The 66,824-nt window shown below is 38.2% G+C and overlaps 1 protein-coding gene across 1 annotated transcript; it reads right to left on the reverse strand.

Moving 5' to 3' along the window:
* Positions 1-7,474: 7,474 nt before the first annotated feature.
* On the reverse strand, positions 7,475-48,166 carry LOC134746647 (adenosine 3'-phospho 5'-phosphosulfate transporter 1). The gene is made up of 9 exons (XM_063681146.1): positions 47,962-48,166; positions 47,446-47,550; positions 45,409-45,512; positions 22,437-22,627; positions 21,617-21,841; positions 20,893-21,043; positions 20,279-20,499; positions 18,386-18,511; positions 7,475-9,092 (listed from the first exon to the last, which is right to left on the reverse strand). The coding sequence occupies exons 1-9, from the start codon at positions 47,982-47,984 to the stop codon at positions 8,949-8,951; spliced, it is 1,290 nt and encodes a 429-aa protein (XP_063537216.1). The 5' UTR covers positions 47,985-48,166; the 3' UTR covers positions 7,475-8,948.
* Between the last annotated feature and the right edge of the window lie 18,658 nt (positions 48,167-66,824).

Here is a 66,824-nt window from a genome sequence, read left to right on the forward strand (position 1 = left end):
TAACACGTTTATTTTTTAATGTTGAAAAACCGTTCTTAATAAGTTGTCTGAATGGAACGGAAAGCCTGTCAAAGAAAAGGCGTATTTTCTTACTGCAAGAATGTTTTAAGTTTCCAAAGGCAACATTAGATAGATATTGTTTTTATAAATATACGATACACTAATAATCGTAAATAACGATATTTAGGTAATAATAGTACAAATATGTTTTAATATTTACAATTGTTTCTGTCTTATAGAACATGCATTTGAAAAAAAACTTTCTTTGAAATGGGTTCAATAAAAATAACAAAATCAATTCTAGTCGAATAAAAGCTAGAAAAACACTTCTCCGTAATGTCAATGTCAATGATGTCACAGAATTAATAATATAAAAGTTTCGAATTCCGTTCCTTGTTGCTTTTCTTATTTTTTCGCAACTGTATTAAAAAACGTCGTTGGATACACGTGCGGAAATGTCATTCTTCACTCGTCCCGAGTCTTGTCACTCGCCTACGGCTCGTGGCAAGATATCTCGGTACTCGTGAAGTAATGACATACTTTCCGCACTAGCATCGAAATGTACTATTTCATTTCGAATATGAGGAAAGTAAAATGCATGTTTTTTACTAAAAACATGACAGTTTACATTTTTATAGTATTTCTTGATGGTACTTTCAATTAACAATTTAGGCAAAATTATTGTTATTTGTGGAATGGGGAGTTAAATATCAGAATGGAAATTTTTACTTACCTTATGAATATGTTATAATTATGATGCCCAAGGTTTGTTTAATTCCCATGTTGGTACTAGCAGATGAAATCGGTTACAGATTGAATATACTTGTTACTATATATCTGAAAAAACTGTAGTATATATATATATATATATATATATATATATATATATATATATATATATACATAGAACAATAACGTCAATAACGTAAGTAAAATATTATCTGCTCAGATTAACAAGCTTCGTGTTTACCGAACAATGACATTAAAATTGGTTAAAATTATGCAAAAGCATAATACCTACCTGCAGTATTGACCCATGAAGACGGTGTATTGAAACAGGTTCACTATCGCCAAATTAATAATAATTGTCAGTGAATCGCAATTATACAATATTATGTAAATGTACCATCATTATTTATTGGGGTTGTAGCGATGCATGCACACGGAGGCGCTGGGCCGCGTAGACCGCGAAGTACAGGCACGTTGGATGACATATGGCGACAGGACAACAGCCGCTAATACCGTAAGAACCATTTTCATCAAGGTAATACATATCATCGTTCCGCCTGGAATCAACATTGAACCATAAGCTCGTACAGGGGCCTAACCAAGATGACAATCGTTTGCTCCGTAGTAAACGAAACGCTAATGTCTCTCTATCACTCTTCCATATTAGTGCGATAGAGAGAGGCGTTTCGGTCGCTACGGCGCAAACGTCATCTTGGCTTGGCCCCCTGTTCCTCCTCCTCCTCATTGATTCGTATAGTCATTGCTAAGGATCGTAACCTCCACGAATTGCTTTCCATTTGCTTGCAAATTGACACTGTAGTGCAGTAATATTATAAATGAGGAAACTATTGCAATACGACACGATAGAGTAGGTAATTTGCTATTTATTTTGCACTCGTAAGAACGGATTCAGCAATTTCAGCATCAACTTTAGGACTCGACTGGGCCCATATCTACTGATAGCATAGCTTTGACTATTTCTGTTAGGTAAGTACGGTCTATAATATTATAGTGACATATGACATATTATAGTTTAATTTTGTCTTAACCGGAAATTTGTATCATTGGCGGGAGTATTCCACCAGATGATCGCTAAAACATAAAATAAATCAATAAAATGCATTTATTTCAGACTTAAATAACTAATTAGTACCTAAACCTAAGTAAAGCGAGGACCAGTGCCTGATTAGGCCACTGTCCCACCTCCCCGCTACTACGCTCAGCTCAGTAGGCTGTGGCGGCTGCCGCGGGGTCTGCGCAGCGTCGCGGCGCAGCGCTTGCGCAGCGTCCCATGGAAACCGTCAACGTGGGCGTCCGCGAACATGCCATATATACGCGATGCAATGCCGCGGCAACCGCAACAGCACCCTGAACGTGTCATTATATTGAACCCGCAATGTATTGAGCGAGCGCTGCGTGTATCTCGACCATAAGCTGCAGGTATACAGTGATACGCACGGAATAGCGTAATTTTAACTTGCGCTGTACACCGACTGAACCTGCGAGCTATCATGTTGGCTCTGATCGCCAGAGCCCTTCGCTCCCTTTCGATATCCGCATTGTCGCGCAAGTCATAGGTTACCAAGTGCCCAAGGTATTTAATGGACTGCGAGCCAGGCGCAAATTTCGTCAGTCATCGCCTCCCGGGCGAAAACTCGTATAGCGGTTAACGGCTATGTACGATGAACCCTCGTGAACGTCAGCTGCCGCTCCGTTGGTGGGTTGAGGAATGGCAGCCACCGAAATGCGTAACACGGTCTTTGCACCGTGATACAACCGGCTGACGATTTGTTTTATTAACAATAGCATCTTAAACTACCATCTGACAAAGTACCAAACGGGAAGCGATGACGCCGATGACTGAATAGTTATTTGTTATACAAGGGTGCAAACCGTGCAAAGTTGTATTTTACCCGCGAGTGTAGAATTGAAACAAGAGCAAGCGAAAGGATTCTATAGGTGAACCACGAGCGAAGCGAGTGGTTCTAAAATAGAATCCTGAGCGTAGCGAGTGTTTCAACACACGAGAAGTAAAATACATTTGCGCCCGTGTATAACACAAAACTTTTCACCTCACTATAGCGAGGAAAATGCAACATCCACAGGCGTTAGATCATCTTCATCACTGGAATCACTCATTTCTTTACGATATTATAACAGAAAACTCTGGAAGTTGTGTATTTTTACGCGAGTCGACGAGAAAAGTTCTTCTTCTTCTTCTTCTTTTAAAATTATGGCTTCAGCCCAGTGGAACTATTTCGCCAGTATCAAGGTATTAAGAGCTTTAGAACGACAAAAATTGTACGGTTGTACAAGACAGTGTACGGTGATTTGTTAGCTCTTGTACATCGATAGCTAGACTTTACAAGAAGCACGTGGACTACCGGCCGTTGACTCCAAGATGGGGGTTAAACGCGCTTCAAAATTAATTCTCCATTCACTGCACACTACCACATTAGTTTACTGTATAATAAGCTATCGATATTACACTTTAAACAATATTAATGAGCAAAAAACAAAGTAATTAATCACGATGCTAACTATCAAGATGGCGCTCGAACCGGAAGTCCCGACGAGAAAAGTTTTTTAGTAAAAAATTTGTTGACAATGTTGAGTGTTGACATTTCTGACGTATGAAATGTCAACGATGCGTTTTGAAATTGCATCGACTCAACTTGTGCGTTCAGAATTATATTTAACATCATTATAAAAAAACAAACGTTTCTTATGGAATTTTAAGCTTTATGACTTAAAATCATGAAATAAAGCTAAATTTGGTATTTTTCATTAGATTCTCAAACCATTTATTTAATGATAATTAATATCGAACGAATCATTATCATAAACGATTTACGTTTTGTTATCTGTCAAGCAGGCTACTTAAACACGCTCCATCCAAGGTCAAATTACTTTCCCCACTAGTGGATAAAACGCGTTTTTCCCCGCTTGTATTGAAGGATAAAAGACAACTTTCCGAGCTAGTGAGGGGCAAAAGAGTTTTCTTTTTTACATGTTCATGTGACCAGCTGACGGTCTTTCCACAGCGATACGATCGGCTGACGATTTTGTTTACTCACAGTAGCATCTAAACTATCATCTGACAAAGTATTAAGCGGGAGGCGATGACTAAATTTTTTATAGACTTTATTTGCTGCCATTCCTCAACCCACCAACGGAGCGGCAGCTGACGTTCACGAGGGTTCATCATACATAGCTGTTAACCACTATACGAGTTTTCGCCCGGGAGGCGATTGGTCATGGAAATCTGTTCCTGGCCCGCGGTCTATAAACGAGTTCACCCTCTTAAGCTTCTCGCCATTCAAGCGAATGGGTGGGACATGAGATGGGCACTTGGTTCTCGCCTTGAAAACCATGTATTCGCTTTTCGACACATTATATTTTAAATTATGTTTTAAAGCATATGACTATGCTAAGCCAACGGTATTCTTTTATTACCGGTACCGGTACTTTTAGGGTGAAAATGATGTATAAAACCAATTTTTGGCCCCGGTAGGTAAGTTCATGGTGCTAAAAAAGTGCGAGCAGCTAACTTGTTCCAAAGTACCCACTCTGTATTAGGTTATTTGAGTTTCTATCTAAAAGCACAGCAGTAGGTTCGTATAATAAATTTTCATGTAGCTCGAAACGCTCCTAGGCTAACCCAGTGTACAGAAGAGTGATATTAATCTAGCATACCTTTCTTCTTTGTGGAGTGTTACAGTAAGATTTTACTTCTTGCAGGCCGCCTGGAATTCCCTGAACTCATAATAGCTGTTAATGTTGGGCGGAGTGTTCAGCCAATACAGCATAGTTCAGGATACAAGTGCCCCGCGAAACCAATAAATCATGCCAAGATTTTAAAAATGTGACAGTAATCGACTGTCATTAAAGCTTTTTTGACAGTATTTTTCTTTTGTAATGTTAAGGTTCCTGCCAGAAAAACAATACAAAGTTTTGGTTTTGAAATTTTTGATGTCCTATCCGGCTGTCGAGTAGCGCGGCAATATGGCGGCACACAGAGTGAAAAGAGTGTAGACCAATATAAAGTCTGTAACGATTTTAATAGCACACGCAGCAGTGCAAGAGTGTTACTCTAAACGTGAATAACACTTGCACTGCGTATGCTATCAAAATCGTTGCAGACTTTTCTTGTTCTAACTACCTATTGTAGATTCATGAGTGCACATAGGTAAATAACATGAGTTAAAATTGGTCTAAAACCTCATATTCGTTCCTAATCATGTACCTAAACATCTATTCAGTTCCTTCATTTTTAACCGAATTCAAAATTCCTAAAGGAGGAGGTTCCCAATTCGGTTGTAAAATAGGTATGTATTTGGGGTTCCGTAGCCAAAAGGGCAAAAACCGAACCCTTATAGTTTCTTCATGTCCGTCTGTCCGTCCGTTTGTATAATGCTCTCAACTACGCTTTTACCACAGAATATAATTATAATAGTACTAAGTACAGAAGATTCACTCCCTAATAAAACGCGACTACTACGCGCAAGGCGGCGCAAGCGTGTGTAGGCGTCTGCTCCATAGCGGTGTGCGGCAATTACTATGGCAAAACCTCAAAATTGAGGCGGCCGCAGGTACTTGTAGCGAAGCGACGAAATCGCGGAGTGAGACGCCTGCTTTTACCTAATTTCATTCAAGTTCAGCCGGGCTAGCACAAGATTGGCGCGACAGTATCTCGCCGCGAGATAGACTACCCGTCCTCCTTTAATTTATACAGATAGTAAAAGACGGGTAGTCTATCTCGCGGCGAGATACTGTCGCACCAATCATGTGCTAGGCCTACTGAACAAATTGACTAAAGTTATCGCGGAACAAACTATGAAAATCAAATGAAAATCTTCGCTTCGCTGCACTCGATCGTTCGATTAGTCCACGAACATAAAAAACGCATGGGTTTAATAGCAACAGCAATAAGTATTCTTTTTATTTCATGGATGTTAATTATAAGATGTAATGTTTTGAAAAGATGTGTCCCGCCGAGTTTCTTGCCGGTCCCATTATGCGATACCCTCCTCCGATTGAGGAGGGATTTAAATCTTCTCGAGCAGTGGTGTAGGGGGGAGCCGGCGTAGGTTTATTTGACATTCATAAGCGCATTGTAATATGCCTACTTGGAAAATAAACTTTTGTGAACTAGAACTTGACACTCATATAGATACCTATCAATTCTTTTTCCCCTCACTAGCTCGGAAAGTTGGCTTTTATCCTTCAAAACAAGCGGGAAAAAACGCGTTTTATCCACTAGTGGGTAAAGTAATTTGACCTTGGATGGAGCGTTCGTTTCAACTATAGAATCCTTTCGCTTGCTCGTGTTTCAATTTTACACTCGCGGGTAAAATACAACTTTGCACCCTTGTATAACAAATAACTATTCCCGGCGGAGTCAACATTGACTCTCATTTCACATTTATGTTTTTGATGGGATATCATTACTTTTTGTACAGAAGTTATTAGTATGCATCATAGTTGATTTCGTAACTAAAATCCATTTTTGCTATTACAAATTCGATAGGCGCTATTAAATAAAAACTGCTTTTTGGAACATTTTACAAATCGTAAAAAAACTGTTTTTTGATCGTAGGTGCGTAACCACACAATTACCCAGCTGGATGCCAAATTTCAACTTGCTAGGTTATCTGGAAGTCAGTGAGAAAATCCCTACTTTTAGATGTGTGTATCTTAATAACCGGTTGAGCTACATTCATGAAATTGGGGGTTCTAGTTAGCCTTAAGGAGTCTTAAATAAATGAACCAAATTTCATGTTTATGTTCAATAGATTTTGAGTTACGCAGGGGTTAAAAGTGGCTCCAAATGGTTCGTGTAATATTACACATGGCCGCTGCGTCGCCAGTTGTCTTGTTTTGAACTTGGCTTAACACGCTGCCGCGCGTCTACATCAAGATTGTTTCACTCAAGTACGCTTTAAGCAAAACCGGGTGTTACCTAATGATTTTCTGGTTTAATGGTTCTATTGTAAAATAATAGTCAAGCCATTTCGAATGATAACATTCATCGATGTAAACAATATTTCTTCAATTAGTTATACTTCTACTGTCACGTGTAATTAAGACTACTGAGATACGTCCAGATCTGGCGAATGCGTCGCTAGCGCGCCATTCGCGAACTGCTCGCTCGCAGTTCACAGCACATTGTGATACGAAATGCAAGCGATCAGTTAGCGAATTTAGCGATCCTTTGCAAAAGGTTCGAGAATGACGCGCTAGCAGTGCGGTCAGTGGCGTAACTAGGGGGGGGGGGGGCAGGGGGGCAAGGAAGCATCGTATCTTAGGAGTAGCTAGATTTTTTGTAACCGTCTTATATAAATAAATACAACTCATTATAATGTAAGTAAATTTATGTAATTATAGACTGCGAATCTTAGCAAACGTAGAGGATCCGCTTCGTTTCGAATAAGTAATAGTCTAACTTGTAACCATAGATTAGTATAGGTATATATATGTTAATATTACTGTAACTTGTAACTGCACATTGTAGTACCTACAAGATCTTGCAGTAAGGTAACCAAGTTTTGCCTATTGCCTAAGATAAATATTTACCTATATATGTTATATACAGGGTATTTTTATTCGATTCCAATTCTATTCGTATATTATTTTCATAAAAAATTAGCTAGCCTTGCAGTGCCTATTTTTAATATTTAATTATAACGGAAGCAATAAATTGCTAAAACTTTACTTTTCCCGAGTTTCAATAAAACATACGAACCACAATTTAGTGAAAATTTATTTCTTTGATTACCTTAACATTTTTTGTGCAAAAACACATTATAGAGCCAGTTAAAGTTAAGACTGCAGCGACTTGGCCACGACAAAGTGTGGCAGTGCTACCATTTATTAAAGGTTACGTTTCCATAGGAATCTTGCCAATTTGTCGCTGCAGACCTGACTTAGCCGAACATTAAATTTACATCATTGTAAACATTTCATTTAATACTATCGTCAATCCAACATGATACTTATTCAGTTTTCATGTAAATGGTGTACAATTATGACAGCTAATAAATATTTACACAAATATAATTAAGTATTGTCATTTCATAAAAACTAATGTCAAATATAGTGTGACAAAAAAAGAGTAGAAACTAAAAAGTGGCAATACTGTAGTGTCGTTCCGTTTTCTTATATAGATTGATTTGAAAGGGACGACACTACAGTATTGCCACTTTTTAATATCTATTATTTTTTGTCAGACTATAGTTTGCTACTCTAAGTAACAATAAACTGATATGAAAACTCTACCACGCACGGACAATAGCACAAATCATAAATTTCTTTGAGACAGTTTATGGAATTTGTAGAAACAGTAATAAGAATTATTAGTTTATGAAATTCTCTTAAAAACATAATAGTTCTGATCTAATATACAATATTGTATAAACCCATCACAAATAAATATATTTGGTTATAATAATAATGTACAACAATTTCACAGGGGCATTGCACTAAAACAAAATATGTACCTACAAATGAAATATTATGTAATTTATGTATTTGTTATTTTACTGGACTAAAGCGCGGGGTTGTTTTATGCTATAAAGGCAGCGTTAAAAGCAATGCATTTGCCGCATACCCATTTTGCTTTGGATAATCTAATGACACTACATTGTTTTAAGCAGTAAACGCATTGGCATTTTTCCTGTATTCCGTTGATGCATACGCATGCGTTCATGCGTTGAACAAATCGTGTATAATGAACATCCAAACTTTAATGTTCTGTAGGAGAATGGCATTTCTCTACCACCATATGTCCCGCCAATTTTCTTGCCGGTCCCATATTGGACCTTCCTACAATTTAGGAGGGATTTAAATTTTCTCGGATCAGAGACTCTTTACTTGAAAATAGTAGTAAATAATATTAAACCAGCCTTAAAATTTATAGCCTTTGGTTCATTAACCGTTGCTAAGGGTTAACCGTGTACTAGATACGAGTACGGGGGCATATTTACCCTATGGCCAAAAGAGCTTGGGGCGACGCAAGCTGAACTTCGCGGTCTGTTTCGGGCAGCTACGGGGCGACCAACAGAACGCCAAATGATAAAATATGCTAGCTAGGAAGGAACAGATTGCCCCCTGCAAGTCAGGCAACAAGCCTATCCTACAACCTAGACTTGACTCTCCCGCCGCACGCGCACGCGCACGGTCCCGGTCCCGCGCATTGTCCCGTCGGCGTCGGCGCGGCGCTAGGTGCCGGCGCGGCGACGGCGCAGGCGCTGGCGGCAGTACACGCGCAGGAATATCGCCGTGAACACCGCGCACACGCCGAGCACGCCCGCGAACGACAGCCGGTGCCCGTACACGAGGCACGACAGGAGGATGGATACCGCCTGCAAATTTATAGCACATTGTGCAAAGTGGGGGGGAGGGGGTAAGTGAAATATTGTACGAGAGATTATATATTCACGACAGCCGCAGGCTGGAGTGAATTAAGGACTCGAGTAACAATATTCTTACCCCCGGAGTTACACACAATGTTATTGATCACACTTGCGAAGAAAAAACTAAATTTTAAGCGAAATCATTCTTAAATACGGTGACATTTCAAACATTCGTCCGCCATTTTGAAATTTTTTGACAGTTTAGGCATCGAAGGCACAGACCCATCGGCATTCAGTTTCAGCCACAATTGTAAATTGAGTAAAAATATTTGAAACTGCTATTAAATTAATCAAATTAAATATTGTAAAGCATAAAACAAAAAATAATAAGTGTCTACGACAACAAGTTACCGCGCGGGGCGCGGGCGCGCGGGGGACGGACCCCACCACAAGCCATTAGCTCCAGCGGCCGCCACAGCGCCGCACGCGTCTTACATACATAAACGCGAATATCAACCCTTGTATCAGTTTCGGATATTAAATCCCTATTTCACATACATCAAGATCTTTTACTTGCACCATAATCGCCTGCAAGTTTTTGGCGACCGTGACAGGACTAGTTACCTCAAGACATCTGCGCGTACGCGGCTTAGCAACAGGGAAGCCAGAACGTTCGAGAAGCGAGAACAAAGAAACTACCGAGCGCGACCTTTGGACTGGATGCCACGCCGGCGACGCGGGTCTCCACGGCGAACTACTTCCAGGGGAGTGCCCAATTCTTATCCTTTACCCTTTTAACTATCCTAGTTTTGATTTTTGTGCTTAGTGTACTTTATTCCAAAAAATATATAAATACGACTTTTATTAAAATTTTAGGATTCCGTAATCATATTTCTTATCTTGAGTGCATTCTTCGCCTATGTTGCTACGCGCCTATACATAATACAGCAATAAATACAGCATTAAAATCTCTATAAAAGTAAAACATTTAAAATTAAAAGCATTTTATTCGTTGGCCTGCTAGAGCTAATCAACCTTAATATAAGTCATAAAGTGCTAATTGCATTGCATCTTGAATTTGCACTGCTTAAAATTATAATTTATCTTAAGCTGTTGTTTACGTAAAGTACTTAATAATAAGTGCTTGTGCACCGAACACGCCCTTGTTCACGCTTTCTTTATACAAAGCATTCCTTAAATATTATTTCGCTGAGCTACTTCATAATTAAGTGGTTACAAGTAAATAATTGTTTTCTCACATTATTAAAGATAGTGTTTATTCCTCAAAGGTCCAAACCATTATATACCTTATATACTTGCATCATTGCTCATTTCGTTTCGGGCCGACATTTCCAGGATAAATACATCGGACTGACTGCGCTCGCGTCGGCTGTGCCTACTGCCTACTCTCCGCAGTGCCGACCTACTTCGCGTCAGCTGTTCGAGCGAGACTTGACCTAGTTTCGCGCGGCGTCTCCGCGCACCTGGAACTCCTGCCTGGTTTGATGCACAGTTTTCTTATCTTGTTTATTGATTGCCCTTCGCTAGATCTTGTTTATTACCGTTTTTTGTGTTGGGTCATTATTTATCCATTTCAACTTTAGTGCCTCACATATAAAAAATATTAATATAAATTTACACAATGTCTACACCCACTTCTCCTCACGGCGGCGTAGACATAAATCCGCTAGAAAATGAATTAAAGCTTAAAGATTTAATTAAACAGCGCGGTTCAATTAGAGGTAGATTGACACATTTTGAACAATTTATTGAAGAGTTGAAACGGATACAACCTGACCAGATTTCCGAAGCGCGATTTAATGAATTGAATTTGCGAAGTGTAAAAATGGAAGCTTTATTCTGTGATTTTGAAAAATGTCAAAGTCAAATAGAACTATATTCTCCTGACCCGGATGAACAAATTCGAGAAAGAGAGAAAACTGAAAGACGGTTTTACAGTGGTATTGCCAGTGCTCAAACATTATTAAAATTGCGACCCATAAATAATGAGGATAAACAAAGTTCGCACAGTAGTTGCTCACGTCAGGATAACGTAAACGTAAAATTACCCGTTATCAAATTACCGATATTTGACGGCAATTATTTTTTGTGGTTGGAATTCCACGACACGTTCGAGTCATTAATACATAATAATGACACTATCCCAGACATAAACAAATTCCACTATTTAAGATCGTCCCTACAAGGGAGCGCGGCACTTGTAATCAAGTCTATTGAATTTTCGTCACAAAATTACAAGGTCGCATGGGATTTGTTATGTCAGAGGTACAATAATAAGAAAATTCTTATTAATAATCACTTGAAGGCTCTCTTTAAAATAGAACCTTTAACCAGAGAATCACATAAATCTTTAAGATACTTAATTGACCTTGTGACCAAAAACTTGAGGGCACTGACCACGCTTGGACAGCCGGTTGACCAATGGGATACGCTCATTATATTTATGGTGTCCAGTAAACTGGACTCGACCACCAGTGGTAAGTGGGAGGAGCATAGAAATAATCTCTCCGACTTGCCACTCTTGGACGAATTTATCGAGTTTCTTCGCAATCGAGCGGACATTTTAGAAACAACATTAGCTAATAGACATGAAAAAAGCGTCTCTCATATTCCTAAAGATAGTCAACCAAAAAATGAACATAAGGGCTCATTCACACAAAATGAACATAAAGGCTCATTCACACATAGCAAATTTTCAAAAAGTTTCCTCACGTCTAGTCCTTCTAAACCGGTAGGTTTATCGTGTCCAATGTGTAGTCAAGGTCATAGAATCATAGACTGCGAATCATTCAAATCTTTACCGCTCGAAAACAAGTGGAGCGAAGCCTTAAAGTTAAATCTTTGCACCAACTGTTTACGACGCGGACATGAAACACGCAATTGTAGATTAGGAGGATGTAGGTTATGTCATAAGAAGCATAATACATTATTGCATAAAGAAAATAACGTAACTAAACCCTTGCCTGCGACGACACCCACAGTTGGAACATCAAATGACCTTGAAGTAGTCAACCAACCGCCTAGGGCTTTAACAGTCCGATCAGGTAAGCAGATTATGCTTGGTACCGCTTTAGTTAAGGTATCCAACCCCAATACAAATGTAGCTTATGTAGCACGCGCTGTCCTTGATGCAGGCAGCCAAACTTGCTTTATTACTGAAGACCTAAAAAATAAACTTGGATTAGGGAATTCTGAACCCGATTCTTTAGATATATCGGGCATTAAAAACATTAAACTCTCAGTATCCGATCAATGCGACGTGACTGTCAGCTCCCTGTCCAATCAGTTCCAAGTGACCCTACACTGCGGAGTCCTTGATGAAATTACAGATCAGTTGCCTAACTTGCCCGTAGACCTTAGTCAACTAAACATACCTAAACATATTCAGCTCGCTGATCCTGAATTCCATAAAGTTTCTGATATTGATATATTGATAGGTGCCGAAATATTTTACGAACTATTATGTTTAGAGAAAATAAGTCTGGGAAAAAATATGCCCCTCCTTGTAAGTACAGAATTCGGCTGGATCGTAGCAGGTCCTTTAAGTCCAGCAAATTTTCCTAATTCTATAACGTCACAAAAACTTCATTGTTTTTTCACAAAAGAAATCAGTGAAAAGTTAACCAGGTTCTGGAACCTTGAAGAACTTCCAGAAGCCAAGGCTCCTTTGTCAGCTGACGAGGAGTATTGTGAAGAGCACTTTAAAGCTCATACTTACCGTTTACCAGATGGCAGGTTCTCAGTTCAGATGCCACTGAAAGAGACCCCTGAAAAGTCATTAGGCGACTCTTACCGAGGTGCTGCCAAGCGATTTTATACCTTAGAGAAAAAATTAAATAAAAATCCTAATTTAAAAAAACAATATAGTGATTTTATACATGAATACGAGTCTTTAGGTCATCTCACACGAATCGATAGGCCGAAGTTCGGCTATTACCTAGCACATTTCTGCGTTATAAGAGAAAATAGTGAAAGTACCAAATTGAGAGTAGTTTTCGATGGAAGTATGAAAAGCGCCTCTTTAAAGAGCCTAAACGACATACAATATGTAGGCCCTGTGGTGCAAGACGATCTTTTTAATATTTTGATCAGGTTCCGTCAACATAAGTATGTTTTTACGGGAGATATAGAAAAATGTTATCGCCAAATCCTAATTCATGATTCGCAACGAAACTTACAGTTAATATTATGGCGCGAAGATGACACAAAGCCTTTAGAAGTGCTTCAATTAAATACTGTCTCATACGGCACGGCCTCGGCACCGTTCTTAAGCACACGGTGCCTTTTACAGCTCGCATTAGAATGCCCGGATCCTTTAGTATCTGAAGTCATAAAAAGTGATTGCTATATGGATGATGTCTTAACAGGTGCAGACAGTAAAGAAACTTTGTGCCACGTACTCAACGGAGTAGTAGGCACACTTAATTCGGCATGCTTTCCAGTGCATAAATTCCGTAGCAACTGCCCTGAAATATTTAAGGATTCGCCAGTATCTGACAATCTAAACCTAAGTAAACAGTCCAGTGTTCTAGGTGTACAGTGGACACCAAACACTGACAATCTTACATTTGCAATAGAACCAATTCCTAAAGATGAAAAAGCTACAAAGAGAACAATCTTATCTAACACTTGTAAGATATTTGACCCTCTTGGGCTCTTAAGTGCTTGCACTATAACTCTTAAAATCTTACTTCAAAAACTGTGGTCTCTCAAGTTGACTTGGGATGAGGAGGTACCCGCGGACATTAAGAAAACGTGGCTAAAACTACATAACGACTTGCATGCTTTACTTTCAGTTTCTGTACCTAGGCATGTACAAGGCTCATCTCCTGTCGCTTGTGCGATCCATTGTTTTGTAGACGCGTCTAAAGACGCTTACGCGGCTTGCGTATACGTACGCACCACGGATAGTTCAGACTCCATAACTGTCAGATTGCTTTGCGCAAAAACACGAGTTTGTCCCCTTAAACTTCAGACCATACCTAAACTTGAATTAGCAGCAGCTTTGTTGGGCGCTCGACTCGTTTCCAAGGTCAGCGGAGCTCTCCGTTGCTCCATACAAGAAAAGGTTTTTTGGTCCGACTCCACTATTGCACTTGGCTGGATAAAAACAAGCCCTAAAATACTTAAAACATTCGTGTGTAACAGAGTGAATGAGATTCGTGAGCTTACCTCTAGAGACTCGTGGCGACATGTACCTACTGATAAAAATCCCGCTGACTTGGCCTCGAGAGGAGTAGCTCCAAGTCTTCTTGTTGAGTCATCTTTGTGGTGGGAAGGTCCAGTTTTCCTGAAACATGACGAATCTCAATGGCCGCAAAACCCCACCACCGAGACCGCTTTACCTGAAATAAAAGTCTTACAATCAAACATAAATCAAAACAATGAAACTAATAACTTAATTGACATAAAAAGTTATTCAAGTTCATTACACTTAAAAAGAATAATTGCATATGTACACAGATTTATAAGTAATTGTAAAATCAAAGAAAAACATAATCGATCAGTAGGACCCCTTAAAGAAAATGAACTTAGTTCAGCCTTAACTTACCTTATAAAACTAGCCCAGTCAGAGTCATTTAAAGATGAACTTAAACTAATAAAAAATAATAAAAAACTTACCTCATCCCATATGTTACAGCTGTCTCCTTTTCTTGATGACGTCGGCGTGCTGAGAGTAGGTGGTCGGCTTAATAATAGCGAATATAGTTATGATAAAAAGCATCCAGTGTTACTACACGCTAAACATTATTTAACAAAATTGTTGATGCGAGCCGAGCATCTACGCTTACTGCACGCTGGCCCTCAACTACTCCTGGCAAGCTTCAAAGACCAGTTTTGGCCCCTGGGAGGTAGAACGTTGGCACGAAGCATATATCACTGCTGCGTAATATGCACTCGTCTTAGAGCCAAAGCCATGGAGCCGCTGATGGGCCACCTACCAGCTAGTCGAATTACTCCTAGCTACCCCTTTGCTATAACGGGAACAGATTTTTGTGGTCCATTTCCAATTTCAAGCAAAATAGGACGCGGAAATCGAATTAGCAAATGCTACATTTGTATATTTATTTGTTTTTGGACTAAGGCAGTCCACTTAGAAACCGTTAGTGACCTTAGTGCTAAAGCATTCATTGCCTGCCTTCGCAGATTCATTTCGCGTAGAGGAAGACCAAGTAATAGTACATTACTACAGAGGCCGGGAAGTAAGGGGTTGCCGGCCGAATGCATATATACGGCCGAACGTAGTGAGGCCGGATAGTTATGAGGCCGACAACCCCTTTTCACGCCGATGTATGTATAGTGCTTTTCTCAAACATGCAATGAAATAAATAAAGAAATCTCCACGAAATCAAAGTTTTAATTCTAAACAAACTAAAAGTAAACTAGGCACAAAATATAACTACTACCTGTACCTATCTTTATCACACGTGTCGTATATTTTACACATGTAGTTAATCAATTTATTACACAAATGTTCAAAGGTATAATTATGTATCTTTGATTTTTCGCCTTGCATCCTTCTGACTGTAGTTTTAGCCACATAACTAAGATTACATCGTTTTTTATATTGATATTATGCTTCACATACATCGTTGCCTTAAACATGGAGTATAATTAACAGGTATTCATTTAATATTTTCGTCGGAACTCATATTAAATAACACAATAAACAACGCACAATAAATCCAATAAAATAGAATTACAGATACACAATGAAAAATGTTCAACTTTACCTCCAAAACGATTTAAAAAACACCAACGCGTGTTTGAGTAGACATTTTTACCGCTAATATTTAAATGAAATATAGTTTGTCAAAGGACTCTGTCTCATTTCAAACATAGACAGAGATAATCATACTATCTTTGTCTTACACTGGTACTAGCACCCAAAAGAAAAGGATGAGTATAGTTTTTTTGTTCTTATTTACTGACAAACTGGTTTGACCAACTATATTTTAAATCTGTATTTGTAGGTAAATTTGCAATTCAATATTATTGGAATTTGTTAATAATGTTTTATTTATATATTTTTTGTAAATTCGATACAAATAAAACTGCAAAATATATTAATTATCGTTAATTGTTTTTTTAAGGGGTATTGGCAGAATGTCATTCCGAACCATAAGCAAATATTGGTTATATTTTTTTTTGGCTGAATGCCATGATGCTGTGTCACAAATATATGTGAAATGGAAATTAAAAAAGAGCCACTTCCCGGCCTAGGCCTGCAACTTTGTATGAAATTTCATTACAGGCCCCCCGTCTAGCCGCGCCGGAGTCGTGATACTTCCCAGCCTAATATAAAGAACGTAATATCAATATTACATAGCATGTTTGAGAAAAATTTATTGCGATAACGGTACTAATTTTGTTGGTGCAAACAATGAACTGAGACGAGCATTACAAGCAGGCATGAGGTCCATATATAATTACACAGCCGAAGAGCGCATTCAGTTCATATTTAATCCCCCTTATTCCCCCACATTCGGCGGGCTATGGGAGGCTAATGTTAAATGCTTAAAATATCATTTAAAAAGATCAATAGGTAACTCTAGCTTAACGTTTCTGGAGTTAAGTACCCTTTGCACGGAAGTTGAAGCAGTTCTTAACTCCCGACCCCTTACCCCTCTTACATGTAACCCCAGCGACCTTTCTCCCCTCTCACCAGGGCACTTCCTCATCGGGCGTCCCCTGACTTCGCTGGCGTCCCCTCCTGCTGCATCCGGAAAGGGCATAAAGACGCGCTATCAGCTGCTCGAGTCGCTGCGTGACAGTTTTGCCAAGAGGTGGAAAAACGAGTACCTCTCCGAGCTACAAAAACGAACAAAATGGAGACATCCCTACAGAGCTCTTAAGGAAGGCGCTATGGTAGTGTTTAAAGAAGATAACCTACCTCCCATGAGATGGAAACTTGCACGTGTCCATCGACTATACTATGGCAAGGACGGAATCGCCAGGGTAGGCGATTTTAGAACGATCAGAGGGATCGAACGACGGGCACTGAATAAGGTGTGCCCCCTCCCTGATGACAATGATGAGATGTTGGAAGAAGCTTCAGCGCCAGCCAATGCTACCGACACCTCAGCTTCCTCCAACGGCCCCCCAGCATGTCTACGACAACAAGTTACCGCGCGGGGCGCGGGCGCGCGGGGGACGGACCCCACCACAAGCCATTAGCTCCAGCGGCCGCCACAGCGCCGCACGCGTCTTACATACATAAACGCGAATATCAACCCTTGTATCAGTTTCGGATATTAAATCCCTATTTCACATACATCAAGATCTTTTACTTGCACCATAATCGCCTGCAATAAGTTATAAACGTCAGTATTTTCAAAGTAAAACTTATTTATACCTACTTGGTTCGTATGAATTAGTGACACAATAAAAGAAAAAGCGAAACTCACGAGTGAGTTATAGCTTTTTTTTTCAGAATCCATAACTCCCGCTGGAACAATATAGACCTTTTCCTTCAGTACACCTGCATGAAATAAAATCTTTTGAAATGCATGTGCTCGAAAAGTGCGTTTCCTACGAAGCCATATCATGCGGAAAGTACTACTTTTCCGCACTAGTGCTTTTTGTTTTCAATAAAAAAAAATACAGTACATATGGTGCTACTTTCTCGCACTAGTGCGGAAAAGAGCACTTTTCGTGCATATGTCGAAAGTTTAAAGGGCCATATGTACTGTAAAACGTTGTACGATACACGTGCGAATAGGTAATTCGCAACTCGTGTCGATTTAAAACACTCCTTTTAATAATTAAACTTATTTGCCATGATATGTTTTTTTATTTACTCGCACAATGCATAGTAAAACATTGTATGATACACGTGCGTAAAGATGATTTCCGACTCGTATTCCTTTATACACTCGTCGGAAATCATACACTTTCCGCACTTGTTGCATAAATAGCTATTTCGAGCAAGTGTGATGAAAAAATATATACCTACTTGCCTTAAACTAATTCTAGGTAGGTAATGTAGGTATGGAATAAACGTTACTAAAAACTTAGAAAACTTAATTGGTTCATGACAATGCTGCTCCTCATCCCACGCGAAATGTATCTAACCATAACTGACACACACGACATATGGATTTTTTATTCGAAATAAAAGTATTGAATTGAATTGAATAACTATAAAATCGAAATACTAGTCTAGTAAGTATTGTACAGTGTACACCTAGCCGCAAAATCCCTTGCAACAGTTTGTTGACTACGTAGTGCAGTCCTGCCTATTTGTACATAAATCGAAATGCAAAGGGTATATCTCTGACCTGCCGCAGTGTCATGATGATGGTGAAGACGACGGCGCCGAAGCGCGCGATGGTGCGGTAGATGAGCAGCTGCCCCAGCGCCGAGCTCACCGACAGCAGGACCACGTCGGTCGCGAACTGCGGGTGCTGCGGGCAAAACAAGAATATTTTAGGCGCACACCGCACACCGAAGCGGCATGAGAATTTGCATCAACGTATGTACGATCCACATCAATTAGCGTCAAAATAAGGACGCGTCATAGGAGTCAACGGAATTTGAACCTTCAATAATTACCTTTTAACAGAGCTTCAAAAACCTTCACAAAGCTATTCATTCTGTCATGTAACTCGCAGTGAGCACACATTGGCACCATATTTTTAGCGCTATAGTTCGGATAACAGGTTGATGCCGCCCACTATGTGCAGCGACCTGTGTGGTGTGTCACTGTACCTGTAGTAACGACCAGCGCGGGTTCGCGGCGGTGGCGGGCGGCTGCTGCAGCAGCGCGGCGGCGGTAAGCAGCGTGGAGAACAGGTTGACGCCGCCCACCATGTGCAGCGACGTGAGTGGTATGTCACTATACCTGTAGTAACGACCAGCGCGGGTTCGCGGCGGTGGCGGGCGGCTGCTGCAGCAGCGCGGCGGCGGTAAGCAGCGCGGAGAACAGGTTGACGCCGCCCACCATGTGCAGCGACCTGAGTGGTGTGTCACTATACCTGTAGTAACGACCAGCGCGGGTTCGCGGCGGTGGCGGGCGGCTGCTGCAGCAGCGCGGCGGCGGTAAGCAGCGCGGAGAACAGGTTGACGCCGCCCACCATGTGCAGCGACCTGAGTGGTGTGTCACTATACCTGTAGTAACGACCAGCGCGGGTTCGCGGCGGTGGCGGGCGGCTGCTGCAGCAGCGCGGCGGCGGTAAGCAGCGCGGAGAACAGGTTGACGCCGCCCACCATGTGCAGCGACCTGAGTGGTGTGTCACTATACCTGTAGTAACGACCAGCGCGGGTTCGCGGCGGTGGCGGGCGGCTGCTGCAGCAGCGCGGCGGCGGTAAGCAGCGCGGAGAACAGGTTGACGCCGCCCACCATGTGCAGCGACCTGAGTGGTGTGTCACTATACCTGTAGTAACGACCAGCGCGGGTTCGCGGCGGTGGCGGGCGGCTGCTGCAGCAGCGCGGCGGCGGTAAGCAGCGCGGAGAACAGGTTGACGCCGCCCACCATGTGCAGCGACCTGAGTGGTGTGTCACTATACCTGTAGTAACGACCAGCGCGGGTTCGCGGCGGTGGCGGGCGGCTGCTGCAGCAGCGCGGCGGCGGTAAGCAGCGCGGAGAACAGGTTGACGCCGCCCACCATGTGCAGCGACCTGAGTGGTGTGTCACTATACCTGTAGTAACGACCAGCGCGGGTTCGCGGCGGTGGCGGGCGGCTGCTGCAGCAGCGCGGCGGCGGTAAGCAGCGCGGAGAACAGGTTGACGCCGCCCACCATGTGCAGCGACCTGAGTGGTGTGTCACTATACCTGTAGTAACGACCAGCGCGGGTTCGCGGCGGTGGCGGGCGGCTGCTGCAGCAGCGCGGCGGCGGTAAGCAGCGCGGAGAACAGGTTGACGCCGCCCACCATGTGCAGCGACCTGAGTGGTGTGTCACTATACCTGTAGTAACGACCAGCGCGGGTTCGCGGCGGTGGCGGGCGGCTGCTGCAGCAGCGCGGCGGCGGTAAGCAGCGCGGAGAACAGGTTGACGCCGCCCACCATGTGCAGCGACCTGAGTGGTGTGTCACTATACCTGTAGTAACGACCAGCGCGGGTTCGCGGCGGTGGCGGGCGGCTGCTGCAGCAGCGCGGCGGCGGTAAGCAGCGCGGAGAACAGGTTGACGCCGCCCACCATGTGCAGCGACCTGAGTGGTGTGTCACTATACCTGTAGTAACGACCAGCGCGGGTTCGCGGCGGTGGCGGGCGGCTGCTGCAGCAGCGCGGCGGCGGTAAGCAGCGCGGAGAACAGGTTGACGCCGCCCACCATGTGCAGCGGCGCGGCGCGCGTGCGCGCAAACAGCCGCGCCTGCCACGACGACGTGAAGCTGTCGCAGCACATGTATAGTGCGAGGAGGGTTACGCCTGACGCGAGGGAGAATGTGCCAGCTGCAAACGATAGTTATTTGTTTTACAAGGGGACAAAGTTTTTGTTTTAACTCTCGTGCTAATATTGATACCCGAGCAAGCGGAACATTCTAAAATTTAACCACGAGCGTAGCGAGTGGTTCGGAAAATGAGATCTTGAGCGTTGCGAGGGTTTCAAGGCACGATAAAAATCGATGAAAACCTCGGGTAGCCCCTTAAAGATTTGTGTATGTGGATTCACGAAAGCTGGCAAGAATGGAATTAACGAAACTTTCATTGTATGAATGACACCTGTATCGGTATACAGTCGTAGCCACCATATTTTTATTGGTTAATGTGATACACACATAGACATTTTTATTCATTCATTCATTCCATTCGTGCCAGCTGTTGTGAATCGACCTGTATTTGTACCTGCATAATCATCCTTGCTGGCAAGCATGAACAGCACCATGCCCACGGAGATCATGGCGGCCGTCACGTACTCGTACAGCTCGTACTTGTTGCCCGACACGGCCTTGCCCATCAGCATCACCGGGATCACTTTACACGATTTAGATAGCACCTGCAAATGCGATACCAATTACAGCTGACTTTAAGAAGAAGAAGTTAAGAGATTGTTACGGGTTTTTTCTTGGAATGCATTAGTAGTAGGTAGTAATGTAGTAATCTGGTATAAAATTAGTAGGATAGTGGCTAGTTATGTCTACAAATATTTGTCAACGCGGACAAAAATTAGTTTGATCAATACCTACAAACAGGAACAAAACCACAGACAGCATAAATACGAGTAATAAGTAATAACTAAATTTACAAATTAGTCATCAGTAAGTTACCTATATTTATCGCCGCATCAAAAAGTTATACGACTTGGATAATTTGCCATCTAGACGACGGACCATAACACCCGGGCCGATCGCATACAAACTTAAATCATAGGGTATAAATACACACACATTAGTTGCACCTAAACTGCATGCAAAGGAAAGCTGACAAACTTGAGCGCTTCATCGCGCGCGAGGAACCGGTTGATAATCTCTATTTGGGCGACTTGCCTCGCACTCAAATTCGAAATTGAAACGTTAATGCAAAGAAACCGTAGTTGTAAATACACGCACATTAACGCGCCTAAGCTTACCTGCATAGGAAAGCTGACATATTTGAGCGCTTCATACTGGCACCACGCGCTGACTATGTTGCTGAGCGAACAGTACGAGAACTGGTACAACGGCACTGGGAACAGGGGAGTCCTAGTCCAGAGCAGACGGCCCACTGCGATACAGAATGCGAGGAGCCGGTTGATGAACACTAGCAGCTGGGAGTCGTTGAATTTCACTGTGGACCCGTCGGGCATCGTGTAGGTCTGCAAGAAACACATCTTGTTTAAAATGAATTGTTTTATTAACAAAGGTAAACAAAAAATCTATAGTGCTTTAGGTACTAATTTGTAATACAAATTTCTATGCAGGGGGGGCTACCTTTTCTCTACAGCTGACTGTATAACAGGTATAACAGGTATAACAATTATATAAATGGGGTTTTACCATGAATTATTCATATTTGCGGCAAGTTATAATTGTGACAAATATACCAACATGGTAAATACTTAGTGTTTCTATATAAGTTATCATGTATATTACCATGTTAGATTGATATCGTAGTTTTCCGGTTGCCTCGCGGCGCGGATAGCCTTCTATCTTAGGCATGTCAGCGGTTACCAGACGCCAGGCAGGGTAGCTGAGCAATTTGTCAAGTAATAAAGCAGTGTATGTGTACCCTGTGTCATGATCTTCTTCTGCAGCAGCCCTCACACGAGGTATAAGCCGTTATGAGCCCGCTGAAGCAGAGCGTTAGCTCCGCTGCCTCGCGGCGCGGTCTTCTATTTTCGGCGCGCCAGTAGTAGACAGGCGGTCGAACGGGTAACCGAACAATGTGTCACGTCATGAAGTATGAGTAACCTGTGTCATGATCTTTTCTTGCAGCAGCCCCCACACGAGATAAGCCGTCATGAGCCCGCTGAAGCAGAGCGCCAGCTCGGCTGCCTCGCGGCGCGGACTGTCTTCTATTTTAGGCGCGTCAGTAGTGGGCAGGCGCTCGCCGGGGTCACCAAATATGGCGAACAGGCTGCGTGACAAACATCCTGGTGAGCCTAAAAGAAAGCGATCCTGCATCAACAACAATGAAAATAAGTTTATTTGTATGGAAATGCTATACGAAGTTATCCGATTTTACTGTTCTTGGGTAACATTTTTTTTGTTCTGTTCCGACTTAAAAAGTGATGGATTTTTTCAAAGAGGATCATGAGACTAGAACAATTCGGTATCGGTTTACTCGCTCAACCACTCCTTGTAGACTACCTTAAACACTAAAAACAGAAATAAAGATCGCACCGAAGGCGTAAATTGATGCCATACTTTATCTGTTTACTATTATCACAAAACTGGGTAATTTATTTGTTAAGGTAATAAGTTTTTGGCAAAAAAAAACATTTTTAGTACTAGCTTTCATCGCTGACTGTTTTTTTCTTTCCACAAACGATTAATATTCATCGAGACAATATTAACAACCTCAAACACATTAGAATGCGTTATTTTATCACAGCGTTCCTATGGCCACCTCCTGTCTCCATCATCAGATCAGCTCCGATTCCATTTCGATCTCGAGAATTTTGTTTATCTGGTATAATCCACCCCAAGTTATGAGGGTTCAAAAAACGACAAAGCGCTCCGAGAAAAGGTAGGTAGGTAGGTAGTGCCCTTGCGCTTCGCTTTGCTCGTCTTGGCGGGGGCACTACCGTGCTCCCAGATAAAAGCTTGTAATAAGATAGAGTAAAATAAATGTCGGTATGCTTACATAATTATGTGTTAAAACAGTATCAAATATTGTAAAGTGCGGTGTGTATAAAAAGAATAAATGAAAGTGTACTGCTTTGTTATCAGTTATTAACGCCGGTCAGCGACCAACCTTGGGAAATCAACAACACCTCATTAAATTAATCTTCATACCTTGGCTCTAGTGATGTGCCGCGGTAATATTCCCATTACCAGTAACTTACCAATCTTACCAGTAAGATTCCTAAAAGGTGGTAAGATACGAAACTAATGAAATACACTTAAATTAATGATTATTTGCACAGTTCTACAAGCATTATGCATAAGTCATATTATTGGCGTATTTTGTCTCTTTCACTCAAATTTCTTATCTTGCATGGTACAATGGGCACGAATAGGACTTAGTGGGGACTTCGGACCTTGGCATGACTCAGACAGAGTGCACGTAGTTATCGTAAATTATCAAGATAGAGATAAGAGGTGTGATTATAATTTTCCTGTAATATTTATGATAATGTTATGTAAAAATTTCATATTTTTTCGTTGTTGAACTTCGGAGATAAGGGTGTACAACTTGTATAGTAAAGGTAGTGTACCAATGTCCCGCTAGATGGCGCTGTTCCCTCCGCGTTGTTCTGTACATCGCGGTGTTAAGATTTTTCTTAGATTGTATAAGTAGTCTGTCATGTTTTTGTTTACCAACCTCAATAAACCACCTATTTCGGATGAACAGTTTTGTTTGATTTGTTCATGGTCCTTCGAGCCGGATTCCGGCAGGAATAGTAGTGGAAACGTTTTTGCGTAAATAAAAATAAACAATTCGTCAATTGGACGAATTGTTTAACGCGCACCTATGGGCAGTGGATTGCTGTTCGGGGCGATTTCAGCAAGTACGTGAGGAGCGTACGACTGCATCCAGGCTGCCGACAGAGGGCGCCTTGGAAGGAAGCCTACAACAGCGAGCGAGCAATCTACATCCGTGACGTCACGGAAGGATATGGTGCAAACGTGAACAGCCAGGTGACAAAATCAATGGTCAAACAACTGTGAGTACTTTTACAATTGTTAAAGAAATAACAACCTTTAATCCAGTGTCATAAGGTTCAGTGTTTTCATAGTGGTCAAGTAGTAAAAAAGTGTTGTGCAAATTTGAGCCTTGTGTCTAAGAATTGGAAAACTTTAAAAAATTAATCATCGAATCGAGAATCAAGTCAATTTGAACTTTAAGTGCATTAGCTTATTAACTTAGAATAATTTAGTTTCAGGAAATTAGTTCCGACGGGGAACCTATGCCCGATTTCTGGTAGAAATTAAATCTTAAAAACACTTGTAAAATTCTAAAAACTTATCCTATACACTTGTAAAATTTTAAAACTTTATTCTATAGACTTAGAAAAATTCCATCCGAAAAAACACTTGTAAAATTTTAAAAAACTTATTCTATACACTTGTACAATTTTAAAACTTTATTCTATAGACTTAGAAGAATTCCATCCGGTAAACACTTGTAAAAATTTTAGGTTTATTCTATAGACATTAGGTCCTATAAACACTTGTAAAATTTTGTTAACGCATTATAGGAACTTAGAAAGTTAGTGTCATATTACGCTGGATACTTATTCAATTTTAGAATTTTGATTAGAAATACATTTACATAGAACCCATACAACATGGAAGCCTTGATTGCAAGCCAAGAGGATATAAATAAGCGTATGAATAAAGCTCGAACGAATTACAAAAAATCTCCGAAAGAGCGTATAACAGTAAAGTATATAGAAGTTAGGATAGAAACTTTGGATGAATTGTGGACGGAATTTCTGTTGGGTCACAAAAGATTAATGGAAAATCATCACAAAGAAATAAAGTCGTCAACTTATGTTCAGAGCGATATGTATGATATCACTCAGGAATTGTATGTAGAGTTTAAGACTGAGTTAAAATCAGTTGCTGAAACTTTGGTCACTGACCATATTCAAGAACAATCCATGCAATTCCCAGGTACATCACTCGCTGTGTTAAAAAACAACTCAGTGAAATTACCAAAAATTGTTATTCCGACCTTTTCGGGCAAATATACAGAATGGACTACTTTCCGTGATTTATTTGAGTCCCTTATTCACAATAATGAGTCCATAGACAATGTACAAAAAATGCACTATTTAAAAGGGTATTTGTCTGGAGAGGCGGAACAATTGCTTCGTCAAATTCCGATATCTAATTCCAATTATAACAAATGTTGGGAATGCTTAAAACAAAGATATAACAATAAAAGATTCATGTGTCAAACTATTTTAAAACGCTTTTTATCTCAAAAAAACGCAACTTGTGAGTCAGCAAATTTCTTAAAGGAATTAATTGATCCTAGTTCAGACTGTCTACATGCTCTAAAAAATATAGGCATAGACGTCAATGCTTGGGACGCCATAGTGATTCATTTGCTCACTCTCAAGTTAGACCCAGAAACAAGAAAGCAGTGGGAGTTGACTGCATCAATGCAAACCACAGAGGAGACCTTACCGACCTTTGAGCAATTCAAAGATTTTATAACAAATCGATTTAGAGCTTTAGAGTTTATAGAAACCAAGAAAACTGTTAATCATAACCCCACCCCTATAACTTATAAGGCACGCGCCTTGCATGTAGCTCAAGGCAGTCAATGCCCGTTTTGTTCAGAATCTCACAAAATAATATTCTGTAAACAATTCGTCAAGCAAGACGTAGACTCACGACGCGAGTTTGTCCAAACCAAGGGTTTATGTTTTAACTGTTTAGGCGGATTCCATTCAGCGAAGGTATGCCAGAATCCCACACCATGTAGAGTTTGTAAACGCCGCCACCACTCATTACTTCATCCCAAAAATGGTCCTGGTGCCAGTTCCGACGAGGTAGCTGAAGGTACAACTAATGTTGGTACAATGGAAGACATGGAAGAATTAACTGACTCAGAACCAACAGATATTACGACTTGTTTTTCTTCGGGTGATCAGGGTCAAGTACTGTTAGCCACTGCAGTTGTTGGAGCCCAGTCGAGGAACAATGAATATTATCCCGTGCGAGCAATGATAGATCCATGTTCTCAAGCTTCATTTATTACGGAGGCAACGGCTCAATATCTGGGACTGAAACGTATCCCAGTCCGCAGTAACATATTTGGTCTGGGAGGACAAAAGAATGCAACACCAAGGTCGAGGGTGATACTAAATTTGCAATCATTGATACATCCTGAAGAAAGGCTTTCAGTAAAGGCATATGTACTGAGTACAATTACTACTATTATGCCAGCCAAGAAAGTGGTAGATTTGGGCTCAATAGACGTCACAGGATTACCACTGGCTGATCCAAATTATCACACGCCTAACAAAATTGACGTCTTGTTAGGTGCAGTAGTTTATAGCCAGATTGTTTCGGGAGAAATAAGGAAAAACAAAGAAAAAACTCTTGTAGCCCAAGCAACGTCGTTGGGTTGGATTATAATGGGAGCGACTGGATCCAAACAAAATGTATCCAATGTATCTGTGTTCCATACTTACCTTGTTGGAGATGATCTGCTTAAGAAATTCTGGGAATTAGAGTCTGATGTGTCTATGGTCAAAGGTCACGACCTGTGGACAGAAGAAGAGAAAAGATGCGAGGAAATATTTGCAGCTTCTACTTCTAGAGATGATACGGGAAGATATGTTGTAAAGCTCCCGTTTGCTGACGACGACCCTGGCTGCAAATATGGCGAATCTAGAGATGTAGCAGAAAAAAGATTTTATACACTGGAAAAGAGATTAAATAAAAACCCGGAACTTCTATCACAATATAAAAATGTAATAGATGAATACTTACAATTAGGACATATGGAGAAAGTACCTGAAAAAGAGAAAAATAAAATAGACGCTGTATACTTACCCCACCACGCTGTGGTGAAAAAGGAGAGAGAAACAACCAAGGTTAGGGTTGTTTTTGACGCTTCCTGCAAAGGAAAGAATGGAGTGTCATTAAATGATAATCTTATGATTGGACCAAAATTACAACCAGATTTACGACATTTAGTACTTCGCTGGAGACTATATCCCATTTCGCTAGTATCAGATATCGTAAAGATGTACAGACAAGTCAAGGTAAAGGACGAAGATGCCAACTTTCAAAGGTTATTATGGAGAGATAATCCTGATTCAGAGCTGCAAGATTATAGACTACTCAGAGTAACTTTTGGTACGGCTAGTGCACCATATTTGGCCGTCAAGGCTTTACAACAAATAGCACTAGATGAAGGAGAACATTACCCTTTAGCCACTGAAAGAACACTCAAAGACTTCTATATGGATGACTTCATGACAGGTTGCGAAACGGAAGAAGAAGGGATTCAAATTTACAGGGAAATGAATGAATTATTGGGAAAGGCCGGATTTACTTTACAGAAATGGACTACTAGCAGCAATGACTTATTGGAGATGATTAAAAGAGAGAAAGAGGATGTGGGGAGTGGAATAGAAATTAAACAGGATGAAATAATCAAAATTTTAGGACTTACCTGGAATCGAGAAAGTGATGAATTTCACTACGCCGTGTCACTTACACCTATGAAAATACCGGTAACAAAAAGAAATATAATTTCGGATATTTCGAGATTATTCGACCCATTGGGTTGGGTAGCTCCTTGTGTAATTTTAGCAAAGGTTATGATCCAGAAGTTGTGGCTGACAGGAATAACCTGGGATGAGGAAGTTCCTAGCAACCTAATAAACGAATGGAGTACTTATCGTGAAGAATTGGCAATGCTTACACAGGTTCATATTCCAAGATGGATCAGATTAAAGAAAACTAGCAAGAAAATAGAACTCCATGGGTTTAGCGATGCATCAAAAATCGCATTTGCTGCTGTGGTGTATGTCCGAATAGTAGACGAAACAGAAGATGTAACGGTCACTCTAGTGTCGGCAAAAACAAAGGTTGCTCCAATTAAACAAGTGTCCATACCCAGACTGGAACTTTGTGGGGCGGTTCTTCTAACCAGGCTTTTAATGGAAATTTCGGAGAATCTAAATGTCAACAAGGGTGACATTCATGCGTGGACGGATTCTACAGTCGTCCTAGCTTGGCTTAACAGCCACCCAAATAGGTGGAAAACATTCGTCGCGAACAGAGTGTCCGAAATATTAACTACATTAGATGCCAACCAATGGTCCCACGTCCCATCCAAGCTTAATCCTGCAGATTATGCCTCACGAGGCTTACGTCCATCAGAGCTTACAACTACTTCTATGTGGTTTAATGGACCAGAGTACCTTCAAAAAGAACCAATAAAATATGACAGACCAAAAAACATAGTCACAGATCTCGAAGTAGCAAAGGTCTTGCATATTACAAGTGATTGTACAATTTGGGATAGGTTTTCATCGTTATCACGACTGATCCGAGTTATTGCTTATTGCAGACGTTTCTTAAACTCAAGAAGGTCTGTCACTGAAAGATATAACACCAAATATTTAACCAGTAAAGAACTAAAGGAAGCTCTCTACGTTTGCATACGGCAATGCCAAAAAGAATATTTTGAAGAAGAAATTAAGAAGTTAAAAAACAAAGAAACACAAATGCCACGAGGTTCAAACTTAAAGTCTCTGAATCCATTTTTAGATGAGCAGGAAATTATGAGAGTTGGAGGGCGATTAGCAAATACTACCCACTTAAGCAACGATAGGCAGCATCCAATCTTGCTGCCCAAGATCTCTACATTATCACGTCTGATAGTAATGGACGCTCACATGAAGACTTTACATGGTGCACCACAAATTATGCAAAATTACATTAATTCAAGGTATTGGATTTTAGGATCAAAAGATTTGGTAAATGCCTGCTTCAGAAAGTGTGTGACATGTATCAGACATTCTACAGCAAGTCGATCTCAATCTCAATTAATGGGACAATTACCAGCAGCAAGGGTTACACCAGCACGTCCGTTCAAATTTTGTGGTGTCGACTATGCCGGCCCTATCCACCTCCGAACGTCTGGAGGGCGTGGACACAGATCCTTTAAAGGGTATATATGCCTATTTATTTGTATGTCCACGCGAGCTGTCCATATCGAAGTAGTCAGCAGCCTTACAACTGAAGGGTTCATACAAGCCTTTAAACGATTGGTAGCTAGACGTGGACCGTGCCAAGAAATTTGGAGTGACAATGGAACAAATTTTCAGGGTGCCTCCAGAGAACTTAAATTATTGCTACAAGCGGAGAATAAAAATATGTTGTCAGAAATCGCAGAAGCTTTGGCAACCGAAGGCACCACATGGCATTTTATTCCGCCACATGCTCCCAATTTCGGCGGCTTGTGGGAAGCAGGTATCAAATCCGCAAAGTACCACCTAAAAAGGGTCATAGGTGAATCCACGCTGACGTATGAAGAAATGGCGACGGTATTGGCTCAGGTTGAAGCTTGTTTAAACTCTAGACCCCTGACCCGTATAAACAATGATCCAGATAATATAAATGTCTTGACACCTGGACATTTCTTGGTTGGAGAACCACTGGTTACCGTGCCAGATTACAATTACTCGAACACTAATGTTAGCAGTTTGCGCAGGTGGCAGTTTACGCAACGCATGGTCCAAGATTTCTGGCGAAAATGGTCAAATGAATACCTCACAAGGTTTTTACATCGTTATAAATGGTCTCAACAGACTCCAGAACCCAACATTGGAGATGTTGTCCTAATCAAGGAAGACGATTTGCCTCCCAGTCGTTGGCTGCTTGGTAGAGTTGTTAACAAACACCCTGGTGCGGACAACATAACTCGCGTTGTTACTTTACGTTCAAAGGGGTCATTAATGAAACGCCCAACCTCCAAACTGTGTGTTCTGCCAGTTAGTAATTAAGTTGCATGTAAAATTAAAAGTTGTCATTTCCTATTATTAAGTTTCGTCCCAGATGGACAATATGATGTTAGTTTTAAGTCTAACTTACATTATATATGTTTTTTTGGTCAATTATGGACCAAGGCCTTTTAGTTTTAAGTCAGTGTGATTTCTGTTTGTCACATTTTTCTAATTAAAAGTACTCTTCTTATGTAAACAATAAGAAGAAATGTATATTTCCATAACTTAGATTACTTACCTAGTTTACGTTCTTAGTTTGTTAGTTTAATTTTGTTAGCCCTTAAGGAAGGTTTTACCCATCTACTCATCGTTTTTATAAAATTCTGTCACGGTGGGCGGTATCTTCCTATAATTAAAGAACGTAAGACGTTCCTTGGTGGGCGGTATGTACAACTTGTATAGTAAAGGTAGTGTACCAATGTCCCGCTAGATGGCGCTGTTCCCTCCGCGTTGTTCTGTACATCGCGGTGTTAAGATTTTTCTTAGATTGTATAAGTAGTCTGTCATGTTTTTGTTTACCAACCTCAATAAACCACCTATTTCGGATGAACAGTTTTGTTTGATTTGTTATTTTTTTCACACTGTCCTTCATAAATATTTTTTTACTGTAAAAAAAATTAAATTGTTTTAAAATGTTGAATTTGAGTTATTACAAATGATACCCCACTTGACCTAGTAACTAGACTTTGAAATTTTGCCCGCACTTCATATTGGGCAATTTGGGCATTTGCCATAGTTAATAAAAAAAATATAAAAAAAAACAATGTGTTTGGGTCAGCGTAGTTCATTAGTATTCCAAATTTCAAATTGATAGCCTAAGTGCCAGTTGCACCATCCGCACTTGACATACTGATCAACGTCAACCGGCGCGCCGCAGCGGTTTACTATAAAACTTTCCATACAATGAAATTTAGCGAATTCTTTAACGATCACAAACAGTTGGTGCAACCGACCCTAAGTGGTTCTCGAGATATTTAGTAATGTGACAGACAGACGCATAATTGGACTGTGATCGTCGTATTTCTTAAATTATATATTGTTGTGATTACACCGATTTTATAATGTCAATATTCTATTTTATTTCGGACTTAGCAAACTTGATCTGGAAATGTAAAAAACGTATGTGTAGTATTTACAAGGCGGTAATATTTCTAGTACTGATGGTAAGATACATGGTAGCATTGGGTAAGTTACTGGTAAGATTGGTAATTCACTTTATGAAGATAGCCCTACATTTGTTTTAATTATAAATGATATCAATACTATCCATTTAAGAGCGCTATTACATTTCGGCGTTGAGCGAGTTTAGGTATTTTACGCGCTGCGGCGGGCTGTGCGAGCTCAGTATGCCGATCCCTTCTACCACGTTTTCCCTCTCGCTCGCACTACAATGATGGATTAAACAATCTTGATCCTTCGTGAAGCATATTGAAAACAATTATAACGATACTAACTTAAAATCCTAATTATTGTTATTTGGTACGAAAATACTAAATCCAGTGCAAACGTACTTACTTTTGTATTATAAAAGGATTATCTTATACTAGAAAGAAATTATACTCGCTTGTTTACATGTTTCGTCATTACATTTGGTACAGGTACAGGGTAACCGTACAGCTTGGGACAATGTCACTTGGTGCTAAATTATATCCCAAAAAGATAATTTTCACTGAAAATGACAAAAACTGTCAATCTGTCAAATTTGACTGATATGTCAAACAACACTAAACTATGTCACTCAGTACCAAACTTTAACAAAACATGTTAATTTTCACTAAAAATGACAAAAACTGTCAATTTTGACAGTTTTGACAGATGTGTCAAACTAACCAATTGCATTACGCACCAATTGCATTAAAGTTAATTCGAATTAAATTTTTGAGACGTTAATGGCCATTGAAGTTAATGTTTTGTTTAGTGTTGTTTGACATATCAGTCAAATTTGACAGATTGACAGTTTTTGTCATTTTCAGTGAAAATTATCTTTTTGGGATAGAATCTAGCACCCACTGACATTGTTAAATATAGATTTATACTATCTGTCGAAATTGACAGTTGGTGACGTTTTGACAGTTTGGATCCCAAATCGAAACGGCTTGTCCGATTTTGATAGGACCTTCAACATTAGTCATGGGATGGAAAATGTAGTTTGACACATCTGTCAAAACTGTCAAAATTGACAGTTTGACAGTTTTTGTCTTTTTTTTGTGAAAATTAACATGGTTTGTTTGCTAAATTATATCCCAAAAAGATAATTTTCACTGAAAATTACAAAAACTGTCAATCTGTCAAATTTGACTGATATGTCAAATAACACTAAACTATGTCACTCAGTACCAAACTTTAACAAAACATGTTAATTTTCACTAAAAATGACAACAACTGATTGACAGTTTTGACAGATGTGTCAAACTAACCAATTGCATTACGCACCAATTGCATTAAAGTTAATTCGAATTAAATTTTTGAGACGTTAATGGCCATTGAAGTTAATGTTTTGTTTAGTGTTGTTTGACATATCAGTCAAATTTGACAGATTGACAGTTTTTGTCATTTTCAGTGAAAATTATCTTTTTGGGATAGAATCTAGCACCCACTGACATTGTTAAATGTAGATTTATACTATCTGTCAAAATTGACAGTTGGTGACCTTTTGACAGTTTGGATCCCAAATCGAAACGGCTTGTCCGATTTTGATAGGACCTTCAACATTAGTCATGGGATGGAAAATGTAGTTTGACACATCTGTCAAAACTGTCAAAATTGTCAGTTTGACAGTTTTTGTCTTTTTTTGTGAAAATTAACATGGTTTGTTTGCTAAATTATATCCCAAAAAGATAATTTTCACTGAAAATGACAAAAACTGTCAATCTGTCAAACTTGGCTGATATGTCAAACAACACTAAGCTATGTCACTTAGTACCAAACTTTAACAAAACATTAATTTTCACAAAAAATTACAAAAACTGCCATACTGTCAATTTTGACAGTTTTGACAGATGTGTCAAACAGCATTTTCCATCCCATGACTAATGTTGAAGGTCCTATCAAAATCGGACAAGCCGTTTCGATTTGGGATCCAAAACTGTCAAAAATGTCAATTTTGACAGATAGTATAAATCTACACTTAACAATGTTACTTGGTGCTAAATTCTATCCCAAAAAGATAATTTTCACTGAAAATGACAAAAACTGTCAATCTGTCAAATTTGACTGATATGTCAACCAAACCTTAGTTCCACTAGGTACTGCCAGGGTTCAGCATCAGCTCTATCATGGGTACTGCTCTCCTAAGTGCTCATCAAGACGAGTCGGATGACTAAAACAGCGTGTGCCTATGTTGCACCAAACCTTAGATCCACTAGGTACTGCCAGGGTTCAGCATCAGCTCTATCATGGGTACTGCTCTCCTAAGTGCTCATCAAGACGAGTCGGATGACTAAAACAGCGTGTGCCTATGTTGCACCAATCCTAAGTTCCACTAGGTACTGCCAGGGTTCAACATCAGCTCTATCATGAGTACTGCTCTCCCAAGTTGCTCATCAAGACGAGTCGAATGACCAAAACAGTGTGCGCCTATGTTGCACCAAACCTAAGTTCCACTAGGTACTGCCAGGGTTCATAAGGAGGATGAGTAATACATAATTAAAAACTTATACAAGTTCAGTCTTAGTTATATCGGAGCATCGTTTATAATGGCGTAAGTGCCATCGACAATAAGGTCCCTTTTTATAGGAAATACCACATTTTATTCTGTTTTAGTATTCGTTGTTATAGCGGCAACATCATCATACATCATCTGTGAACATTTCAACTAGCTATCACGGTTCATAAGATACCCTGGTCTGGTGACAGACGGACAGACAGACAGACAGCGGAGTCCTAGTAATAGCGTCCCGTTTTTACCCTTTGGGTACGGAACCCTAAAAACAGAATAAAATAGATATTTAAGTGGGGCTCCCATACAACAAACGTGATTTATTTACAGTTTTGTGCGTAATAGTACGGAACACTTTGTGCGCGAGTCCAACTCGCACTTGGCTGTTTTTTTTTAAATTTACTACCTATAAAATGTCAGGTCATTTCAAATATTTTCAAATATTTTTAATGTAAATGTATGTATGTATGTATGTATGTATGTATGTATGTGTAATGTATGTGTGTGTGTGTATGTTGTGTAATGGGGTTTATGTTTAGTAAAGATAATGTGTATTTTCTAGTTAGTTTTAGTGTTTTTCTTTAGTTTTATTATGTAGTGTTAAGTTACTTTTACGCGATTAAGTCCCGTCGTTGTGAATAATAACCATTTAAAATGTAAACAACTTTATAGGGTTGACACTGATATGAAAATATTGTTTTTAATGTTGTTCGGAAGTTTGTTATGTTACTATACTATATTATAATACTATAAAAACAAATACAGTACTCGGATCAAAGTTTCTCAGTCGCAATTTACACGCACACAGTATAGACCGATAGTGGGACCATATTTTTGACCTTAAAGTTATGATAATTCTAAAGAAGGAAAAGTGATGCTTATATGGCAGGGGACATGTTTTTAAGCATATTTGTAATTTAAGACGAAAAGTTAGAACGAGCGTTAGGTATAAATTAGGTATTTATATATTTTAATTGTTGCTTTTTGAATATTGAATTAAAGTGCAAAGTTTAAGCTTCATCGTTTAAATTATGTATGACTCTTTAAACTGTTACATTTTTAGAAAAAAATTTAACGTGCTTCTTTGTCAAACTAAAATTAGCTTATTATTTTGTCGATATAGAATTAAAGTTTTAAAAATCCACAATAATATCTCTAAATTCTTAAGTTAATAGACAAAGCCGAAAAATTAGAAAAATAGGATTGCTGCTTAAATTTTAATATGCGTCGTTTGTCCTGTAATGTCCAATATTGAATTAAAGTCTATAAAGATAAGTTTCATACTATAAAATAATATATGCAACCATATTATGAAAAGTAAGAAATTTCTGTGTGTAGCTTCCATTGTTATAGCCAAATCTATTTAAAAAGGCGCTAAATTCATACATACGCCGCGCTGGTCCGTCAAGGTGCCGGCGCGGCACGCGGGAGCCTATCGTAGCATTCGTATCTATCTATACCTATAGGTACCTCGCCCGGTCGCCCCGACCCCCGCTCAGCTTCGTAAGCGCTGCTTGACTTTTCTTGTCATTCATTAGTTTGTTTACCGTGCACATAAATTAGATGCCGATATTACGTGAAATTAATGTAATTATGACTTCAAAATGAGTACAAAATGTTTGTTATGTCGACTGATTATTTGTAGTTACTTAGTGGTCCGAGAGCTGATAGACATTTTGGAGTAGGTCCTTGAGGCAAGCTGAAAATTTGCCTGATACTTCTCCTATCATACCCTAACTCAGCACTGGAGGTCTGGCTGCAGGGTAGCGGGGCTAAATCAACCCTTATATTTTTAAGATTTTTTAGGGCTCCAAAAAAGTTCGTGAGGCAATCTGTAATTTTTACAGGTTGAAGTTGTATCTAAATAGTCACAAAAAATAAGCCTGAACATTTGGTCGGGTCTTTGACCTTGCCAGAAGATCTAAAAAGTAACGTATGGCACTTACTCGTACGCAAAATTAAGTTTGTCTACTATAGTAATTGTATGCATTACAAAGTTATTTTTGTAGTACAGTAAATTAAAGACTACTAGGTAGGATGTACAGTCAGCAATACTATTCGCTTAGCACCGTTGCATACAAACTTCTTTACAGGGGTGGTATCTTTTCTCTGCAGCTGACTGTACAATGTGATTGTAACTATGACGATGGTGTATATTTATGATGTATGTTATTTATTGTGTTTTTTGTATGTTACTTAAGGGCTTCTGTTAAGGGAACGAAAATTTGATTATTTTTGCGCTACAACGCACGGTTTAGGAGATACAGCCCTGTAAATATTTTTTTCTGTTTTTTTTCTATTTGTTTTTTTTTAATGTTTATTAAGGGTCCACTGCAGGCGAACGAAAATGTTTATTATTTTGCGCTACGGCACACGGTTTAGGAGATACAGAATTATAAAGGTTTTTTGTGGTTTTTTTTAAATAAATTAATTAAGGGTTTCTTAGTGGAACGAAAATTTGATTATTTTTGCGCTCCGTCGCACGGTTTAGGAGATACAGATACAGCCCTCTAAAAAAAATGTTATTTTTTCTTTTCTTTTTAAATGTTAATTAAGTTGAACGAAAATTTTATTATTTTACGCTACGACGCTATTATTAAATTATGTTAGATTTTGAAATTTTTATATTAAATATATCTACTTATATATAAAGTTGAAGTTTGGTTATTGAATTTTATATTATATAAATATACAAAAAAAGAAATATAGGGCTGTATCTCCTAACCCGTCCGTCGTAGCGCAAAAATAATAAAATTTTCGTTCCCCTTTAAAAACACTTTTAATATACAAAAAACACAATGAAACACAATAAGAAAAAAAAACTCTACACGGCTGTATCTCCTAAGCCGAGCGTCGTAATATTAAAAAAAAAAACAAACAAAAATACCAAAAAAATCTTTATAAGGCTGTATCTCTGAACCGTGGGTCATAGAGTAAAATAATAAAATTTTCGTTCAACTTAATTAACATTTAAAAAGAAAAGAAAAAAAAACAGAATTTTTTTTTTAGAGGGCTGTATCTCCTAAACCGTGCGTTGTAGCGCAAAAATAATCTAATTTTCGTTCCCCTTTGAGAAACCCCTAAGTAACATACACACAATAAAAAACTAAAAAGAAAAACAAAGAAAAAATCTTTATAGGGTTGTATCTCCTAAACCGTGCGACGGAGCGCAAAAATAATCAAATTTTCGTTCCACTAAGAAACCCTTAAGTAATATATTTAAAAAAAAACACAGAAAATCTTTATAAGGCTGTATCTCCTAAACCGTGCATCGTAGCGCAAAATAATAAAATTTTCGTTCCATTGCAGTGGACCCTTAGTTAACATTAAAAAAAAAGAAAAAAAAACAGAAATAGTACATTTCGATGCTAGTGCGGAAAGTATGTCATACTTTACATACTTTCGAAGAATGACATTTCCGCACGTGTATCGAACGACGTTTTTTAATACCGTTGCGAAAAAATAAGAAAAACAACAAGTAAGGAATTCGAAACTTTTATATTATTAATTCTGTGACATTATTGACATTAGACTTATATTGACCGGGATATAGACCGTGATTACCTTTTGTATTATTTGTGAGCTCCCGATATTTCAAAACCACCGTGAATCATTCAAAACTCTAATTATTGACATTGACATTATGAAGAGGTGTTTTTATAGCTTTTATTCGACTAGAATGGATTTTGTTATTATTATTGAACCCACTTCATACAACATTATACACATTGTATTGTTTTACAAATATAAAGCATTGTACTATTATTACCTAAATATCGTTATTAACGATTATTTCAATACTCAATACTCAGTAATCAACATAAAAACCTACTGTTAAAGTAAGAATACGAAAAATATACATATTTCATATTTTATTTCTTACCTCTTCATCATTATAACACGTCTATTTTTTTATTATATTGAATATTGAAAAACCGTTCTTAATAAGTTGTCTGAATAGAACGGAACGCCTGTCAAAGGAGAGGCGTTTTTTATTTCTGCTTTAAATTTCCAAAAGCAACATTCGATATTGTTTTTATAAATGTACGATACACAAATAATCGTAATTAACGATATTTGGGTAATAATAGTACAATGTTTTATATGTACAATTGTCTTATAGAACATGCATTTAAAAAAAAATCTCATAGTTACAATCACATTGTACAGTTAGCTGCAGAGAAAAGATACCACCCCTGTATAGGTTTGTATGCAAAGGTGCTAAGCGAATAGTATTGCTGACTGTACATCCTACCTAGTGGTCTTTAATTTACTACAAAAATAACTTTGTAATGTAAACTTTGTAACATAATTTTGCGTGCAAAAATAACTGCGATGCATACGCTTTGTATAGTAGAGAAACTTAATTTTGTGTGCAAAGATAACTTTGTAATGCATACAATTTGTATAGTAAACAAACTTAATTTTGCGTGCAAGTAAGTGCCATACTACGCCTGGCAAGGTTAAAGACACGACACGACCAAATGTTCTGGTTTATTATTTTTATGACTATTTAGATACTTAATTTTAACCTGTTAAAAATACAGATTGCTTTTAGAACATTTTTTTGAATTTTGTGAAATATTATTTTGCACGCGTCTAGCAAGGTTAGGTTACCCGCTAGCCCGTTGATCTATATACCGTTGATCTACTTATATATCAATACCGTTTGACCGCTGCCTCGGCGGCGCACAGCGCGGCGCGCGCGAACATGCCGCGCGTTTGAAATGTAACGTAAATATAAGCACGGAATGCATACGTATCAGTATTTAGTGACGCACAAATTTTATATTTCTAATCTTTTGTGGGGGAACTAAGATCATTGTCATGACCGTTTAATATTAACTCTACAAACTTTAATTCAATTATTAAACTTTAATTTAATATTTTCTGCTTAACCAGAAATCAATATCTAGAGAAGCACATTGTCTACATTTCTAATTTTTTACAAGTATAATAAGCTGATCCATAATATCGTAATTTTGCAATATCAGCTACTCTAATTATTTATTTACAAAATAATTCATTTTTTTAAGTTCACCAGAAAGCACATGTTCCAGATTTCTAAAAACCGAATATTGTGTATAAATTATAGTGGTATTGAATATGTTAAAGTTTTTTGTAACTTTAATTCTATATTTACAAAGTTATTAGCAGAAATTAAAATATTTCAATATATCCGAACGCTCACCCTAAAAATTTCTAACTTTTTGCGAAAGTCTTATTTAACATGCTAACAATGACATATCGAAAAAGAAAAAACTTTAATATTATCAAAACCCATTTTTGTTCCACCGCTGGTCTAGTATAGCGTTTTACACGGCGCCTGCCGCACACAACGATAAAAAACCTCGTTGTCGCCGTCGAAAACGTGCGGAGCCGACCGACACAGGTCCGACCTCTTCAAGCTCTGCCGCGGTACTGAGAATACTGAGATCGCCAGCGCGCGTCATCGGCAATATAGAGTAGTTTTCAAAAAATTGCCAAAAAATTAAAGTAGAATTTAATAAACACAAATGTATACCAACAGTATAAGCAAACGTTGTAGATTGCTCGTGTATAAAAATGACTTCGATACTAAGTAGATTTTCATAGGAATTTACACTTGTTTCGAAGAGAAAATTCAATTCGTTTAACATTGATTTTCTCTTTCTTAAAAGCATGTAGGAAGAATATCATTCGATATTCCTAAAGTACAGGATATTAGTAATACAAAATATCCAACTTTAGCAGAGTAAACTTCTCAAAATTTACAAATAAGAGCTCACAATTCAGTGCTTCACGCGGTTTTTCGTAAACGACCATCAGAAAAACAATCATTACTAATTTAATTAGTCCTTTTTCTAAAATGTACAACGATATTCCTAAGGATAAGAAGACGCTCTTACTGGAACAAGTACTCTTTATTTCTAATAATGAGCGTAAAATCTTAAATGTTGTCGGGAATATCATCAATTTTACATTATTTCGACTTTTCTTGTAAGAACGCTCTTAAAGTATTAAACACGAAATAACCTTGAATTTCTATTAGTCCTGAATCTTACCGTACCTCGTCTGTTCATAAGTTTTGAGGCGAATGTAAACATAAATAGTTCGATTACTGAAATCTTATACGATTACATTCATATGTTTATTTAATAACTACACTTTAATTAATTAGAATAAATTGAGTTTATTTTAAATGGGCTTCTGTGTTTTTAATCATAGTCATTTAATATGTTGGCATTTAAATCATAACAACACTATGAATTTGTCACCTCTTCTTAAAAAATAAGGAAAAATACTACCTTCTCATGAAAATATCTTCCCCACCACAATACAGGCAAGGTAATTAAATATTGCTTATTCAGCATAATAGTCGAAGCGTTTCTCAATATTTTGGTGTATAACTTGATATTTAATCTTTTACAATTTTTTTTACTTTATATTTAGTTTTATTTTACTCTTATACTGTCCCGCTAGTCAACATACTATTTTCGGGATCGTGCCGGCACCCCTTAAATGCCAATAAATGACTGTAATTAAAAACACAGAAGACCATTTAAAATAAACTCAGTTTATTCTATTTCTAATTAATTAAAGTGTAGTTGTTAAATAAAAATATGAATGTAATCGTATAACACTTCAGTAATCGAACTATTTGAGTTTACATTCGTCTCAAAACTTATGAACAGACGAGGTATATTTCCAGATTTTAGTAATATTACCAGTAGCGTTACTGGGAAAATACTTGCTTTGGAAATATTACCGATACCGGTAGTTACCCATCACTACTTGGCTCTCAGCCTTTGTAAGCTAATTTCGCTGTTTTCTTTGATGATTGCATTAAATTATAGGTATACTTACTGTAACTGTATTTAATTTATACCATCCACCAACAAAACTGATTACCTGCGGGCTGAGCACGGTAGCATTTTTATCGCCTGTCACCATGCCTGTCACGTTCTAACAAGTATGTAAGTGCGAAAGTGACAGGCATAGTGACAGGTGATAAAAATGCAACCATGCTGACACCGCAGGGTCCTAAAATTTACACTTATTTGAAGCAGCAAGAGTGAAAGAGACGAGTAGATAATAATTATAACCGGTACTAACTTTTGCCCGCGACTTCGTCTGGGTTTAATTAGTAATTTGGGTAGCTTATATTTTATCCCGTCTTCTTTTTAGGGTTCCGTACCTCAAAAGGAAAAAAAACGGAACCCTTATAGGATCACTCGTGCGTCTGTCTGTCCGTCTGTCACAGGTGGTCACAGCCTATTTTCTCCGAAACTACTGGACCAATTATGTTGAAATTTGGTACAGTTATGTATGTTTGTGACCCAAAGACGGATATGTAACGTAAACAAATGAATTTAAACATGGGGGCTACTTTTCGGGGGTAAATGAGAAATTTAAAAATAAAGTTTTTCAAACTATACTGTGTATACTATATGTATATCAAAAGAAAAAGCTCACTGTGAGAATCTCAAATATATATTTTTTATAATTTTAAGACAAACAGTTTAGAAGTTATTCAAGAAAATAGGCAAAAAATTACCATTCTCTCCCCTCCCCCCCCCCCTATCTCCGAAAATACTGTGTCTATAATTTAAAAAAAATACACAAAATAGTTCTTTACCTATAGATGACAGGAAAACCTATATTAGAAATATGCAGTCAAGCGTGAGTCGGACTTAATTACTTAGTTTTTAATCCGACCCCTACGGGTTTTTTTAGAGACATTTCACTCACATTTCACATAAAAAATACAATGTTTAAATTGTGTAATGTACGGAACCCTTGGAACGCGAATCCGAGTCGCACTTGGTCGGTTTTATTGATTCCGCATACAAACTTCCACCAATAATTGGTCAAAACTGCATAAAGGTCGTCAGGTTGGTTCGCGGATAATATGTATCAGTATCATCACATAACCACGTAGGTCAGTAGAACAGAAGGAGCAAAACTCTTCCTTTCTAACTCTGTCTGTAGGCCAAGCAATAAGAAGGAATAGAGGGAAATGCTAGGAACACAATTTTTGACTTCGTAGCTTTGTTTGGACTAGTTAGGAGGTTAACATATCAAAAGTCCCCGGCCGTAACCCTAGGTGCTGAGGGAGGGGGGTTTGAAGGTTCCATTTTTCGGTTTTTCGATTATATCTCTAAAACTATGCGTCTGAGCGACTTGGCCACTTATACAAAATGAAAAGAGATTTAATTTGTTACAAGTTTTATCCGCTCTTGAAGGTTTATTTAGGGCTCTCATTTTTATCTTGATTGTCTACATCAGTAAAGCTGCTAGGCCGGGTTTCGTAACGTTTTCGTATAAATCGGGGGTGCTGAATTCATTTATGGTATGAACATTGACACCTTTCCGAAGTCAAAACATATAAACTTTAAACAAATAACTTTTTTTATTAACTCCTCTTCACCCTTAAACCGCTTAACCGATTTAGTTGAAATTTGGTAAATAGGTGTTTTAAGTCCCGAGGCAGGATATAATATACATAGTTTTTATTCTCAAAAATCATACTTTGAAGATGTGAAATTCGGTGTGAGGGGAATTCAGCTTTTTCGCCGAAGTTGAAAAATTTAGGCTTGAAGTCATGATTGGTATCATTATCAACTAAATCAAACATGTAGACCATCCCAAATATTATTCAAATACGTTCAGCGGTTATTGATTCACACCCTTAAAAGATGATTTTGGTTATAAAAACTATCCTATGTACTGTCCCGGGACTCAAACCATCTCCATACCAAATTTCAACGAAATCGGTTCGGCGGTTAAGCGGCCGTAGTCGATTTTGGAGCAAAAATTTTAAATTGATAGATTTAGTCGTTGAAATTATACACGTTTTGTTACGTTATATCTAAATAACAAGTATTGGTTTCTATTAGCACGTCTTCTCATCTTGCCTTTTAATAATGAGGTCGCAAGCGTGCGTCACCGGTAATATATGAAAAGAAGGGTCAGTTTTTAAAAATTCATCAAAAATTTATGGTGGTAAATTATACAAATTGATGTATAAAAATAGTTTCAACAAATGTTGTAGATTGTTCAAGTATCAAAATTACGTTGAAATTAAGTCGATTTTCAGAGAAATTGTCACTTGTTTTGAAGTAATTTCTGGAGAAAATTGATTTCGTCTAACTTTCATTTACACTACTTCAAAGTCATAATAATAAAAATGTAGTCTGATAAACGTCAAGTACAGGATATGTGTAATACAAAATTACCATGTTTAGCCGTCCAAACTTTACGAAATTTACAAATAAGAGCGACAAAATCAGTGCTTTACGCGCGTTTACCTAAACGTCCATCAGAAAAGCAAACATTACTAATTTAGTGACTCTTTTTTCAACAAATTGATCTGATAAAAGGTAAGATAAGAAGATGCGCTAATAGAAACCAGTACTTGTTATTTCAATTAGGTAACAAAAGGTGTACAATTTCACCGACTAAATCTATCAATTTTACATTTTTGCGACTAAAATCGACACCGGCCTCTTAAGCGTAGGCGAGTGTTATAAAAATCCTTTTTTTAAATTTTGTTTTTACTTAGGAATGGTGTCAATGTTGATACCATAAATGAATTCAGCACCTCCGATTTATACGAAAACGATCCCAAACCCGGCCTGGCAGCTTCACTGATGTAGATAATCAAGATAAAAATGAGAGCCCTAAATAAACCTTCAAGAGCGGATATCTCAAAAACTTTACAAGATATCGAAAAACTATAAAACTTGTAACAAATTAAATCTCTTTTAATTTTGTATGTGGCCAAGTCGCTCAGACGCATAGTTTCCGAGATATAATCGAAAAACCAAAAACTTTTAAACCCCCCTCTTCCCCCCCCCCCCCCCCCCTCGAGCACCAGGGTTATGGCCGGGGACTTGATATGTTAACCTCCTAACTAGTCCAAACAAAGCTACGAAGTCAAAAATTGTGTTCCAAGCATTTCCCTCTATACCATTTTTTAACCGACTTCAAGATTTCAAAGGAGGAGGTTCTCAATTTGGTTGTTTTTTTTTTAATGTTTGTTACTCCATAACTCCGTCATTTCTGGACCGATTTTGAAAATTATTTTTTTGATTGTAAGTATATATATACAGATTGGTCCCGTTTTTGTCAAAAAGCAGTTCTGATATGGGATCCATGAGGAATCGAGGGAACTCCTCAAATGTTAAAGGCATACATATAGTGATTTTAGTATTTTCATCAACAAATCAAGCACTTACATTTAAAAAAGTGACATTTGATGAAGTGGAACTGCTGATGATGATCAGAACGGAACTCTTCAATGACGGATAGTTCACGTTTGGCGATTTGTCGTCTTCGTTATGTTTGTTAAGCAAGTTAGGTTTTCAAGAAACATTTTTGTCAAGCTCGAGTTCTGATGATGGGATCCATGAGGAATCGAGGGAACTTCTCAAATGTGAAAGGCACACATATAGTGATTTTTGTATTTTTATCAACAAATCCAGCATTTCCATTTTAAAAAGTGACATTTGATGAAGTGGAACTGCTGATGATGATCAGAATGGAACTTTAAAGACGCATAGTTTACGTTTGGCGATTTGTCCTCTTCTTTATGTTTGTTAAGCAACTTAAGTTTTTAAGACATATTTTTGTCAAGCTCGAGTTCTGATGATGAGACCCACGAGGAACCGAGGGAACTCCTCAAATGTGAAAGGCATACATATAATGATTTTTGTATTTTCATCAACAAATTCAGCATTTACATTAAAAAAGTGACATTTGATGAAGTGGAACTGCTGATGATGATCAGAATGGAACTCTTCAATGACACATAGTTCACGTTTGGCGATTTGTTCTCTTCCTTATGGACCCAGACCCAAACTTGGACCCGGACCCGGGTCTGGACATGGACCCCAACTCGGACTCGGACCCGGAGCGAACTCTGACCCAAACTTGGACCCGGACAGCCAGACACGGACCCGGACTCAGATCCGGACCCAGACCCGGACCTGGAAATGCTACTAGAAGAGTGGGTTAGGTGGGTGGGTGGGTTTTGAACTGCGATTCTCACAGAACAGAACTGCTATCAGAAAAGTAGGTTACGTTAGGTTAGAGCTGTGAACCTTACAGAAACGAAATGCTATCAGAAAAGTAGGTTAGGTTAGAACTGCGACCCTTACAAAAACGAAATGCTACTAGAAAAGTGGGTGGTTTTACCTCATTTTCTAAATAATTAGGCAAAAGGTGCTGTCTTTTTCATTTCATTGTCTGGAATCTAAGAATGCACCATCGACAATAAGTGAACTTTCAGCGGCATCCCCCATTGAAGTCGGTTTTTTTTTCTTAAAAATTATTGGGCATTTATTTCCTGGCCTACTGAGCAAAGTATGTATTCAAAATATAGTTTGAACATCAACACCTTAATTATTGGCCTAAAGTTTTGTGCAGTGTCAAAGCATCAACGATTCCCTCAGCCTTCTTCTTCTTATCCTTCAGTTTTGAATAAAAAGGTATGTGTAGTATTTACGAGGCGGTAATATTTCTAGCCAAATGTGTTAAATTAGTGCTGGTATGACCATGTAACCCACATTTAACACCCTGCCACTGATATTGGACTTACTCAGTTTATCGAAGTAGTTGGTTTTCTGTATGTATTTGTAGATGACGAAACCTGGCAGCAGGATTGTGGAGTACCCAGCCATGTTTAGTAACAGATGAAAGAACCTACAAAAAAAAAAATTATAAGTATTAATTATCACATGTTCCACATACACAATACATGATCCAGTCGTAAAAGAAAAATCGATTGCAGCCTCGGGAAAGGAAAAACTGGATCCCGACTAAACACAGTGCTATTTGTTCCATACATTTTGAAAATACCATGCAGTCTCATTGAAGGGAAAACATCATTCGTCTGTCTTTATCATTTGTCTGTCAGAAAAACGATGACATTCATGTTAGGGTATGCGCGCACGAGCAACTCAGTCGCCAGGGGATTTATTTGTCTCTTTACGACAAATAAATCACCTTGCGTTGCGACTAAGTTGCTCGTGATGCTCGCACGAGAGCGACTTTCGTGTCCGCAACTATTTTGTCTCTCACATCAAGCCTATGGGTAAGTATGAAAGTGGGCGCATGTAGCGACGTGACAATCAGGAGACTTTCTGAGGGCCTACCGCGAACCACGTTCGACTTGTTGCCTCCCTGTCACATTTACATACGAATTTACAAGTGCGACAGAGAGGCAACACGTCGAACGTGCTTCGCGGTAGGCCCTCTGCCTCTGGCCGACCGGCGACTTATTTGTCGCCCGTGCGCGCACTTGCATTGAAACCAATAGGGAAGGAGACAGTTTCGTCGCGGGCTTGTCACCGAACCCGCGGACAAAAAGTCTCCCGGGAGTCACGTCGCTACGTGTGCGCACTTCTATACTAGCCCATAGACTTGATGTGAGTGACAAGACAAAATAGTCGCGGCGACAAAAGCTGCTCGTGCGTGCCCCTTAATCGATTTGTCATTTTTGGCGTGGTTCGCGGGGGAGCGGGGAGAGAGCGAGCGAGACCGCAGATATAAAATCTATGAGTATGAGCGAGACAGTTGAATCGTATAGCGGGGCATCGGTGTCTTTGAATCGGTTTGGATTTCCCATCACTAAACTTCGGCTGTGACGTCACAGTAGGTGGTAAAACGTCGGCACGCTTGGTTTCAATACAAATCGTGATTTTTGCGTCATCTAGCGTATATATTAAATCTGTGGTAGGCGAACAACACGCGAACGCGAAGCGAAGCGATGCGGCGCGGGGTTAATCAATCCTTTGATACCTATAGAAGTGTCCCACGTGGGCGATTTCGTTGCGAACGCGAACGCCGTGGTCACGCCGCGCCGCTTCGCTTCGCGTTCGCGAGTTGTTCGCTTACGTAAGACGCAGCGTTACTAATATAATAAATAAAATAGTTAGTTTACTGGTAAGAAATTTGCACCGTACTTAATACTTAACACAAATAATCAAAGTTGCTTGTTACTTTAAAATAAAATCAATAGCCAACTTACTTATAGATATGTTGCATTACGCTATCCCCATTCTGCCACCCCGTATCAAAAAGGCATAAGTCATTATTAAACTAGTATAGAGTTACGACATTTGGTTTAACGTGTTAGTCTACAACAGTCTGTTCATTTAAATAATTATTTATCATGTTCAGGAATTACACTTACACAATCTAATTAATTCCATCCTTTTTCTTGTGTTTTATGGAATTGTTGCGGCACCATTATACCGCACAAGAAAGCATTTATTGTGACTTTCTGAATTAATAATTTTATATGGGCTGACATGTTATGCCACAGAAAACCACTGTCAACTAAAGCTGTCAAATTCCGCCGAGCAGTCAATTCGTTTCCAGCACAGTAGCAGTGGGGTCATGTTTGAGCTCAAGTCAGTCTTCTATAGTTATTCTAGTTCATTGGCTAATACAGTTCAAAACACAAATAAATTTGTATTGTACATTTGTATTGTGTTGTAATTTTATGACATGCACTAGAGGGTTTAACCCTTTTACGAGACAGTCAACTGATGTGAGAAGAGTAAAATAAACAAAAAGGGTCTTATAGGTTATATCTGCTCTACATGTTTACTCTCTTCTTTTAGTTACTTACCAAGAATATTCATGAGCAGGGGAGCTCTGCTCATAGCTTATAAGCAGGTCTCTGTACAGACGAGTTGCCAGGAAAGTCACAACCACTGTTGACAACCCCAAAAACCTGGAAACATCATTTTTTGTATGTTACACATAGGTAATGCATATAGTGACTTAACTACACTATACTACCAGATACTAGTTGGTGTAGTTATCAAAACGAGTACTACTAGTACAAGGCTGGTACCAAAGTTGCCGATTTGCAGGGCTACAGAGCTTACAAATCTGGGATATTTGGTTGAAAAGGAGTTTCTCTCAAACACTTCATGTATTTCTTTTGAGGAAAATAAATCTGTTTATAGCTGTTCTGCAAGGCCTATCAAGCAGGTATAAAATAAAAACTGATTTGTTGGCTATCTATAAACTTGATATAACGTTTTCACAATATAAAAATATGCTTTAGATCAAATAACACACACCCGACAATGTTTGATTTGTGTAGGTACTAATGTAAAAACTATAGAAAGCATCTTACCCAATCATGATTTTAGAACCCATTTTCACTTATTATGTATCAACTAGGTTTAAAATAAAATCTAGACACAATACTGATTATAATAAAAATTGGTCATTTTCGACTTAATCGAAATTAACACAATTTTGTAATTTATAGGCAATTTATTACTTTAAATCGCCTATCTACCATCTAAGGGCTAGATCAAGATCATACCTAGACCAAGACTAAGTACAGGTAGATCAGGTAGAGGCTCTGCGACTCCTGTCAAAGTCAGGGGACGATTGCTGCAGATAACATTCGGATATTAAGATCTTTCAACAATAATAATTCATTGTGTATGTTTTTATGAATGAATTTAAAATATAGTTGGTCAAACCAAATTGGCAGTAAATAAGAACAAAAACAACTATACTCATCCTTTTCTTTTGGGTGCTAGTACTAGTGTAAGACATACTGTATGAGTCTCTCTATCTATGTTTGAAATGAGACAGTCCTTTGACACACTATAGATTTCACTGATGCAGTTTCAAATTAATCTTTTTATATCACTAGTTCAATGAATTATAGAATAAGAGCAAGAATAATGTTGTATGAAAATCCACCTACTTGAATAGTTATTTCATGGAATTTGAACGACTCCTCAATTGTCACTTATGTCAGTGATGTCAATTTCAATAAGCTCCGCCCCATGGAGACTATATAAAGGAGCCAAATCTCTATGTATGAAAAGTGTCCATCAAAAAACAGTAATTAGGCGGCTCCACCATACACCGAAATACTACCAAAAACAACCTACGTAATTTGGTCGGGTTATTTGTTGGTTCATGTTATACTCATGTCCCAGAGCCTAACTAGCGCCACCGGAGAGATTAGGAACTATTATTTAAAGCTGAAAGCGGTCACTTTTGCAACAATTCTGCCATAAGAGATTGGCATCCTTTCTATACCATCCATACTCCGCCCAAGCTCCGCCACACTCGTGCGCGATTTCGCAGATCTACGAACTGGACTCCGCACTCGCGTTCGCGGCTTAGGGCCGCGATTCGCGCACGAGTGTGGAGCGAGCTTAACGTTCATGATAATGCACGGACATAGAGTAACACACCATCGCACCGCACCAAGGTCATTACGCGACGCATCCATAAGTAAGAGCGAGAAAGAGATATCGCTTGATGAATGGGTATCAAGGCCACTCCAGACGGGAACAATTCTTGGCCAATCTGATCGGTGGGCACGGCAGTGCCCCCGCCAGGTCGCGCAAAACAAAGAGGCACAGCCGTACCATTCTTTTCTCGAAGCCATTCAACGTATTTTCCACGTCCTGTAATTTTGTGTTGGCTAAAGCTAGAACCCTGAATTTTCAGTGACAGATAGGGCATAATATGGCATGATATAGTTTGTCAAAGGACTGTCTCATTTCAAACATAGCCAGAGAGAATCATACTATCTTAAGTTAAATTTTAACAAGCGGAAACGTCTGCGAACGATGCTATTAAGCTTAGAATAAATTTAAAAGTGGAAAAATTACTGCCTTGGGTGAGACTTCCACTTGACTTTTGGGTGATCCAGAGGCCTTGAGTTCAAGTCTCACCCAAGGCAGTAATTTTTCCACTTTTAAATTCATACTATCTGTGTCTTACACAGCACCCAAAAGAAAAGGATGAGTCTAGTTATTTTTGTTCTTATTTACTGATAATTTGGTTTGACCAACTATATATTCCCAAGAACATTCAATTTGAACTTGTAGTTTAAGAATTTTTGCACGTCAAAGTTCCTGTTTTGTCACTGACTCACGATCATCATAATTCTAAAAGTCCCTCCACACTCGTGCGCGAATTGCGGCGCGAAGCCGCGTAGTCTGGAGTGAGCTTAAGGTACTTCTAGCAGACCCACAAGCTGTCCCTCCACACTCGTGCGCGAATTGCGGCGCGAAGCCGCGTAGTCTGGAGTGAGCTTAAGGTACTTCTAGCAGACCCACAAGCTGTCCCTCCACACTCGTGCGCGAATTGCGGCGCGAAGCCGCGTAGTCTGGAGTGAACTTAAGGTACTTCTAGCAGACCCACAAGCTTCAAATTTTTAACATAAGTAGTTTTTAGCTTCTCAAGCCATAAAAAACCAAACTCTATCAGTCACGTTTTAAAAATTTAAGAACGATATAAGAAAGGTAATGTACGATGTGAGTATGAAGATGTGTATAGTTATAACATGTGTATAGTATGAGTATGGTATGGCTATGCTATGAGTATGGTAAGGATATGAATATGGTATAGGTATGAGTGCGGGTATGGTGTGGGATGGCCCCATACTCATACAATACTCATATATTGTATGAGTACAAGTATAGTTTGGTATGGCCATAAGTATTGTATAGGTATGAGTACAAGTATAGTGTGGGCTGTGTAGGATGGGTATGTGTATGAGCTTTGAGAAAAGTGGTAGCTGAAGTTCAAGAAGTGTAGTACCAGAAAAGAAGGACTGCCTACAAAAAAGAGATGAGATCCCATTAAAAAACATTACATGTAAAAAGATGCAATAGTATCGCAACGCAATAGGAAATATTACGCGAAACTGCGTAGGCGCCACTACCAGAATCTGAGGGTCTATCGCGAAACAAGAAAATCGGTATTTCGTTATGTAACATCTATTCTCTGTCACTCTTGCATATTCGAGCGCTAAAGAGGCAGATAGCGAAATTTCGGATTCGCATTTCCCGTTAGGTCCTCTGTAAACAAACATGAAACAAACCGCCTTGATGCATCAATGTCATATTTTATTATCTCTGAAAACCATTGAAAACTTAATATTGTCTTCGGTTACCGCGATAGTTACTCATGAAATAAAACTATGAAAACCCGTCACCCGTTGACCACGAACGCTGTAAAGAGTTCGAAACGTCGGGATGTATTATAAATTCAATATACGCGATATAATCCGTTTTCATAGTTTTATTTCATTGAAAACTTGTCAAAAACCTGTTAAAGGTACAGTATGTATAAGTACTCTAATGTTAACTAAAAAGGCTAGTGCTGCACTCTGGTGGCAGAACATTTCAGTACCCCTGCACTTTAAAGGGCCGTCCAGACGAGACAATCAAATTGCCAATTGCTTGCGTAAAAAAGGTGGGATATTTAAATAGCATTTCATAACGTAGTGATTGCATTGTCTTTGGCTTAATTTAGACCAAAGGAAAAAAAAACATGTCAATGTAATTAATTTCTAATACTTATTTAAACTATTTTTGTAATCTCAGTCTAGTTTCTATACCTTTTGACTGCAACTATTTATTATATGGAAGTGAAAAGTGCTAACAGCCAAAATGTTGTGGGTTGAGGCAGCTATGCTCCTAGTAGAGTTTTTGGCGGCGGCGTGTGCTGTAGCGGTATGTGGACCTTGCTTCTTGGCGTGTGCCAGGAGGTTGGCACTTGGGGACGAACTGCTAGCTCGAGGGGGCCCGGTGGTGCGAGAGGCTGAGGTGCTTGGCTGCGATGAGCCCTTTTGTCCGTACTATAAAAAGAACGTCCGCCTCCTAATGGTGCCTGCCCAGCGTCGAAGCTTACACGGGCGATAATTGTTTACATTAATTGACTTTTCGATCTAATTATACACAATCGCTTTAATTGTACAGTGTTACTTTGTTATACGGTCGTTCGTGGTTCTTAAAATTTAAATTAGATGTATACCAAGAGTAACTACGTCCAGGAAAAGTATGTTCAATTTATTATTTTCACTGACACTGATTCGCTTAGTTTAAATAAGCGATTAATTTCGAATATGATTGGATTGTAATAGGGAATATTACGCGAAACTGCGTAGGTGGCGCCACTACCACAATCTAAGGGTCTATCGCCGAAACAAGAAAATCGAAATTTCGTTATCTAACATCTCGGTCACTCATATTCGAGCGCATAAAGAGGCAGATAGCGAACGGTAAATTCACGAAGCCTAAAATTTTAAAGGTTATAAGTTAAAATTCGTTACCTACTTAATAGATAATGACTTGAAGAAATATGTGGTATTTTCTATAAAAAGGGACCTTATTGTCGACGGTGCTTACGCCATTATAAACGATGCTCTGATATAAATACAATGCTGCGCGACGCTGTGTGGGGCGTAAGCGCCATCGACAATAGGTAAGGTCTCTTTTCATAGAAAATGCCCAAATGTCTAGTAGGAACCTATATACAATCTGACGACCGGTCTGGCCTAGTGTGTAGTGACCAAGTAGTGACCCTGCTTGTGAAGCCGATGGTCCTGGGTTCGAATCCCGGTAAGGGCATTTATTTGTGTGATGAACACAAATATTTGTTCCTGAGTCATGGGTGTTTTCTATGTATAAGTATGTATTTATCTATATAAGTACGTATATCGTCGCCTAGCACAAGCTTTGCTTAGTTTGGGGTTTGAACCTGACATTCAGGTTCACCTGATAAGAGGAAAGAGAAAATGTTCCATGCTTTGTCTTTATCACCGACCGGGTGGCATCATAGGTAGGAGGCGATGGCGAAATACCGAAATTTATAAGAGTGAAAGAGAAGAAATCCTATGCTACCCTAATTTTATATGAATATTCTTTCTCTTACCCCCGGTCGCTCGGTGGCGCGTCTATAACTACTTATATATACTATGTCTATGGTACATGCATTAGCGCGAGCGAGACGCACGGGCGAATGAGAACAAAACAACATTATTCAGATATCGTTTTGATGTCAGGTGTATACAGTGTGGAATAAATTCATGGGCCCTGGAGTGAAAGTGCCTTAAAACCTTAAGTTAGCTCATTTTACTTAAAGGAAACATTCTTTTATTTTTTTAAAAGAAACAAAAATGCTTTCATAGATTTTTCATTTTTATTTTTATTTTGCTTGTCTAAAAATATTCTTAAATGTAGTTTTGTTTCTTTCTAAAAAAAACCAGCCAAGTGCGAGTCAGACTCGCGTTCCAAGGGTTCCGTACATGTGTAATGTAATTAATTAATTTGAACAATGTATTTTTTAATGTTTTATGTGAAACCTCAGTGAAATGTCTTTAAAAAATCCGTAGGGATCGAATCATAAACTAAGTAATTAAGTACGACTCACACGCTTGACTGCATACTTCTAATAGGTTTTCCTGTCATCTATAGGTAAATAACTATTTTGTGTATTTTTTTTTTCAAAATTATAGACCCAGTAGTTTTGGAAAAAAGGGGGGGATGGTCATTTTTGCCTATTTTCTTGAACAACTTCTAAACTATTTGTCTTAAAATTATAAAAAAAAAATATTTGAGATTCTCACAGTGAGCTCTTTCATTTGATTAACCCTTAAATGCATAATGATGTATATATGCATCGTATATTTGATGGTCCGTGGCTCAATATGCAGCTATCCAAAATCACATTTATTACTTTTATACAGCATGACACATCTATTTCAATTTATTAAAAAGTTATACAAAAAATCATGCATTTAAGGGTTAAAATTGCCTGTGACAGACGGACAGACAGACGCACGAGTGATCCTATAAGGGTTCCGGTTTTTCCTTTTGAGGTAAAAGAAACAAAACTACAATCAAGAATATTTTTTATTAATAGACTTTTCATTTTTATTTTTATTTTGCTTGTCTAAAAATATTCTTCGATTTTATGGATATTTTGTACGACAAACGAGTGCAAGACCTAATGTTTCTTGGAGAAATGTTATCATTAACATTAATATTATCGACTAGTAGAATAAAATAGATGGTGTTTATTATTTGAAATTTTTAGTCGGATCGATTCCCGGACGAGGGAAGCGAATTTAAAAAAATATTTGAATGCAGTTTCGTTTCTCTTTAAAAATAAAAGAATGTTCCCTTTAAGTAAAATGAGCTAGCTCCAGGGCCCATTAATTTATTTCACACCGTATATAAGTTTAAATTGCCCTCCAAATCAAAGCTAGTGTGATGATAAAACTCATAAAACTGAAAGTGCGACTGTAAATGATGGAAGCCGTGGCGCCCGTGCCTAATGCTACGCCGTAGCGCTGCTACGAAGCTTTGCCTGAAAACAAAGATAGATATAACTCCGTAATAGATGGATACAGTCTAAGGAAAAAACGTGCCTCGAAAATAAAAATAAAATGATTCTCGATCAGATGGCGCCACTACCTATGGCCTACTCTCGTATAGATGGCGTTGACGGTTTCGTTCGACGACACATTTTACCACTTTGGAAGTGTCTCTCGCGCAAACTATTCAGTTTAGATTTTTATTTTTATTAGAAACCTCAATATTATTTTTGAAGACCTATCCATAGATATCCATAGAGACGTATGGGTTTGATAAAAAAAAAAAATTAGTTTCAGTTCTATGTATGGGGAACCCCAAAATTTATTGTTTTTTTCTATTTTTGTGTGAAAATCTTAATGCGGTTCACAGAATGCATCGACTTACCAAGTTTCAACAGTATAGTTCTTATAGTTTCGGAAAAAAGTGGCTGTGACATACGGACGGACAGACAGACAGACAGACAGACAGACATGACGAATCTATAAGGGTTCCGTTTTTTGCAATTTGATACCTACCTAAACGCCTTTGAACTCGTCTATAGTCTATATGTCATGTCATCTATGTCTATACCTAGTTGTCGACATAAATATACAAGTACCTATACTGAGTAGATATGTACTATTAACCGATATAGTCGTAACATATTAAAACTACTAACCAGCGTTATAAAAAATCGCACTAATATATTACTTATGATGTTTGTTGTTATCATCACATAATGTAACAACGTTTTATATTATACACGATTACGGATCTATTAGCCTTTTTTTCTTTCTAATGGTTAATATCAACTTGCAAAGCTCATAAGTATGACAAAAAAACGGACCTTATATAACGCCATTAGTAAAGGTGTTATCGCAAACAAACTGTATTGAGCAATTAAGCAGATAGCTTAGTTGTTGGCGAGCGATTAAAGGCAGATCATAGATATGGTATGAAAGTTAGAGGAGCTGTAACGAGGTGAACGCACGCGCCCACTTCCGGTAGGCCGGCGTCCACTACAACCACTGCCCGAGTCTAACTTTAAGATATCGGCTACCGTAGGCTCAAAGGGCTTTACCGGTCAATTCGAACAACGTGATAATTACTAGATACGAGAACAATACGATATTTAATAGATACGTCATTGTTTAGTTAGTAGAGGGTAAGCGGAAGCACGGCGGTCAACATCTTCGATATAAGGATGTGCTTAAGCGTCAACTGAGCGCGTGCTCTATCGATCCTATACGTTGGGAGGAGCTCGCTGCGAAACGGTCGTCTTGGCGGTCTACCATCTTCGAATTCATTATTCTTTATTTCCATTAACAATACAAGATTGTGTTTGAAATTACATAACAAATAATACACATTACATAACAATTTTTTACCTACAAACTACAACACTTAAATTATAAGAGTATATACATATGTCAACGACTCGGGCAAGTTGAAATATCCAATAAAATTTATATAATTAACATGTTTCACATAAAATATAAACAAAAAATAAAATAAAAATGATTAAATTTAAAATACAATATTAACATTCAGATTTAACGTGCACATGATTACACTAGATTTACATCATTATAATCGATAACATTACACCTACAAAATTAACTTAATACACTCAATATTAATTTAATATAGCATGTCAATCATTTGCACTAGTCATAAACTGCTCTACTGAATATAAGCACTGGTGTAGCAGGATTTTCTTAAGTTTATTAGAAAATATGTATGAATTTGCTTCAGACTAGACTTATCGGCATTATCGGATCGGAATCCATCAAGTCGTTTGAGGAAAACCGCCTCACAACGTTAGATGTAAAACGAAAATTGCGCAAGGAAAGACCTAAGCCCTCCTACGTGTATACGTACAATGCGGCCGGTCAACTCTACTATCGTGAGTGTAAAAGAGTTTTTAAGAGCAAGTTTGGCCTGGCCAGCCACATAAGAGCTCATGAGAGGGAAAAACCTTGATTGTTGAGGTCGCCGTCATCGAAATCGATGTGGAGGACTATATATACTACATAGTTTAGTTGTCTACTAGTTATCTTTTGCAGTTCGATTCAAGAAACCAATTGTCATTTCACGCTATAATTATTGTGACGTTTTGGGATATCCATTAGATATCCATTGGATGTCTAAGTAATATCTTAAGCAAATCTTAAATATATTGTTCAAGAAGACATTCGGAATCGCGCAAATGTCAAATTTGACATGACTTCTTCTCAAATATCTCGTTATTGTTTCTGTTTCATATCTAGTGGATATCTAGTTGATATCTAGATCATTGTTCGAATTGGCCCGTAAGGGACAAAACGCGATTTTTCAGGAGTGCCAATAAACACTTTAGTTTTGAGAAAAAAAATCATAACTTTTTGTTTATTTGAATAAACTGATGCCTGTTGATTGCTTGTTCTTAGCTTTTTGAGTTTTTTTAAACTGATTGGTTGAACTTATGCTTACTTATTTACGTAAAATAGGATGTCCGTTACGCCAAAACACATGAGTGCGAGGATCGTCACTTGCGCCCCATTTGCAATGTATACCTTATTAGCAAAAGGTCTTAATGTACAAAAAATAAAAAAAATCAGCACCATTGGCCGTAAGTCCAACAATTTCCTTATAGTCCGGTGGCCGGGTGCATGAAACCCTACCTGATAAAAAATAGAAAATGCCTACTGTGTGGGGGTAGCTGACTTTTAGTAGCTTCAACTGCTCTTGGTCGGCTGCGGATTATCCTGGCAAATTTTGTGCAAATGGCAAAAAAGTGGTACAGAAATTTATCAAAAAAAACCTCATCGAAAAATAGAATGAAACTTGTGTCAGGATAGCTGCCGTTGAGGACAGTAAAAAAAAAGTGGTCGCCCAGATCCTGTGTTGGCAGGTTCCTGTGTCCGACTGAATTTATGGTACCACGTGGCAGCTACAATTTACCTCATGGAAAAATAGAATGTCTTGGCCGGCCTCGCCTTAACATGGCAGTTTTTGCAGTCCGACCACATTTATAAAAATTTTTTTTTTTTTTTTTCAATATTGAAAATATGGTTTCTTCATTGCTTAAACTATTGTTTTGAGCATGTCAGTGCAAAAAAATAATAACAATACAATTATAACTTAAGACTAGTCAAAAAGTCGCCCCCGAGTTGTCCCCGGCGCGGCGCAAAGGTACCCATCACTCTCTTAGCCGCGTTACCACCACGTTGAATGGCGATGGACAACCTTTGCACCAGGTACGAACCCGCGCGGACGTCAGACGTCCCATTTCCCTAATAAAGGCAATAGCCTTCTACCTCCACCACCCAGTAGTTTTAAACGCAAGGGGTACGAAATAATAGTTACCGCCGGGGGCCGCATACTTATCCCGCTTTTTTACCGCGGCAAAAAAAGGTATGAGGGTGCGAAAGTACTAATGCACGTGGCGTCCCATAGGAGGCACTTTTCCCTCTGCCACGGTACCAAATTCAAGCCGTCCGGCCTTTTACCATCGGCTCCAAGACACAAAGCATGTTGGCGGATATTATAAAGCCCTCCTGGCTCCTTACGATGTCATTGAGAGCGTGGTGACGCGGAAACCTTTCCGAACAACGACAGCAACTCAATGCGTGATGGACATTTGCCTCCACCATCACTTTGGCTAGGCACACTGTGCTTTCAACTTGCCGCCCAAATATGTATGGGGCCTCAGACAAGCGCTGACGGTGCGTTCGGGTACTAGGTTGTAGTTTCAGCTGGAGACCGTAGTTATGCAGAAAACGACCAACTTAATTTTTTGATCAATGCAGAAAGCGAGCAAATCCACTGAGTTATGGTGTAAGTCACTTTGACAAAAATAAAAAGTTGGTCGCTTTCTACAGAACTACGGTCGATTGACCGTAAGGTCAAGGTGGCCATTGTGTGAGCAGATACTAAAATTTCAAGATTAAAAATTACACTTTTGACTAGTGTGAAATATATGTAGCAATCATTATCGGGTCGGTCGGTCGGTATTTTTATCATCAAATTTTATTAAAGCGGCAGTAAAGGTACGTAGATAGTGGACAACGAACTTAAGGAGACACCGCTGTGTAGGTACTGTATAAAGTTACCATTAAAGATATTGTTTCAATTTCGTGGAACAATTTAGAAGTATACCTACTTATAGTCCGACAAGAAACTGTAGAAATTAAAAAGTGGCAATACTGTAGTGTCGTCCCGTTTTCTTAGATTGATTTGAAAGGGACGACACTACAGTATTGCCACTTTTTAATTTCTACAATTTCTTGTCAAACTGTAAGTAGGTATATCTTAATTACCTAATGCTTTATCATTGTCAAGGGAAGGTCAACGGTTTGACGTAGCCAAGTTCACGTTCATTGTCAACGTTTGTATGGAGAACCGAGCTTGCCGGGGACCCTTAAACGCCTACTAGTTAAACTTTCGGATACAAGTCATCCGACCAATGTGACCTTGCTAGTTTTCTGCCGTGTAGAGGTTTGCCATAATCAAATAGTCACCGTGTAGTACTGCCATTGCCTATCACGACTACTTTGTTTTTTATTTCGGGACAATGTTATTTTTCCGATGCCTTTAAACAGATGCCTTTTGCGTGGTTTAACACGTCTAACTTATATTTCAACTCATAGAAATTGTTTTTTTAAAGACAAAGCTAACTGTTTACCTAGATAAAATGATTTTGTCTTTATTGGTAGTTAAATTTAGCTACATTTACTTTAGAAGTAGATACCTAATCGTCATTCATCACATTGTTGTTTATTTATTATACTAAATTATGTGTGAACTAAATATTCAACCGCATAACGATGTGGCAACAATGCAAGCATTATTAATTAATTAATACGACACATCTAATTGACTGCCTAATAGTAGGTACACTGCATTAGTCATGGGCGCCGGGTCGTGGCTCCATGCCCACCATACGCGACGCCATAATACACGAAGTAGCCATAGACTTTATCTGCCCATTGTTCCTCAAGCTGATTTAATTTACATTCAAGTAGTTAGTGCTGCAAATGTTTTGCATGAGGCATCAGTCACTTCCTACCGAATTCTTTGCACTTCTGACATGTTGGAAATGTATACAAGTTCCCGTTTTTTGATATAAAAATTAAATAAATACTGGAAAATTGCTGCTGTAGGCAACGTTTTCAATATTTACAAGAATTCCTAGCAAGTCAGGACTCATGGATGTATATATGTCCTCTTAAGCTGTAATCGGTTGGTATATATTATTGTTTTTAGAGTTATCTCTGAGCAACAGAGCTTGGTAAAAATGATACTTAACAGTTGGTAACATTAAAATTGGCAGTTTAAAGCATTACTGGTATATGTTCCGCCTCCGTATACGTACGTATATGTATGTTCCTTTACCATGTACCTACGTATGTTTTCTTCTCTGTCATATTCATATATAGTAAAATATACAATGAGAAAAAGTGCAGTGGCATAAGTATAGTTAGTCAAACCAAATTGTCAGTAAATAAGAACAAAAAAAAACTATACTCATCCTTTTCTTCTGGGTGCTAGTACTAGTGTAAGACAAAGATAGTATGATTCTCTCTGTCTATGTTTGAAATGAGACAGTCCTTGGACAAACTATAAACAAATAATTATAATAATAGTTTAGTTTAGTTTATTTCTTTCATAATGATAAATTACAATATAAATTATTCTTAGACTAATCTACCATATGAATTTATATTATGATCGTCAATTATTCAGCATGCAAACATGTAATTATAAAATGTCAACAATGATAAATCAAAAACAATACAAATTATGAAAAACTAACTAACAATTATAAAAGGTATTGGAAAATTACCGTCAAATTAAAATTAAATAAATAATGGAATACATGTCAAACAAAAAAGGTATCTCGTAATGAGCGTTATACTAAAACTAAGAGCCGTAATTATGGATGGTATAGAAAGGATCGCAATCTCTTATGGCAGAATTGTTGTAAAAGTGACCACGTTAAGCTTTAAATAATAGTTCCTAATCTCTCCGGTGGCGCTAGTTAGGCTCTGGGACATGAGTATAACATGAACCATATAAGGCAACAAATAACCCGACCAAATTACGTAGGTTGTTTTTGGTAGTATTTTGGTGTATGGTGGCGCCGCCTAATTACTGTTTTTTGATGGACACTTTTCATACATAGAGATTTGGCTCCTTTATACAGTCTCCATGGCCGTAATAATAACAGTTAAGAACTAATGTCAAATAAAATCCAATTTACAAAAACTATAATGTCAAACAGTTATTTATTCAAATTTTAATTCCATGTATTCATCTACTGAATATAAAGGGTTATTCAATAAAAAGTTCTTCAGTCGTTGTTCAAATGCTTCGTCAGATATTTCATATCTAAATTCAGCTGGTAGACGTTCATAATAGGTTGGGCCCATTACTCGCGGATTCTTACATGAAAGTGCCATGCGACGCGGCACTGTTCGCAGTCTTCCCGTCGATCTGATTTGTTTGCCCATGACTTCGACACGTTTGAATAAAAAAACTTATTTTCTTAGGGGATATTTTTTGGCATAAATAAAATTAGCCGCGCTACGGTCTACGGCGTAGCCATAAGGCTACAGCGTACGAATATACAATTTAAATAATAGCTATTACTTTAAAAAATCAAAGTTCACTGACTAAATATATGATTATTAGTTTAGATTCCTGATCTGATTGTTCCCATTTTTGTCAAAATCAAGTTCTGATGATGGGATCCATGAATATTTCAGGGAACTCCTCAAATCTTATAGGCATACAGCGATTTTTGTATATTTATTAATAAACCAAGTATTTGAATTTAAAAAAAGTGAAATTTGATGGCATGGCATCTCGCTCGTTTCTTCTTAGAACGTGCAGAATGTGGAATGAGTTACGTCCTGAGGTATTTAATTTGTGCTACGACATGGTGTTCTATTTAGGGTTCTCAAGGGTTGGCAGCGCTTTATTTATTAGTGGCTACTCCGATGTTGCTTAAACTCACTGTTGTTTTTAATCTCCGTTAACTTCGGGGTATGGCTATAAGTACATTTAAGGAAACTGAATAGCATAGATAATTTTCAATTTTTTTTTACTAAAAACTTCTTTGGTTTTATTGGTAAAAAGTACCTAATTAATAGCGTTGTTGTAACACGGACATTGTATTTAAATCCACCAAACGATTAAAAACTATGATATTATATCAATGACATTTCGAATTATTTCCAAAATGGAGTTAATTACAATACCGGTTTCTTTGAGAGTTACTTAGTTTAAGGTCAGGAAAGCACCCTTGAAATTAACAGACTATAAAAAAACACGGTGTACGTTGTATCATCATAATTTTAAGGTACCTACTTCTAGCAGACCCATAAGCTTCAAATTTTAAACATAAGTAGTTTTAGGGTTCCGTACCCAAAGGGTAAAAACGGGACCCTATTACTAAGACTCCGCTGTCCGTCTGTCCGTCCGTCTGTCCGTCTGTCTGTCTGCTGTCTGTCACCAGGCTGTATCTCATGAACCGTGATAGCTAGACAGTTGAAATTTTCACAGATGATGTATTTCTGTTGCCGCTATAACAACAAATACTCAAAACAGAATAATATAAATATTTAAATGGGGCTCCCATACAACAAACGTGATTTTTTTACTGTTTTTGTCCCTAATGGTACGGAACCCTTCGTGCGCGAGTCCGACTCGCACTTGGCCGGTTTTTTAGCTTATCAAGCCATAAAAAATCTAAAAAATATTGCAATATCAGTCACGTTTTAAAGATTTAAGAAATACATAAGTAAGTTTGTAGCCCCATATGAATATATGCTAATACAAAGTTATTCTTGCAGTTCCTACAAATAGTAGGTAAAGTAAAGGTCTAAGATGTACGATGTGAGTATTGGGACCGTGCACGACGACAGCGCCACACAGCGGTTGCAACTATAGGCTTGTATTTTGTCAAAACTATTCAGCGAGAAGTAAGTAAATAGTAATAATTTCATTGAAAACTACTGAACGGATTTTTATGCAGTTTTCACCTATGAATAGAGTGATTCTTGAGGAAGGTTAAGGCGTATAATTTGTTAAGGTTTTGTGTAAATTGGTTAAAATATGACGATATTTGGTAATGAAGTCAGAAAAAAATCACGCTGGCTAAGAGCTTTAATCGAAAACGCTGCCCAACCCGTTTGAGTTATAACAAAACAATGCATGGTGGAAAGATCTCTCTTTTATTGCTCTACAAAAAAGTCCGCGATGGTGTATGTCTATCTTTTAAGGATAACTTACTATACCCATTCTTATCTCCTACAAAAAGATTTCATAGTATGTGGTATTTGCAAAGCTATTTACACGGATACAGTATTAATAATTATCAAATTAAATACGTTAGTTATATTAAGCATTTAATACAGATTACAATGGTACGTTACACCATACAATTTAAATGAATATCTAAGGAGTAATCGTAAATTAAAGTTCCATTTCGACCCATATAACTTGTATGAAATGTTAAAGACGCTAATCCGTCAGTTGTCAATTTTTACCACCTTATGCGCTGCGATCGTTTTACTTACCCCCACTATGTACTTCGCACGGTTCCATAAAGTATGGGTATGGTACGGCTATGAGTATGGTAAGGATATGAATATGGTATAGAGGTATGAGTGCGGGTATGGTGTGGGATGGGTACTTGGGTATGAGCATAGAGTAACTTATACTAGAGCGGTACTGTCATAGTAAATTTTGTAACCCCAGTAAATTCACTGCCATCTGTCGACACACTTTAAAACTAAAAATAAATATTTATAAAAATACGATAAAATGTATTTAAATATGGATAAATGATTTTTTTATTTGCATTAATTATTTTTATATGATTTTGACCCATGTTCTTTCACTGGTATGCGTTAAAATTATAAATAACAAACGAAACAGTCAACGCCCTCTATACGAGTGTAGGCCAAAACTAGTGGCGCCATCTGATCGAGAATCAAATTTTCGTGATTTTCGAGGCACGTTTTTCCTTAGACTGTATCCATCTATTACGGAGTTATATCTATCTTTGGTATGAGTATTGTATAAATACAAGTATAGTTTGGTATGACCATGAGTATTGTATAGGTTTGAGTACGAGTGTAGTGTGGGATGGGTATGAGCTTTGAGAAAAGTGGTAGCTGACGTATAATACAAGAAGTAGTACCCGAAAAGAAGGACTACTTACCTACCTACAAAAAGAGATGAGATCCCATCAAAAACATTACATGTAAAAAGATGCAAGTCTCGCAACGCAATTCTTCTACTAAAAAAAGTTTTGAAATGTAATGTCAAACCAAGTCGGTTATTTTAGTCAGTGAAGTCAGTAAAATAAAACCGTATCAATATTAGATATCTTTAATTTTCATACATATAATGACTTGGCAATCGCACATAATGCTTTACTCGTACTGTACTCGTAATTATGTGTATTGTCAAACTGCATGTGATTAGCGCAAGCGTTATGTTCAATTAGAATTATTTTTAATAGTTGACGATGATCCTTGTGTCATTATTACTAATGAATAATTACACTACCCAATAGATGGAAGGGAAATAATTAGATTTGTACGTGTTGTTGTTAGAAAATTAATGAGCACAATAGCAAAATAAAAAATAACATAATAATAATAACAATCACCGGAAGACAATTCGCAATATACCTACATCAACACATTACGTATTGTGCTGCTGAAATAAGCACGCCAACTTTAAGTTCTGCACAGCAACTCTATTGTCAAGACAATAAGGATTACTTGGATCAGTTTTATTGCTTAGCTACTTGGGCTGCAGACTACAGAGCGTTGTGAATAGTTGATAGCGGAGTTCCATATTTGGGTGGTAGATGGCGCGCGCCACAAATGGCGCTACTCGCTATTGTTCAAAGCTCGTTATGCTTATTCCTTAATAGACTTAATAGTATTTGTTGGACTGTAACGAGGTAACGACGAATGAGTTGGGAATACAGTTAACTACTTACTACTTTTTTGATGGTAGATGGTTTATTTTTATAATTGTATATAAGTTATATTATGTTATTAACGTACCTAGGTTACATTATGTAAATTTTCGATAAACATAAACTTATTTCTCTGCTTCCATTTTGTTTCCGTGGTTGTTTTTTACACAAACTTATTACTCACGAAAACGGAATATTATCACTATTCTGGAGTTACTTTTTTTGATAAAATGGTATACCTACAGACTTCTATCGAAGATAAAGTTGTTTGTAATGTAAGGCAAACTCAACTATAGGTATTAATGAATATGAATGACGTATAACTATTGTGCTCGTGCTACGAAACATACTGCTACGCCGTAGCAAAAATTTAATGTGTGTAAACCGTTTTTTACTTAATGCCAACATTCTTTAATACATACTATATTAGATACATTCAAATTTAGGCATCTTTTATGTTACGTTTAGATAATGAGAACCGGAATTCGGTTCTATGTATTTTACACAATTTTTGAAAACCAATTATAGTCAGTCAGAAACGCGCATGTATACACGGGTATGTTTCTGACTTATGAAGCAATTAAATTGTTTCTACTACAACATAAAATAAAATATTTTTAATACAGTTGCTCAAAAAGTGCTACTTTACGTAGCTGTTTAGCGTGCGGAAAGTTGGTTTTCGCTAACTAGTGCTTTTAACTTTTCCAATTTTTTTTAAATTTATACTTGTTCCAATTCATGACTACTTATTGATGAGTGTTAATATTAGTTTCCTTTAAACGTCGTAATCAACATAAAAACCTACTGTTAATGTAAGAATACGAAGAATATACATATTTCATTACTTACCTCTTCATCATTATAAGTTAACACGTCAATTTTTTTTATATTGAATATTGAAAAACCGTTCTTAATAAGTTGTCTGAATGGAACGGAACGCCTGTCAAAGAAGAGGCGTTTTTTTTCTGCTTTAAGTTTTGAAAGGCAACATTCGATATTGTTTTTATAAATGTACGATACACAAATAATGGAAATTAACGATATTTGGGTAATAATAGTACAATTTTTTATATTTACAATTGTTTCTGTCTTATAGAACATGCATTTAAAAAAAAGTCTTTCATTGAAGTGGGTTCAATAATAATAACACCCAGCTAAAAAAACACCTCTTCATAATGTCAATGTCAATGATGTCACAGAATTAATAATATAAAAGTTTCGAATTCCTTACTTGTTGTTTTTCTTATTTTTCGCAACTGTATTAAAAAACGTCGTTCGATACACGTGCGGAAATGTACTATTTTGTTGGCCAACCAATCACAAAGCAGATGCGACGTCGCAGCAGCGTGTTTAAGTAGGCTAATTTGCATTGAATCGAGTCTCCTTAAACGAGAATTTTTTTATCGAAATGTATGAAGTTCTATTTTTAAATTTTTTGTAGTTGACTAAACCGTACCGTAAGAATTTTATTCTTATGCTTGAGTCGGAAGTGCCCTTCATAGAACAACATCCATACCCTACGAAAACCGCTTAGCGTTGCTTGTTAGTCTCCATAGGCTACGGTGGCCAAAATCAAGAAAAAAAAGTTGGATCAAAAACTAAATAATTAAGACCGACTCACGCTTGACTGCACATTTCTAATAGGTTTTCCTGTGATTTGTAGGTAAAGATCTATTTTGTGTATTTTTTTCAAAATTTTAGACCCAGTAGTTACGAAGATAAGGGGGAATGGTCATTTTTTGCCTATTTTCTTGAATAACTTCTGTTTTCCCTAAAATTATAAAAAAAATATATTTGAGATTTTCACAATGAGCTCTTTCATTTGATATGTAACACGATATAGTTTATAAAACTTTATTTTTTAATTTTCCCATTTACCCCCCAAAAGTGGCCCCCATGTTTAAAATTAATTTGTTTACGTTACATGTCCGTCTTTGGGTGACAAACTTACATATGTATACCAAATTTCAACTTAATTGGTCCAGTAGTTTCGGAGAAAATAGGCTGTGACAGACGGACAGACAGACAGACAGACAGACGCACGAGTGATCCTATAAGGGTTCCGTTTTTTTCCTTTTGAGGTACGGAACCCTAAAAACGCAAATCAAAGTATTTAATAAAATTATTTGATTTGTTCCCAAAGTTGTGAAAACAGTTTATCTTAATGTTGACCATTATTTACGGATTTTGAAGGCATAATAGAGGGTTTATGATAAGTGTGTAGATAAAATATTTTAGAGACTGGGTGTTCAGGACTTGCCGAGTACATCGCCCCATATGACGTAATTTGTCGGACCTCCGCATAACTCATAAGCTCATAACTGTAAATTTAATTTAATTTATTAAGAATATGTACAGGGTGGGCCAGTGATAAATGCATTAAAAAAAAAACAATTTTTATGTTTTTAAATAAAAATTATAATTATAATTTGGGTTAAAGAAATAAATTTTACGTTTTAAAAATTAAATCATCAAGATGTCGTACGTAGCGGTTGCGGCTTTCTTCCAGTCTTGCTTGTAAATTTTGAAAGACTTTCGTTAGAAGTTGCGGAGATATTGATTGGATTTCTTGACGAATATCCTCCTTTAATTCTGCTGTGGTTGTCGGATTATTGGAGTACACTTTACTGTTCAAGTAACCCCGCGAAAAGAAGTCTGCCGAAGTTAAGTCAGGGCTCCTGGGAGGCCAAGCAATGGCACCTCGCCTCGATATCAATTTTTGAAGAAACATTTCACGCGAAACTTCCAGGGTCACGTTACTTGTATGGCAGGTGGACCCGTCATGCTGAAACCATGTGTTGTTGTTGTGTACCATACGATTCGTGAAGTTTCGGAGCCAGGAAATCTCTTAACACAAGGTCTTGTTAAGTCTTTTAACATTTACAAGCAAGACTG

Source organism: Cydia strobilella, chromosome 1, assembly GCF_947568885.1.
Source record: "Cydia strobilella chromosome 1, ilCydStro3.1, whole genome shotgun sequence".
NCBI classification, from domain to species: Eukaryota; Metazoa; Arthropoda; class Insecta; order Lepidoptera; family Tortricidae; genus Cydia; species Cydia strobilella.

Bases quoted from the DNA above. Each gene is read 5' to 3' on its own strand.
- LOC134746647 (XM_063681146.1), bottom strand. From the start codon at position 47,984: ATGGGTTCTAAAATCATGATTGG. The intron at 21,842-22,436 runs GTTACTCATACT...TGTTTCTTGCAG, and splicing joins AAGAAAAGATCATGACACAG to ACCTACACGATGCCCGACGG. The intron at 21,044-21,616 runs GTAAGCTTAGGC...TCGCATTTGCAG, and splicing joins ATGTCAGCTTTCCTATGCAG to GTGCTATCTAAATCGTGTAA.